Raw genomic sequence first — 65722 nt, 5'->3', positions numbered from 1 at the left:
CCTGCATATGACTAGGAACAGGGCCAGGATCAGGGCCCAGTGTGACCAGGGTCAGGGCTCAGTGTGACCGGGACCAGGGCTCAGTGTGTTACCAAGACCAGAGCTCAGGGTACAACCAGGACCAGGGCTCAGGGTATGACCAGGACCAGGGCTCAGTGTGTTACCAAGACCAGAGCTCAGGGTGTGACCAGGACAAGGGCTCAGTGTGTTACCAAGAACAGGGCTCAGGGTACAACCAGGACCAGGGCTCAGGGTGTGACCAGGACCAGGGCTCAGGGTATGACCAGGACCAGGGCTCAGTGTGTTACCAAGACCAGAGTTCAGGGTGTGACCTGGACCAGGGCTCAGGGTGTGACCAGTGTTAAAGCCCTGCATATGACTAGGAACAGGGCCAGGATCAGGGCCCAGTGTGACCAGGGTCAGGGCTCAGTGTGACCAGGACCAGGGTTCAGTGTGTTACCAAGACCAGAGCTCAGGGTACAACCAGGACCAGGGCTCAGGGTATGACCAGGACCAGGGCTCAGTGTGTTACCAAGACCAGAGCTCAGGGTGTGACCAGGACCAGGGCTCAGTGTGTTACCAAGAACAGGGCTCAGGGTACAACCAGGACCAGGGCTCAGGGTGTGACCAGGACCAGGGCTCAGGGTATGACCAGGACCAGGGCTCAGTGTGTTACCAAGACCAGAGTTCAGGGTGTGACCTGGACCAGGGCTCAGGGTGTGACCAGTGTTAAAGCCCTGCATATGACTAGGAACAGGGCCAGAATCAGGGCCCAGTGTGACCAGGGTCAGGGCCCAGTGTGACCAGGACCAGGGCTCAGTGTGTTACCAAGACCAGAGCTCAGGGTACAACCAGGACCAGGGCTCAGGGTGCAACCAGGACCAGGGCTCAGGGTATGACCAGGACCAGGGCCCAGTGTGTTACCAAGACCAGAGCTCAGGGTGTGACCAGTGTTAAAGCCCTGCATATGACCAGGAACAGGGCCAGGATCCGGGCCCAGTGTGGCCAGGGTCAGGGCTCAGTGTGTCTGGGGTTGGAGTATGGCGGAGCCGGTCAGGTCTGACCTGCTGTTGTCGCTTGGTCCTCTGTCAGCCCACCGTCCACAGCCCACAGTAGCTGCAGGACCTAGCTGCAGGCCGCCTGCACTTCCCGGGAGGCCAGCAGAGGCACCATGTGGTCCAAAAGAAAACAAGAAAGCTCCCTCCCTGGTTTGTGTGTCTCAGCCCCCAGTGTCTACACCCAGCAGTACTGCCTCTGTCCCCAGGCTGGGGGACTGTCCTTGGAGAGCTGGCCTCCGCCCGAGGTGCAGCAGTGAGCCTAGACACCAGGGGCCACTGTGCAGCCTCCCTGAGTGCGCTGCGCCTCTGCTGACCCCTGGCTGCCCAGGGTTGGCCCACAGCAAGTCCATGGCCCTGTCCCCCAACCCATCTGCTCCCCAAGGGTGAGGCCTGGCAGGGGGTCCTGCAGCCTTGGTTGTGGCACTTATGTGGGCCAAACAATGTGCCCAAGTCCCAGGAGGGAAGAGATCTGGCTTCAAAAGAGGGAGGGAGGGAGGGAAGGAGGGAGTGAGGCTGAAATCCTGGTCCGCCTCCACCCCAGCCCTCCCTCTCCTCCCTCGCCCCTCTTTGCCCCTCCCCCCCTCACCCCTCCCCTCCCCCACCTCCTGCTCTCCTCTCCACAGGTGCAGCTGACGCAGGCAACCAGCCCCACCACTGCTGACTCACCTCCCAGGTATCCGGCCTCCTCTGCAGCGGAAAGCAGCCTTTGTGTATGGAAAACCTTGGCGTCAGCACCAGAGCAGAGGCCCCGGCCCCCATCAGCAGCGGGAGGAGGTGTGGAGCCCTTTGCGTGTGCCAGGAGCTGGGCACCCTCCCCTCCATGCCCTGCTGTCCCGGGGCTCTGGCAGGGGTGCAGCCCCTTGGCCCAGGGCCTTTGGGCAGATTTCTGTGGAGGCTCAGTGCGGGTCTGCTCGTCCTCCCTGCTGGAGCAGACCCACACACCCCTCCCTCCCTCCTCTAACCGCTGTGTCCCTGCCCTGTGACACAGCCCTCTGGGAGCCATGACCAAGCACCTCCATTGCCCACTGGAGCCAGCACCCAGCACCAGGGCTGCCACGCTGCTCTCCCCAGTCGCCAGCAACTGTCCTTTCACAGAGGTCGATTCCTGCCCAGCCCGCCCCCCCGCCCCTGTGGCCTTGGGTCCCATGGACCATGTGCCCTCATCTGGGGACAGGATGCTCAACAGGAAACTGCCCCCAGCAGCTGGAGAAGCAGCCAGACAGGTCGGGGCCCCACTGCAGCATGGTGTCCAGTGAAGCTTCCCAGAGCCCTTGAGGTGAAGAGGGTAAGTCAGCAGGAAACTTCCAGACTGAGGAGAAGGCAGAGCGAAGTTCTGAGGCAGGTGGGTGTGCTGTTTGGGAACCAGAGGCAAGGGCTCCAGAGATGAGGCCCCCAGGCCCAAGAAGGGGTGGCTTCTCCGAGCCCCGGGGGTCCCTGCTAAGCCACCTCGTAGGTGGACTGGTGTGTATGTGTGTGTGGTTCAGGGGATTGGATCCAGAGAACTCTGCCACTGAGCTACACCCCCAGCCCTTTCTATTTTGGAGACAGGGTGTTGCTCAGTTGTCCAGGCTGGCCTTGAACTTGTGATCTTCCTGCCTTGGCCTCCCAAGTAACTGGGATTCCAGGTGTGCACCCTGAGGCTGGCTTTAGACGCACAATGGAATGAATATGTGGAGACTGCCTGCCTGTGACCTGGCCTTCAGCACAGCAGGGGCTTCATTGGGGTCCCTGCAGCTTGTTTCTCACATCTCAGGGCCATGGAGGGGAGGCAAGACAGCACATGCAGGACTAACCCAACCTTGCAGAATGCTGGACCCCTGTATTACTCTAGTTTCCGTTGCTATAACAAAATACCTGAGGCTGGGTACCTTACAAAGAAAAAGGGGTTTATTTAGCTCACAGTTGTGGAGGGCTGAGTGCACACTGCCAGCGCCCATCCTCTTGGCTCTGGTGAGCCTCTTGGGCAATGGTGTCATGGTGGGAGCCCATGTGAGAGGGAGAACTCACATAGAGACAGACAGGGAAAGGACCAGCCTTGCTCTTCACAGCAACCCTCTGGCTAGAACGAACCAGGGTCACTGCAAACCACTAATCCCCTCAGAGGATGGCAGTACAGGGGCCTAAGGACCTCCCACTGGACCCCAGCACCTCTCACACAGCCACACTGCAGACCAGGCCTCAGCCCTTGGAGGACACTCTCAAGCAGCATCCATAACACCCCAGAAGAATGGGGCCTCCTTGCACCCCACAGCCCCCGTGCTTACCGTGGCCATGGCTCTAACTGCAGTGTCTGACACCCTAGCCCACAGGACTGCCTTGCGACCTCTGTTGCCCTCCAGGGTCCACCGGCTGACCCCTTGCATCTGCCACGTGCCGGGGCTAAGTCAGGGCCTGAAGCAAACACCACAAGTGCGTCTTCCATGGCGTTGCTGCCCATTGGGCCCCTGCTCCTTGGGCCTCCCCCCTGGGGACACTCAGCAAGTCCCTTCCCCTGGGAGACACCTCTTCCCGTCCCTATAGGACTCTGCTCCTACATGGGCTGAGGTGGGCACAGGGCAGGAGGTGGTCTGGGGCTCCTGCTTCCCCACCTCAGCTTGGACCTTAAATAAGGCCCAGAGGCCTGACTGACGCCCGGCTCCTGGCGCAGGCGTGGGCTTCCCCACCGTCTGCACCTCCCCGCCCAGAGCTTTCCCACCCTGGGGCCACCCCAGCAAAGGGCAGGAGTGGAAGGGCTGAGCCCTGCTGCTGGCCTGGTTAGGGGAGCTCAGCTCCCCGCCCCCTCTCTCGCCCGGAGAGCAGACGCCCACCTTGGCCCAGCCTGGAGAGTGAGTGGGAGCAGTTGGCAGCCTGGGGGCACAGGAGAGGCCGGCGCCTCGACCACACAGGGCTGGCGGCAGCGTGGCCATCGCCACTGTCCTGGAAGCCATGCCTGTCGTCTCATGGGCATGCACCTGGCAGCGGGTGGAGCTCAGTGATGTTGAAGATGAGGGGGGTGAGAGGCCCTGGGCCCCCGAGCAGTGCTCGCGGATGGGCACCCGTGAACCCCGCCAGAGAGGGAAGGAGGGACCTGAAGAGGGGCGAGCCTGCCCCCAAGGGCGGTCGCTCTGGGCTGGTGGGATCCAGGAACTCCCCCTGGCGGCACCTCTGCACTAGAATAAGGACAGAACCCGAGCACGGGACTGCCACGAGGGGAAGCCCCCTGGCCGTCCCCAGGTGAGGCCCAGGCAGGTGGACTGCTCCACAGGAGCAGGAAGAGACCACGACCCTGGCACCACTGGCAGACCCCAGCCTGAGCCCCCGCTGCCTGTCTCAAGCTCTTCAACTGCGACTCTGCCCTTCGGGGGCAGGAGGTGAGCCGTGCGTGGCACAGGGGCTGAGACTGCACACCTCCCAGCAGCTGCCTGATGAGTGGACACAGGCCTCAGGCACTCCATCTGCGAAGCGGGGTAAGAAAACTGAGTTAGGATGCACTGTGGATCCCAGCAGGACTGGTGGACCAGCGGGTGGATGAGTGATGGGTGGGTGGATGATGGACAGATAATGGGCAGGTAGATGGGGATGCGGTTGGATGGATAATGGATGAATGGATGGATGGATAAAAGAGTAGGTGGGCAGATGGGTAGGTGACGGGCAGGGGTGTAGATTGTTGGGTGATGGTGGGAAGATTAGTGGATGCAGAATGTGTGAGGAGGAACGTTGGCCAAGCCAGCTGAGTGAACGTCCCTGACTTCACAGGTGCTGTCCTCTCCCACACCTGTGGTGGAGCTGCTGTGCTCCTGGCTGACCGGGGAGACTTTGCAGGCAGAAGCCTCATGGACATGCACACAGAAGGCCAAGAAAGCAGATGCAGACCCAGGCCATCTCTCTGGTCAGCCGGATGCTGGACACCATGTCACCTGGTGCTCACTCATGCATGATGTCCTCCTGAGCACACACAGCCTTGAACTCATGGCAATTGTGCAGCAGGTGGATAGGACCTCTTTCTTCATGTCTCCCTCAGGTCTGGGACCTTGCCACAAAGGTCTGTTCTTATCAGGATGGTATCCCCAGGGCCTGCACATAGTAGGTGCTCAATAAGTGTGATAAAAAGGTAAAGAGGGAGCAGCCAACTCTGGATGGTACAGCCCTGGCCCAAAAGCTTTCTGAAGCCTGGCGGCTGCATACTGACCCACATCACCCACTGCGTCCCTGCTGGGTCAAGGACATGGGCCTGGGACTTCGCTCCATCCTGGAGTCTAACCCTTAGCTTCTCCCTGGTTTTTCCAGGCCTGGGTCCCCTCCAGGGACTGGCAAAGGACCTCAGTGACCTCCCCCCACACCCTCCCTTGGCCTGTCCTTCCTGGCTACCCGCTGGCTAAAGAGCACAGCTTCTGACCTTCAGGCAGGTCTCTCACCTGGGCTCTGGCCAGTCCAGCGCCAGGGAGATGAGGAGGCAGGACGAGAGGGCCAGGTGGGTGTTCGTCCCCTCCCCTCTCGGCCTCGTGTGACTTCTCAGGCTGTGGTTTCTGCTTCCACAGGGACTCAGCCCTGGGCTCAGGAGACCCTGCCTCCCCATCCCTGCAGAGCTGCTACGATTGCTGGGCTCTTGGTGGCCCCAGCCTCTCCTCCGAGCCTCCCCTGGTCCTCGCTGATGGTGCCCCAGGTCTGGCTCCCTAGACCACACGTGGCGCAAGGGGCACTGCTATAGCCCTCATCCTGGGTGCAGATCGCGTGGCCGCTGTCAGCACCACTGCCAGAAACAGGCTGCGTCCCGCTGGCCGGCAAGACCAGGTCCCACCCTGCAGATATTTCCACGAGGTTCTCAGGTTGTTGACAGGCTGGAAATCATCTGGAGCCTGTGTCCTTGGCACTCATTTACATAGGTGTGGAGACGTGTGCATTTCCAGGTGTCTGACCACTCACCTACCAGCCTTCTAAAAGCATGGAACTCTCAGATATTTATTTCAAAAGTCACCACCAGTGATATACTTGTTGCCCAGATTTCCTGGGCGTCCCACCTGGCACACGATGATGGAACCTACCAGGTAGAACGTGAGTGCCCTGCCCCAGACCCTGGTCACCTCCACTCTGTTTTCTGCCCGTATGATTTCGCCTGTTTGAAATGTTTGCTAAGTGGGACCCTCCGTGGTTTCCCATGTGCCTGGCTCGTTTCACATAGATGGTCTACAGACTTACTGCTGCGATTCAGCACCAGCCCCTCCCGGGGCTCACGGGGCAAGGACTGGCGAGGCCGGAAGGGAGAATGGCAAAGGTCCACAGCAGCTGGTGGCATAGAACTAGACTGTAGACATGGGTGACAGGTACACCTGTCCTTTGTAAAACTTTTAAAGGACTCAGTGGCATTTTGATCCACTTTGTAAACCAGAAACCAGGCTTGCCAGCCCACTGCCCCACATAATGTCAGTCAATAAAATCCAATCAGCAGGACAGCCCAGAGTCCTGCAAGGGACCAGGAGGCCCGGTGTCCTCCCAGGTGAGGAGATGCTTCACTCTGGACTGGCACTGGTGGCATGCTGCGTTGGAAACCGATGGCCAGGGTGCAGCTGCGGGCACCTCCACCGGGAGTTTTGCTGAGCACCTGCTGGGAACAGGCCATGGCAGGCACAGACACCAAGGCAGGGCTCCCCCAGATCGGGCTGCATCTAGAGATCAGATGGCCCAGGGCTCTGGGAGAATTTCTGGATTTGCTCCTACAAGATTTCAACCAGAAAAAAAGAAGCCACCAGGGTTAGTCCTCCTCTTTGGTGAAGCATGAACCTGTTCGCCTCACGGGACAGAGGAAATGGCTCTGGGCTGCTCCTGGGGCAGCCTAAGGCACTGACTGCTGGTGGTCCCGGCGAGCGGGCCGGCTGAGCAGGGTGGGTCGTCCTAGCTTCTGACACAGCCACACGCATGTACACACTGCCACAGCGCAGTGGGTCGTGGCGGGGGAGCTCCTCAGAAAACCGGGTCTCCCCGTCACACCCGGGTAAGGGGTTCCTGCCCCCTGGAGCAGGATGAGCCCCCAAACTGTTGCCAGCTTCCCGCTTCACACAGACGGTGTCTGTCCTCACCCTCCTGTTTGGAGCTCAGTCTGCAGGAGGTCACAGCCCTGGCAGCCCATGGCCTCACTGGCTGGCATCCAAGGAAGCCAAGGTAAGGTCACACACTTGTCCCCTGTGGCAGCAGAGGTCCTGACTCAGTGAGTCCCCAAGGCCGCCTTGAGGACTGAGGTGAGGACACAGGTGGAGCGGAGCCCACGACACGGGGAGGTGAGTTGACTAGCTGATGCCCTGGGTTGTTTTATTCACTTGTTTTAGCTGCAAAAAGCAGTTTTGGTCTTTTTCCTTCCATCTTGTATGAGCCGCAGACCTAGCTGTCCATCCTGAGGGACAGCACACTCCACGGTGAGCAAGAACCTCTGTGGGGAGGGCACATTTTGCCTGCGCCCGGGGCAGGAGATCGGGGCTCTGTGGCCAGTGGGGAGTGGATTCTGCCTGATTTTAGGAATACACTGCAATTAGGGGCCAGGGTGCCAGGCAGGCGGCCAGGGACTGCTGACCTGGAGAGACGCTGGTCCAAGGGTCCTGCAGAGGGGGCTACCCCCAGCCTGGGAGGCCTCAGACCCCTGGCACATCTCCTCCCCCATCACACAAGAAGCAACCACAGCCTCCCAGCCGGGGGCCTCCCTCTGCAAGGCCACCCGCTGCCCCTCTGCTGTTCAGTAATAAGGTACACTGAGGGTTGGCGGCCTTGTTGCTGGAATCGCAAATAGGCGGAGATTTACAAGTGTCCTGAGCAGGGCGACCCCTTCGCTGCAGAGGGGCCTTGGCTAGGGCCTTTCGGGAAATCAAACCCTGGGTTAGACTCCTCTGTCCCGTGAACAGGACGGTTCGCTCTCTGGGGAGATGGGGTGTGCTGGTGAGGGGCTGGCGCCAGGAGAGACTAAGCAGGCAGAGGGCTCCCTGTTAAGAGCTGTAGCCCTGCTGCCCTCCCGGGTCCTAGACCCGCCACACCCCGCCTAGCTCAGGTGGCCCACCACTAAGGGCCAGAGCCACCTACCACCACTGTGTGTCCTCAGAAGCCTCCCCCCAGAGTTCAGGCCCTGTCCTCAACAGGGAGGTCACTGTGACTGTCACAGCCCCCATCCAGGTTCCTCTCCCTTCCAGGATGGGCTGGGCCTCCCTGTCCTCAGACAACAGCAAGACAGTTGGTGTCCAGGCCCCCACCTCTGACCCCCTGGGCCCCAGGAGCCTCACCTCACCACACCCTGCAAGTCCTGGGCTAAGTCCAGCACCTCCAGGAAAGGGGACAATCCTGTCCACGTGTCCATGTCTGCAAGGCGGCTGCCGCCATGGGTGGGCCGGGCAGGAGTGTGGCTCTCCACCCAGGGCAGGGCAGGGCAGCACTTGGCAAGGGAGGTCTCAGGTGAGGCAGAGCCACGCTCCCTAGTTGGCCCCAGTGCCCTCTGAGGCCCAGACCCCTTTCCCTCCCCTCTGCGGGCAGCAAGGACATCGGCTAGTGGAGCGAGCCTCATGGACCGGTGGACGTGTTTTCAATGACTGGGGATGTGAGGGTGTTGGCTCTGTAGATACTTCCTCTGCCCCTCCTCCTGGTGTCCCCAGGACGGGCACAAGGGTGCGCAGGGGTGTCCACATTTCTGACACTGCTGATCTTCTTCTCACTCTCTGCTTTTCCAACTGCACGATTTCTATCCATCACCTCGTTCAGGTTCACTGCTTCGTTCCTGCCCGTCTGGATCTACTGTTGGGTGCCTGCTGGATTTTTAATTTCAGTAACTGTCCTCTTCAACTCCATGGTGTCTGTTTTTTCTTACATCATTTACTGACAGACTCTATTTTATGCAATGAACGTCTGGGGCCTTCCCTTCGCTCTCCCCTGTTTACATGGGGTGCCCTTGGTCTTTAGTATAGTTACAAGCTGCTCTTGCTGTGGCAGGCAGTTCCCGTCACCTGCTTCCCCGGTGACCAGCCGCACTGTTCCTTAGCACACTTCATACTTTTCGGTTGGAAAGTGCATGTTGCAGTCCCCCTCACACAGGCTGCAGCGAGAGCCCAGGACCACCAGTGCGTTCAAGGGGACCACGAGGCCCACGCCAACCCTGTGGTTCACTGTGCTGAGGCTGGCAGGGTCACTCCAGCAGTCACGAGTCACACTTCCCTGCAGCCCCCGCAGGAGCCCCGCCCGGACCGCTCCCTAGGGGCACAGCCTGGGTGCCGGTCAACCAGTGACGGGCGTTTGAATGTAGCTGTGCCCCCCGACTACAGGTTCTTGGCCACACAGGCTGTTGAACCCCACTGCCTGCGGCCAATGGTGCAACTGTTTTCAACAGTGCCCTGTGATAAATGGCTTCCCAGCTGAATCCAACCAAACGTGGGCTCCCTCACAGGGATGGTTCTCGAGGCGGGTCTGAAATTCGCTGCTGCCAGACAGCTGTCTGCTTGTCTCTCCAGTAGGGCTGTGACCTGCTCCCAGGTGCCTTTCTCCACCCCATCACCTGGTTGGTTTGTTCATGGGGTGCTGGGATCAAATCCAGGGTCTTGTCCACTCCAGGTACCTCCCTGCCACTGAGCTGCCCCAGCCCCACGGCCCTGCCCCATTTCTGAGAGTGCCCTTCCACTTGAACTTCGCGCTCCCGCAAATGAAGTTGGAGAGGGGTCTGGAGCTGCCTTGTGACCACTTGCCCCTGCCCAGCTCTGGGTTGCAGTGGATGCGGTCACATCTCTGCATGACGCCCCACTTCCCTACTTCAAGAGCTGAACACCGTCTCCTGAGCCGAGGCCTCCACCACCCACAGTGGGGCTCTCCTCCAATCTGACAGGGCTGTGATGTCAGAACATGAGGGCTGTGGAGGGCCTGCAGGCAGGGGACCTGCGCTGGCCTCACCTCCTGAGCAGGTGCTTTCCGGTCCTCTATAGACATGCTGCCGGGACCCCTGGCAGCTGGCTGAGCTCACGTGAGGGGGAGAAGAGGAAGTGAGGTGTGTGGCCCCAGGGTGCTCAAGGAGAGATGGACCTTGTCCTTCAGGCTGGAAGCAGACACAGGGTAGGGCCTGGAACAGTCTTGAAAAGATGTAAGGTCTATGGTTTCCACCATGACACTGTGGCAGAGGAGCCTGGCTCTGCCAGTCACACGGCTTCACCTCTGGACAGCTTCCTCCACTCAAGGATGCAGCCGCCACTGTGTAAGCACGATGGGCAGGGTGGATCTGAGGTCCACGCCCCCTCCCTCCTGGGTCACGGTGGACTGTGCGGGTCTGACCCCCAGAAGAGCAGGTGAGTCTTCCTTATCGTGAGCCCACGTGCCAGGAACGTGGCTGGTGCTGGGGACGGAGGGTGATGGCCGTTGGCTGGGCCTGCTCCCCCCACTGGCCTGCTCAGTACCTTAGGGCTGATGCAACAAGATGCCACAGACGACTGGACGTCGGTGCACAACAGGACTCGACTTCCCGTGGTTCAGAAGGCTGATGACCCACGGCTGCGGTCCTGCAGACCCAGGACCCGCAGCGGGCTCTCTTCCTGTTGAACTCCTGCACTGTCTGCCCCTTGCGAGGAGCCCAATCTCCGGGGCCCCACTCTGACTTCACCTACTCTAAGCACCTTCCACAGGCCCCTCCTCCTAACGCCATCCCCCGGGTCAGCATCTCAACACGTGAACCTGAAGAGGACAGTCAACAACAGTGCTGCCACGAGGACAGAGGCCACAGAGGCAGCACCCCACCCGAGGGCCGCGGGGCGAGCCGTCCCCAGTGCTGCCTCGGGGAAGTTCCCCAACACCAATCGCACACGCCCCAGGGCTGCAGAGCAGTCCAATCAGGGCAGCTGAACTAGGAGTCACGGCGACCCCATTAGACTCCGGTGCCTCCTCCCACTCGAGTCCAGTGCTGCAGACACCAGCCCGGAAACCAGGCCCGACTCAGTGGACAGGCGGCGACCGAGGACGCCGACTCCTGAATCCTCTCAGGAGGCAATGGGGAGCTGGTGCTGCTCTGGCACTGCTGAGGACACTGTGGCTCTGCCACCATCCGACTACCAGGAGAGGGGGTCAGCTGGGCAAGGAGGTCTCCAGGAAGTGGCCTTGAGGATCTGGAGGTGACAGGGAGGGCGCCTGCACCAGCAACACCTGCGGGGTGGGCATGCCACCCAGGATGGGCAGCTGCCCCAGCGCCCTCCCACTGGTGAGGATGGAGGGACTCAAGCACACAGGTCCTAACCTCAGGGGAGCCTGTGGGGAACCGATGGGACGGCAGAACCCCTCAACCAGCCCATCAACCTGCAGGGATGCTCAGTCAGTTCACAGCTGAGAAGGGGAAGGCACGCAAATGGGGCTCAGATCACACCACTCGAGACCACGGGGTTGCTATGGACCTCAGTCACCACTGGGGAAAGGGAAGGGGCAGAAATGACCCCACCAGCTCTGGTTTGGTCTGGCACAGTAGTCCACCACGGGAAAGATGCTGAGGGTGAAATGCTGGGCCACGTGAGCTTTGAAGAAACTGCTTACAACTGTCCAGAGAGCATGGAAGCCGCCGAGGGAGGAGCCCATGCCAGGCGCCGGGACCCAGTGCTCAGCGGTAAGCAGTGGCCCTGCGCCTCTCTCAGCCCGTGCCTCTGGCATTCCCTCACAAAGTCCGAACTCTCCAGTGACCAGCCCGTGAGGAAGCTGCCAACCGTCTTCAAAGGAGAGGACGGGAGAGAGCAAGGGTCCAAACCAAAGGAGACCGGCCCCTGCCGCTGGTTCTGGAAGGAGGGGTGCCCTTTGGCTACACAGCACCCCTACAGGACAGGAGCAGGTCATGAGGGTGAGAGTGATGTTCTGGGATGTAGTCTACAGGGCACAAATCACCTGTAGGCACCCTGGGAGGGCTGGCAGGAGGGCGCACATTCTCTTGGCAGGTTCAAAATTTGGCACTGCCAGCAACAGGTGTGACTCCTGCCCTCAGCCTGCAGTGCCTCAAGTCTCCACTGTGAGCCAGCAATGGCACAACGCAGATGCACAGGTGTCCCCCACATGCATGAGGGAACAGCATGATGGCAACACAACACAAGGCAACAGGGCCCCAAAAATCAGCAACACAACTTCAAAACTATCTGGTTTTTATAATCTCCACACATGCTTTGAAGAAGTACACGTTTGGGCTGGGGATACAGCTCAGTTGGTAGAGTGCTTGCCTCGCAGGCACAAGGCCCTGGGTTCAATCCCCAGCAGCGCAAAAAAAAAAAAAGAAAGAAAGAAATACACGCTCTACAGCGCAGCGCTACATCGATGATGACGAGGACCTGCGTCTGGACAAACTAAAAACGACCCACTCCCTAAGTCCCTCGGCTCTCACAGACCCAGTAGATCCTCCTAGTGGAGTACATAAGGAGCGCTGGGATGAAACCGTGCCGACTCAGCTGCCGGGATGGGAATCAAGAAGGAACGGAGCTCAAGGACGAAGAGTGAGCATGGAACACCCACCTCGCGTACACCACGAGCAGCGGATGCAGAGGACAGGCCTCTGGAGTCACAGCCAGGCAGCCCAGTGCTGCTAAAGGTAAAACTGCAGGTGGGCTAAGGCTGGGGTGACCACGTCCTAAGTCGACCTCCATAATACCCACCGGTACAAGCCGGGCCTTCCCCAAGAGCATCGCTGACCTAGCAACAGCAAGGACGAAACCTTCCACACTGCTGGAACCTGTTCTGCTGGCTGCAGTGGCTGTGTGGAAATCTGAGACTAATCTCTGAATGCCTGCCAGAGACTGTTCACTGAAGGGCTGTAACTGAAATTCTAGGGTGCATGGGATGCAGACTTTGTAGTGGCCTCTGAGCCAAAGGCTACAAACAACACAGTTCTGTGGTCCCTGGGGGTCACAAGAGGGTCTGGCCAGGCAGCCCTAACTGCACAGTGAGGCCTGGGCCTGCAGGCAACAAGGGACACTGCAGAGTCCTGCTGCCGAGCATGATCCTGGCGGAAGTAGGCATGTGCCAATGGGGTGATGTGTGGCCAGAGGGCACTGGAGGCCAGGAACTGAGTCACAGCCTTTTCCCACTAAGTCACTGCTCTCAGACTCCAGACTGGGGGCCCACCCAGCACACGAACAACTGCCAGCCAGCAGAGCCAGCCTCCTGAGCACGGGAGGTGCTGCCCCCTGTGGGCCTGCACAGGGCTCTTCTCTGCTAGGACAGACACGCCTCTACCCAACACAACAAGGCTTGCCAGGCAACACAAGATGCAGGATCCACCCAGCCTGGCCCGTTTCAACTAGAGGCGGCTTGGGCATGCTTAAGGTTGGATGGCCTCTTCCCGAAGGCCTCCCATCAGATGACGTAGCATAGGTAACATCCATCAGCGAACACGCAGGCCTGGGTCCTTCTGAGTAACAGACACTGGCGGGGCACCACCCCTGGGCAGCTCTCTTGCCCAGAGGGCAGTCTGTGTCCCAGGACTGAGCACACATTCCAGGGGCCAAATGGGTGCGATGACAGCCATCAGTTGTCACCGGCTGTGGATGAGCAGGGCAAGTCGGGGTGGGCTGTGGCCCTGCACCCACCAGGGCCATCCTGGAGGGCCTCGAGCTTCACTGCGGCCCTCAGCTGTAGCTGCCTCCTGAAGGCGGAGTGCAGCGCCTGCAGCTGCCCCACCTCCTGTGAGCTGAAGCAGGGCTGCCGCTCGGCGAAGTGCAGGAGCGCCTGGAAGGCTGCGGCTGCCTGCTCCCAGGCCACCCGGGACTCGGCCTCCTCCCCAGCCTCCGTCTCCACCTGGCCTGCGTCCCCGTCGGCCTCGGTCAGCAGCGCAGCAGCGGGCGCCTCCTCCACTGCCCTCCCGGTGCCGGGCAGAGGCCTGCGGCCCGGGCAGAAGGGGCCCTCCCCCGCGAGCTCGAGGATGTGAGCGAAGGCCTTGTTGTGCGGCTTGGTGCTGCAGCGCTCGGTCTCCTCTTCCTCCTCGCCCTCGGAAGAGCCTCCGGCAAACGTGACTGAGGGCCACAGCTTCCTCCAGGCCCTCCTGAAGACGTGGCCGGGCACAGCGTTCCAGGCACAGGCCACACTGAGTATGGCATCGTTCATGCTATACCGCGGGTGGAAGCCCTGCAGGCTCACGGGAGGGTTGATAAAGTGCCTCATGAAGTCCCTTCGAATGCCCTGCTCCATGGGCTGGATCAACGAGGTCACACTGGCAGGCAAGAAGATGGTGAAAATGTTATCAGACGCCAGCTCGGCCTCCTGGGGGTGGGCCCGGGAGTTGTCCAGCAACAGAATGGCCTTGCTGTCTTCCGGCAAACCTATCGTTCTAAAGTGTTCTCTCACCGAGGGGACAAAGATGCGATGAAACCAATCTGAGAAGATCTCCTTGTCCACCCAGGCATTACCCTGGGCCTTGTAGGCCACGGGCAGGTGTTGGATACCTGTGAAAGCCCTGGGACTGCGACACTTCCCAATGGCCAAGGGCTTGATTCTATGGGAACCTGTGGCATTGGCGCACATCAGGACAGTTAGTCTGTCCTTGCCCTGCTTGAGGCCGGGCACTGCCCCACCATCTGGGCTGGGGTTTGGCAAGCACCGCCAGAAGAGGCCGGTCTCATCGGCGCTGTAAACCTGCTCAGGAGACAGCCCGTGCTCAGTGGTCAAGCTCCTGAAGAAGCCACAGAACTGCTCGGCCGCCTGGTGGTCAGCAACCTGCTTCTCACTGGATGCGTCTAGCTTTTTAATGCCATGCCTGGCCTTAAAGCGCCAAAGCCACCCTCCAGAAAACACGCAGGGCTCAGTCAGCCGCATCTGCTCATAGAAGTCCTTGGCCTTCTCAATGAGCATGGGGCCGGACACAGGGATGCCCTCGGCCCGCTTCACCAGGAACCACTCATACAGCACCCGGTCCAGGTGCTCGAGCTTGGGTGTGTGGAGCGTGCGCCGCTGCTCCAGCGCCTGGTTGGAGTCAGAATTGGCGAAGAACCGGAGCAGCTGGGCCTTGTGGGCCTTGATGTCGTACAGGGTGGACATGCCCACGTTGTACTCCTGCATTAGCGCCTTCCTGCTCTCACCCCGCTCCAGGCGTGTGCAGATGTCAATCTTCTCCTTCAGGGTCAGCACCACCCGCTTCCGCTTTCCCCCTCTGCCCTTCACAGCAGCCTGCTTAGAGGCCATGGGAGGGGAAGACTGGCCTGCTGCCTCTCCTTCCCACCCTGGCTCCCCTCTGTGCCTCAGGTTCTCCCTCTCCTCTCTACTAATCCTGGGCTCAAGACCAGTCCTTCCTTGGCTCTACCTTCTACCTGCAGCAGCTTCTTGCCTCAGCTTCCCCTAGGCATCCAGGTTCTGGACTGCTCAGGCGTCAGCTTCTGACAAAGTGGTCAGCTGCTGGTCCTCTCTGCAGGGGAAATGTCCAGAATCGGTCTGCCCCAGACTGCTTGGTGTGGCTGGGTCCTCAGCCTTTGTCTCAGGACAGTGGCAGAACTTCCTCAAATAAGGCCCGGCCTCAAGCTCATGAAGGTTCTGTGGTATAAGTGAGGGGCTTTTCTCCAGGGTCCACAATGGTGTCTCACCCACAATGCTTCAGGAACTAAAAAGCAGATAAGAAAGAAAAACGTTAAGGAGCGTGCCTGGGACATATCTGAGCACACTATCATTACTTAGAACCACCAGGAAGCTTCACCTGAAACAAGTGCCCTGTTTGCTACAATAGTCCTGCAACCCCTCACTCCCTCTGGGAGGATTCAGCCTCAGTCCTTCCTTCTCCACTGTCAAGGGGAGGGCCTGCAGACCAGAGAGGTGGCAGCACCACAATCCTGCTCCATGATGTACAGGATCCACAAAGGAACTCCTGAGGGCCCCACCCTCCACCTCCCTCCCAAAGCCAAACGTGGACTGCTGCGTCCAACTTCCTGCAGTCCAAGGAGCCAAAGGGCTACTTAGAGGTGCAACATAAAAACATGCAGCCCCTAAGGCCACAACTCAAGAGTCCAGAGACACCAGGCTTGCCACCAGTCACCTCTAAGCAAGTCCTTCCCCATCTGAGTTGGCCTCCTGGTCTGCTCCTGGTAGTACTGGTGCTTTTGCGCAGTAGAGTGTGAGTGTGCACCCTGCCTCGCACAGCACACACGGCACCGTAGGCGCCTCTCACTGTGGAACAGGCGGCAATCAAGGCTGCAGTCCAGCCTCAGGAGGATTTCTAAAATGAAACTGGGGGAGATGTGGAATCACACAGGAACCTGTGAGGGGCCGACTAATTTCTGGAGGAGGCTCAGCACCAGATATGGACTATCATAAATGTTTCTTGGTGCTTGGTGTGCAGAACTTTGCAGGCGATACAAGGTGGCTGAAAACACTGCTGTCTGGCTTGCAAGACAAAATGCTTCCTTCAGAAATGAAATTAAGGTACTACTTCTGGAACTTTAAGCTCAAGACAACAAGGCATGGCGAGATATTCAGGTGGCTTCTAGCCTTGCAACTTCAAAGGAAGTACTGACACCACGAGGCCAGTGACCAACACTTCAAGTATCCACCTGAGCCCAAGGGTGGGCAACACACTGGGGGCTGCGGACAGGACAGAGCTGAGGCAGGAGAGAGGGGCTCATGCACGCTCAGATCCCGTCCTGCGTGTGCGGAAGCACACTGCCTTAGAAAAGGGCCCGAGGCATTCAGGCCGAGGATGTTAAGAAAGGTCCTTCCGCCGGCGGACTGTGCTTGTCTGCGGGCAAGGGCGGAATGCGGGAGAAAGATGCGAAAGACGAGTATCCTGGAGACTGGGCAGGAGAGGAACGGAATCCCGGAGGATGGCGCGCGGGACAGACTGCGGCGAGGGGCGCGGAGGCGGCCGAGGGGCACCGCTCGTCTCGAGAGGCTGGGGTGAGAGCGACTGCATCGCGGGACCACGACCGGGAGCAACTCCGTGCGTGCGAGGCAAGCAGAGGCGAAGCCCCATTCGGGCTCCGGGCGCGGCCCGGCCGGCGGGGGCGCCAACCCAGCTGGGCACGCCGGGAGCGCTCGGGGGTCGCGCAGACCCGGTCCCGGGACGGCGGCGGGAGGCAGGCCCGGGCCCGCGAGCCGCGAGGACGCCGCGGCCGCCCAGCCCCGCCCCGCCGGCCGCCCGCACCCGGGCCCACTCACCTGTGTCCGGGCCGCCGCGGTCGGCCGGAAGTGCCGCCACACCGCTCTCTCCAGCCCGCGCCTCGCCGCTCCCCAGCCACTTCCGGGACGCTCTAGGCAGGCGGAGGACTCGTCCTCTCGGTGGCCCTCCAAGGGGTGCCCCCGGGACTGGAAGCACCTGGCGCAGGGGTGCTGCAGGGCACGCGGGCTGGGTTTACCGGGTGCTGCCGGCCCCGCGCTGTGCGAGGCTTGTTGGGGCCGCTGTTGCTAGGCCAGGTCTGCCGCAATGTGGCCTCCCCACAGTGGCATCCCGCTCAGCCTCTTTCTTAGCTGGAGCCTCATCCGTGGCTCACGTAGGTGATTTTGAGGATGAGGTTTGAAACAGGTGAGCTGGAGAGGCTTCTCTGAGATTTGGGCTGGTATTGGTGGGGACTCGAGGACCTCCAGCTGTTTTGCGGGGGCACTGTTGGGCTGAATGATGCCCAGAGGGTGCCCACATCCTAATCCCCAGAACCTGTGTGTATGTGGCCTGGCCTGCCAGAGGAGACTTGGCAGATGCGACTAAGGTTCCTGAGATGGCAGGTTATTCTAAGGCCCAGTGTAATCCCAAGGGTCCTGTAAGAGGGAGCAAGAAGGTCAGGTGGGAGAAGACAGTGTGGCCATGAAGGCAGAGAGATCACCGCAGGGACAGGTGAGCCCTGTGCTTTGTGGCAGAGCCTCAGAGTGCCGGGGAGGGGGGCCTTCTAGAGGCTGGGAAAGCCAGGAACAGATTCTGTTGGGGTGCACCCGTGACGCCTGGAGCTTAGCATCGAGACTCAGCTCAGACGCTGACCTCTTGCTTTGGCTGCTGCACGGGGAGCCACCCTGCAACTCACCAGTAATCCCGGACCCAGCAGCCATCCTGTGGTCAGGAGTTGCATGCTGGAGGTGAAAGTTTGACGGAGGAAGAAACAGTGAGACCATGGCTCTCATTTATGGTGTCACAGCCACCACAGAAGCACATAGAGACGGGCAACTCGTCCTTAATTCACATTCCTCCCTTGGCCCAGCCCTACCACCACCTGATTCTTTCCTTGCCTCCCTTGGTGGTCCCCACCTGTTGGCTCTCTAACCACTCATACTCCCAGGTGGTCTCCATTATCAAGTCCTCAATACCAAGGAAGGCTGGCTGCTCGAGTCATCTCTTGCCAGGACCCTCCCTGAAATCCGAACTGCTGTTTCCTATCCAGCACTGCTGCACGGCTTTCTGGGAGGCACTTCAACCAGCGTTTCTCGAACAGACCCTGCTGCTGTCTTTGCTGCACGCACAGCGCTCCCTGTCTCCACAAGGCACTCCACCTTCTCACTCCAGCCAGAAAGCTCGGGGTCACCCCAGGCACGCATCCCACAGACAGGAATGCGGACGGGCTCTGCCCCTGCCCCACGCCCTGCAGCCGCCCAGCCCCTGGTCTGTGCTTAGCCCGGCAGTTGTCTTACTAACACACACACACTGCTCTTTTCTTTGTCCGTTGTCTCATTGTCAGCTTCTGGCTGCTCCAGAGGGAACCACCCCGAAACTCAGTGGCTTGACAGGAGCTGTTTCTAGAATGAAGTGTACCTGACAGGAAGAGACCCCAGACCCCCAGGCTCCCTCCCAGGGCTTCCAGGAGAGCCTGGTGCCCAGGCTGGTTGGCCTACCTGTGTGGGTCTCTGCTGCCGCCTAGTGGGCCCAGAATGAAATGCACCTCCCAGACCCACTGTGCTGGAAGAGGGGGACTGGGCATGGAACTGGGTCCTTGGGGGTCACTCCAGGACCCCTGGGCCTCATTTGAAGGACTGAGTTCACTCTGGCAGTGGGGAGGGGGTTTGGAAAGACAGGAAGCGAAGGGCATTGATGTCCACTGGGGCCTGGCACTGAGCACTCTCCTCCACTGGCCATCCCCCAGTTCACAGGGTCAAGCCCTCAGACCACTGCCACAGCCTCCTTGCTGACCACCTCCTATCCCCCTCACAGCCAGAGTGGCCTTGGAGAGGTCAGTCTGGTCAGATCATTCCTCCCTCCCTGAAAAAAGCCTGGGTCCTTGAGGCCAAGTGGTCTAGTCTCCCCAGTCCTCTCCCAAGTCCTGGGTCTTCCCATCCTGCATGCTGTGCCCTCCCTTCAGCCCTTTGCCTGGACGTGGGCCTGGACCCTGGCAGTGCTCCTTGCTGTAGCTATGGAGGCCTCAGGTGGGGAAATCTCCAGCCAGTCCTCCCTCCAGGAGGGTCACAGGGATACCCATCTCCCACAGCAAAGAGGGGACTTATGACACTCGGGGCCAGATGGCAGAGAAAGGAAACTGTCCTGGGTGGGCGTGGGGCTCAGGGTTGGGGGTGCAGTTGGACAGGAGGGAAGGCTGGTTTGGGGCTGGGTCCTCTGGGAAGTAGAGGTAGGTGGAATGGCAGGGGGTAGGTCACAGGATGAGGGCAGGGCTGTGGGGCCCTCGGCTGCCCAGTCTGCTGCCTGTGGGTCTCTTGCCCCACGCCCACATCTGCATACAGGCTCACGTCCCACGCAGCACACAGTCCACAAACAGCAGCACACATCAGACCCCACGCCGAGTCCTCAAGACACGGCCTTCTCTTCCAGGACCAAGACAGGCCAGCCTTCCACGGGAAAAGACCTGCGGTGGTGTAAATGGAGGTCGGTTCTTTTCGCAATTAACATTGCTGTCTTATCTTTAAAAAACTAGCTCTGCACGAAATAAACGATACAAAATGTGTTCAGCAGGCGTCTGAGTGGGAGCTTCCGCTGGAAGAGGGGTCTGTTGGCAAGACCTCTGTGAGGGGTTCACACCAAGAAGCAGCAGCTCCTGTGGCATGTGAGCAGGCAGGATCCTCAGGGAGCCCAGGAGGGTTGAGCCGCAGTGTCTGGGCGGGTCAGGTAGGGCCAAAAGAACAAGAAAATCTGGAGTCCCAGGAACTGGCTAGACAACAGGGACAGAGGCAAGCAGTGAGTCATGTTGAGGCCACATCTGGACCCCATCCACTCATGGAGGGGTCATACCCTTCTGCAACAAGCCTTCCCAGGAAGAAGGACCACCAGAGGGTCCGGCTCAGGTGTGTCTGGTATGTGCCTGAAGTGTGAACCGAGGGCAGGCATCAGTGTGTGAACGTGATCCTGGCTTATTTGGGGACCAGGGCCAGAGTTCAGAGTGAGGTCTCAGTGCTGGGCTGAGGTCAGGGTGGGGCTATAAGGAAACTGTGGCTATGGTTTTCAGTTTGGGCTGTGGCTACGAGGCCACCCTCAGACCAGAGCGCTCACCCTTGGCTCTACTGACATTTGGGGCAGGGCTCCAGAGAGGGGAGTGGCCGTCCCATGCATAGCAGGATGCTGAGCAGATCCCGGGCCTGGGCCCACTCGACCCACTGCCAGCAGCACCTCTGGTTGGACAACCCAAACAGCCTGCAGGCGATGCTAAACAAACACGGGTGCAGAAACGTGGCCCGAGAACCGCGCCCTCACTGACCCGATGCGCGTCACAGCCAGTCAGCAAACATTTACCCACCTGAAAACGCCTGGGGAAGGAGTGCTCCAGGCCAGTGCAGGTGCCGGGCACCACCAGTGCAGAGACAGATAAGGAAGCCCTGTCCAGGGCAGCCAGGGTCCCAGTGGGCTGGGGCTGGTGGGAGAACCAGGCAGGTGAGCAGCCACGTGAGAACAGCCTTCAAGAGCTGAATTCCTCCTGTGTGTGGCACCTGCTGAGCTGACAGACCTGCGGGCTAGAGGACATGTTCAGAGAGAGAGTTCCAGATGAGCGCAGAGGGCAGGAGGGGTCCTGGGGATGCCACACTCCGCCCGTGTGACCCTGAGCCAAGTCCTGCCCCCACCGAGTCTCAGGTTCCTCACTGCAGGAAAGAGAACGTTCTGGGAGAAGAGACTGACCCAGGGGTGCTATATAGTTGGGCAGGGAGCCCCGGAGGGCCCGGGACTGCCTGGCCCAGTGGCAGCCGTGGCCTTCTGGGTACAGCAGAGTGCTGGAGGATCCAGGGCTTACGTCACCTCACCCCAAGGCTCTGGTGGCTCCTGTGAGCTGCTGGGCTCCAGGACCCCAGGATGCATGTGCCCTTGGCCTTCCTGAGCCACTCAGGAGTCCTGGGGGTTGGGCTGATTCCCTGAAACCTGCTTACCACCCAAGCACGCCCCAGGGCCTTTCCAGGGAAGGGAGAGGAGGAAGGCCTGGCAGTCATCAGCAGGGACAAGAGGGTATCAGAGGACAAGGGGCTCTCCCCAAGCCCTAAGCAGTGGCCATGGCTGAAACTTCTATTCACAGGCATCGGCTGGAGCAACAGTGTGCCCAAAGGGGTCACAGGAGCATGGCAGAGGGACCATGAATCACCCCAGTGCCAACAGCAGCAGGAAGCTGCTGGTGCCCTGGGCCTGGAAAGACAAAGAGAAGGAACAGTGACCAGAGGCTGGCTGGGGAAGCTGACCCACAGAACCTGGGCCCTCTCCCACAGGGACACAGCCCTGCTACCACAGCACCGCAGTCAGGGTGCTGGAGAGGGAGAGTGGGCCAGAGCAGGGTCAGGGTGTCTGGGTGGCTGCACACAACTGGTGCCCACTCCTCAGGCCGCCTCCATGTGTTCCCCAACTTCCTCGGCCCTAAGTTCCACGCTGTAGATCAAGTACGGTCCTGCTGGGAAAGCCCAGGACTGCCCGAGCTCCCCACTGGCCTCCAGACCCTTCCCCAGAGAAGGCACCTCCGCAACTGCCCGGGCCCCAGAACGTCCACTTAGCAGCTGCCCTTCCCAGCTGCAGATCTCTCTAGGATGCTTGGATCGAGGCCTCTGTCGCCTCACGGACTGAGTCTCAGGAGGTGCCTGTGAAGCCCATGGCCAGACATCTGGCTGAAGGACTGGGGAGAGGATGGCCTCCAGGAAGGCTGCCCTGTTCTGGCCTCCCGCTGGGAGGCATGAGGCATAATCTGGGGCCTGAGGACTCCCCAGCCCTCATCTTGGGGGTCAGCTAACAAATAGCCTCCTCAGGTAGAATGGCCCCACCCTGGGCAGGCTCCGTCCTCCAAAGGCAGCAAGAAGGACAAAGGGAGTGGGAGGGGCCACCTGGGAGGGCCCAGATTGGAATCTGCCCAGCCCTGACCCTCACTGGCTCCAAGGAACCCGTCACTGTGGGCCCACAGAGCCTCCCCTGCCTGCTGGAGTCATATAAAGCCTCCCTAAGGCCTGCGTCACCCTGCCCACTGGTGACCATGAAGGCTGTCCTCCTTACCTTGTTGGCCATTGACTTGGCCCTGCAGCCAGGTGAGGCCTCAACCAGCCATGGGGCAGAACTGAGGGAAGGGTCATGGGGTGGCCAGAGGGGTCCCCGGGGGCAGACGGGAGGAGGAAGAAGGCAGAGAAAGAGGGGGCAGGTGGGAGGAAGGAGGGGCGTCTCTGCCCACCGGCGCCTTGGCCCCTGGAGGGTGACTCTGGGCACACCTGGGAGCGGGGACGACTCACCCTGCAGCCCGCAGGGTTGGAGGGCAGGGCCTGGCTCTCAGAAGAGAAGCCAGGTGGACGGTGGGCAGCAATGCTGACCCACAGCCCTGGGAGGCACGGGGGCAAAGGTCTCAAGCTGAGCAGGGAAGGAAGGAGGACTAGAATGAGGAGGGGTGCGGGGGTGGCCCTGAGAGATGACCCCAGGGTCCCCAGGCCAGCTCTGACTTCCACTGACTCCAGTGGGAGCAGCGTGTGTCCAGGCGGAGGGTCCAAGGGGATGGTTCGGCTGTCCTGCCCTGCTGTGGCTGGGCAAGTCACTAGCCCTCGAAGACTTCAGCGTCCTCTTCTGGAAAGTGTGGGCAGAGGCCTGTCCTCGAGGCCACCAGGGAACTAAGCAGGACAACATTCTGAGGGTACCCAGAGTATGGCTGGGGAGAGGCTTGGACCTGTCGTCTACGGCCACTTAGAACCAGCTGCTTTAGCAGCTTTGAAGGGGGGACACCCTGGCAGCTGGGGTCACCAGACCCAGGGAGGGCAGGACCTGGCTAAGGCCCCGTGGTCACACAGCACCAAGAGGCCTGGGAGGAGCTGAGGCCTAGGTCTGAGGCCTGGTGGCCTAGGAAGTCAGGGAAGGGTCTCCAGACCCCGCCCCCGCTCCTCCCAGTGCCCAGCTGGGCCTGTCAGACGGGGCTAGCCAGGCCACACTGGGCCTGTTATCTCTGCCCTGCAGGGAGCACGACCTGCTAAGGAAGCCTTCAGTCCCTCACCATGGGCTGCGGTATGGGGTCCGCAGGGCCCTCCTGAAGGGTCGCAGCTCTCAGTGGGCTGGGGCCCTACACCCCTCTCCACTCTGACCTCCGCCCCCCAGGCAGCACCCTGCAGTGCTACTCCTGCAGGGCCCAGGTGAGCGACCAGGACTGCCGGAGCGTGCAGAACTGCACCCAGGCCCAGACCCAGTGCAGGACCGAGCGCATCCGTGAGTGCCGCCTGCCCCGCTCCCGCCCCACCACTGGAGGGACTGGGGACCTGGGCTGGGTCTCCACCACTGTTCAGCCTCTGCCCACCCAGCTTTCCGTCCATCACCCCCCAGACCCCCACCCATCACCCCTCATCACCCCCAACACATCTCCCCACCCCTGTCCTGCACTTGCCCACTCCCTCAGTCCATCTGGTGGTACCTGGACACGGACGGACAAGACCAGGGCCCTGGCCTCGTGCCGCTGGTAGCCTTGTGACAGCTTGGGGAGGCTGTGGAGCTGCAGTTAGGGTCAGCACTGGCCCTCCCCCAGCCATCACCATGCCCCTCCAGGTGCAGTGGGGCTCCTGACGGTCATCAGTAAGGGCTGCAGCTCCGACTGTGTAGAAGACGTGGAGAACTACTATGTGGGCAAGAAGAACGTCACGTGCTGTTCCACCGACCTCTGCAATGCCAGTGGGGGCCACAGTCTGCAGCCAGCCACCGTCCTGGGGCTGCTCGCCACACTCGGCAGCCTGCTGCTGTGGGGCCCTGGCCAGCTGTAGGCTCTAGGAGGTCCTGCAGCCAATGCTGTCCCTGGCGTCACGACCTGACAAAGGTCTGACCCTCCCCCTGCCCCCCACCTCCCATAACTCCCTCCAGGATGCCTGACTGCCGGCGTCCACCTGCCCAGCAGGCTGGGGTGTGGTGTCTTGGAACAGCCTGCAGCTGGCCCCTCTGCCACGGGCCTCTGGTGGCCACTGTTTCCACAGTCCCCTTCACCCGGAGGTGCCTCTTCCTCCAGGAAGCCTTCTCTGCCCTCTTCTCCAGGAGTTGAGCCAGGGCCCTGCAAAGGCTAAGAGACAGACAGGGTGGAAGTGGGTGAGAGGATCACAAGCCCTGGGAGTCTAGATGTGGTCTAGTTGGGGGAGAGAGGGACCACCCTGGGGCAGAAGCCCTAGCACATAGTATGCCCTTAATAAACGTCTGATGGGTAAGCTGGAGAGAGCCTGTGTCCTTACGCAGCCCAGGTCCAAGACTAGGCTGTGTCTGGGCTCCACCGAGGTCATGTCTGTGGTTGTGGCTGTGCCTTGCCTGAGAGGGCTAGCGCTCAGGCCTTGGCAGGAGCAGATGTGGTGCCCAGAAGAGAGGAGGTCCACAGGAGGCAGGAGGGCACCTCTCAGGGCTCTTGGCCTTTGATGTGCAGCCCTGAACATGTGGCCAAGACTGAACCTGGGTGCTCATCCACAGACTTCCCGGCCTGTGACAGGCCCAGTGCTCTTGGGAGGGGTGTGCTCTTGCTAGAAGGGCAAGTGCCCCTTTGGCCCCTACAAACCTGTTTTGTTTGTGCAAAGAGCTGCAGGTTCACAGCAAATGCTCCAAGGTTATAAAGGTGTCCCCGTGGTAGGCTGCCACCCTCACCCACCCTCCAGGCCCACAGCCTGCTCTAGGGTGCCCACCAGTGTCCTGGGCTCTCCGCAGCAGAGTGCTGGAGGCCCATGGAAGGACACGCCCCCTTCCTCAGGGTTCTGGGAAAGGCCCCCTGAAAGCTGCCTGGTGGGTGAGTCTCTGAACTCAAAGCACATAACGTCCTCTCTCTTAGCCCTGAGGGGCCACCCTCTCCAAGACGGGGCTCAGAGCCCAGCCAGACTAAGAGGTGTTACAGGGAGAACTGTGAGCAGTGCCTGGGGAGAGCTGGAGCCGCCCTGAGAGCGGGGAACTCCCTGTACCTGAGGGTCTCCAAGCAGATCCCACTGCCGCAGCTGCTGGCTGCAAAAGCACAAGACCCGGAAAAGCCCCATACGGTCCTGGGGCAGTGGAGTGGCCACTGGTGGTGCTGCCCCTGCGCACCGCTTCTTTTTAGAGCTATCTCAAACGTGCAGGGACACTGCGCTGCTGCGGTGGTCCCAGAGCCTGCTGGGCCGCGGCAGGTTCTGGGCCAAGTGCGGATCGAAGGGTCGCCTCCGGGGTCACCGGCATTCGCGGGCCTCGGACAGCCTAGGGGACGGCGGGGAGAGCCGGCTGGCTCTTCTCGTGGTCACCCCGCCATTCTCGGGGCAACCGACTGACACCGAGAGCTTGCGCTGCAGCCGGGAGGACAATGACTGGCACCACCGTCCCCGTTGCTGAGTCATTTGCGTCCGCCCGGCTCCTCCCCCTCCATTTCGGACGTTACTTGCTGCGGTTTCCAAAGCGGCGAAGGGCAGAAATGCTTGGAATGGGCTTGGGGTTACCAGGATCTTTGCGGGGTAGGGGTGAGTGTTGGGGGACGAGTAATGAGGTTGCAGGCGGGCAGTGAAATCCACACGGGACGCCGTCTGTGGGCGAGAGGCTGGGGGTAGCAGGTAGGTCAGGTGCCAGCGGAGGCCCGCAGCAGCGCCTCTGGGGACCCGCTGTGTTCCATTTTCTTTACAAAGTCCCGCAGCCTGGGCCCGAGAAACGGAGCCTCCGACTCAGCTCAGATAAGGGATCGGACTCAGGTCGCGTCCGCTCTTCAAGAGCTGTAGGGACACCGGCTCGGGACCCGCACCCGAAGCCAGAGTGCCGATCTTCCCGCCGCCCCTGCGCCGCAGTGCCGGGAGCGGCCGCCAGGTGCCGCTGTGGCTCCTCGCTCTCTTGCCCTACCCCGCCGCGCCCAGCCCCGCCCCACGAAAGGCGAAAGCGGCGCCGGCGGGGAACGCGGAACGGACCACCGAGCGCGGATAGGGGGGGCCGGGAGCTGTGGGCGGGCTTCTGCCGCGGCCTCCGGCGCGCCTCCCCCTCAACCGGCCTCGCGCGGTGGTTTGCTCCAACCGCGGCGCTCCCAGGCTCCCAGGCTCCCGGCTGCGGGCAGCGGGCAGCGGCGTAGCGGCTCAGGCTGCCCTCGGCGTAGTAGACTCCGCCGCACGCCGCGATGTTGGGGTTGCTGGTGGCCTCGTTGGCCCTGGCACTCTCCTTCTTCGCGCTGCTGGATGGCTGGTACCTTGTGCGCGTGCCGTGCGCTGTGCTGCGCGCGCGCCTGCTGCAGCCGCGCGTCCGCGACCTGCTGGCCGAGCAACGCTACGCGGGCCGCGTGCTACCTTCGGACTTGGATCTGCTGCTGCATATGAACAACGCGCGCTACCTGCGCGAGGCTGACGTGGCGCGCGCTGCGCACCTGACTCGCTGCGGCGTGCTTGGGGCGCTGCGCGAGCTGGGGGCGCACGCCGTACTAGCCGCCTCTTGTGCGCGCTACCGCCGCTCCCTGCGCCTGCTTGAGCCCTTCGAGGTGCGCACCCGCCTGCTAGGCTGGGACGACCGCGCCTTCTACTTGGAGGCGCGCTTTGTCAGCCTGCGCGATGGCTTCTTGTGCGCACTGTTGCGTTCCCGGCAGCACGTGCTGGGCACCTCGCCCGAGCGCGTCGTACAGCACTTGTGCAAGCGCAGGGTGAGCAGCCCCCGACCCCGCACAACCCCTACGGGCTCCTCGTCTCCGACCTCCTCCCCTGGGGAAGGCCTGCCTCCTCCTTCTCTTGGAGCACCCGGTTCAGCACTGCATCCCTTCTTGCCTTTCACTGTAGGCTCAGGGCCTTCCTCACTGGTGCCCATCTTCGTGGGGGTCCACAGTGTCCCAGAGTCAACTCTTCACAGTCGGCTTAGCCATTCCTCGGCTCATGTTTTCCCTACCCCTTCCCCTCTTCCAGAACAGACGTCAGGCCAGGCCTGTGACCAGAAGTCCAGGTCTTGGTGCTGGCGGCCTGGCGTGCTGAGCCTCCTCCTCTGGTTCGTGGTTCTGAGCATGGGATGGAGAAGGCAGTTAGAGGTGGTTGCTGGGAGTTTGGGGGAACCCGAACCTCTCTTTCATACAGCTTAGAGTTAAAGGGCTGGGTCCCTATGGGCTTGGACTGACCCTGGAGGCTGCAAGCTTTTCTGCCTTTCCACAGTTGGAGAAGGGAGGCCCACACCTGCCTGGGCTTAAGGCCCCTCCCTAGGGCCTGCTCCATGGTAGAGCAGGCTGCTGCAGCGAGGCAGCCTTGCCCCTGGGGATGGCCAGGGCGGTGATGGTTGCCAGGGCAGGTCCTGAACGATGCCACCCTCTCTGGCATCAGACGGGCTCCTCAGAGCACAGGAGGGACAGTCCCACCTTTGCAAGGGGCTGTATCTGAGTTGGGGAAGCAAGCGTAGAGGCAGTGGCACTGCCTAGGGCTGCAGAGGGACCATGGGTGTGGTCCCCAGTTTTGTCTTTGTTGAGTTGCAAACCCTGAGCACTGAGAGCAAGCCCAGCCCCAGTCCCGCCTGGACTAACCCTGTGAGCGGGGACATTGTGTCCTGGCCCAGCCCACCGTGTGGCCACTTGCACTGAGGAGGACTGGGCACCTGCCCCTCCCCTCATTCTGGCAGCCCTTGAAGCATCTGACCCCACAGGCAGTCCAGGGGGTTTGCGCTCATCATAAGAGTGTACAGGGAGGGCTGGGGCAGGCCCAGAGCTGCCTGGGGGATAAAGCTGGGTGCATGAGGAAGAGAAGGGCTCCCATGCTGTCTAGGGAGCCACTTTCAAGACCAGCCCTCCCTCTGCCCCTGCACCCTGTGCTCTGCAGCCTCAGGATTCTGCCTGGCTCTGGGGATGCAGAGCCTCAAGCATGATCCTGCTGGGGAGGCAGGTCTGGCAGAGCTGGAGTGTGTCCAGGGAGCTGGGACCGAAGTGTGAGCTCAGAGAGGCCTGGGGAGACACTGGGTAGGTGACAGGGAGGGGCCTCGTGGAAGGTCTCATGCTGGGGAACAGCATGGGCAGAGGCCCAGAAGTGGGAGGGCAGCAACCTGGCTGGGGACCCTTGGCCGTACCCCTCAGTCATCCCCCTGGCAGCAGGTGGTGCTCAGAGCCTCACCTTCCTGTCCTGCAGGTGGAGCCCCCCGAGCTGCCCGAAGACTTGCAGCACTGGATCGCCTACAATGAGGCCAGCAGCCAGCTGCTCCGGGCTGAGAGTGGACTCGGTGATGTCATCAAGGACCAGTGACTGCTTCCTCCACTGCCTGCCCATCAGCTTCTGCCTAGGGGCAGTTGGTTACCTACCCAGCTGGTCAGTTATCCTGTCCCACAAAACAGGCAGGCCAGGCTGGTCTCCAGCTGGAGGGACCTTGTGACCGCTGTAGCCCCCTTCACCTGCTTGACACCCTCTGCAGAGCCCCATACTGGACAGGATGGAGTGGCATTGGTGCCCTGACCTAGTTTTGTCCCCTAGTTGGGGATGGATGGCAGAGGGGGCCCTGACCATCCCTCTAGTAAGACCACTATGCCATAGTTCCAGGTAGGGGAATGTACCTGAAGCAGAGGGACAGCAACAGTGGCCTGAGCATGGACCTGGGTGGCAGCTATGTGCAGAGTGGAGCAGGGCCCAGAGCAGTCCTGGGCATGGCCTGGCACTCTGCAGGACGGCTCTGGTCCTCAGGCAGCAGGCCTTCTGAAGTGACAGTAGCCCTGCAAGGCCACTCCTTCTGCCTCCAGTGAGAATCAGGCTCAGGGAAGAGGATGGGGCGGGGTGGAGGTGTGGTAGAAAGCACCTGGGAGGGCACACTGGCAGTGCCTGCCCCCGAGGACAGGGTCCCCAGGCTCCCCTGGTACAGAATTGGTCTCCTGCCTCTCCTTTCAGGCTGGGTGGTAGGGCAGGGCAGGCAACTGGGACGTGGCTCCTGGAAGGATTGCTGGGAGTGTTAGAGTCAGGGAGGGAAGAGCAGGGACATTCTGCAAGGGCTCCTTCAGCTGCCTGCACCCATCTGTACCCACTGGGGCTGTGCTACCTCTGACTGAAGCCTGCCCTCTCTGGTCCAACAGCACCTCTTGACCCCAGCGGTGCCTGCCCCACACCCTGCCCTGCTCTGAGGGCTGCTCCCTGCAGGTACTGGGGCCAGGGAAGGGTCTTGTGTTCTCTGTGGGACAGGTCCCTGGGCAACTGAGTGGTCTGTTCTGACAGCTGCTCTCAGCCTTCCTGATGGACACTGGGAGCTGGCTGAGGCTGCCTGCTCCTGCCTGATCCCATACCTTACAATGGGGGAAACTGAGGCCTGGACCAACCCAGAGCTACTGAGAACACCCAGGACCGAGCAGGACTGGTCCTCAGGCTCTGGTCATGCCCTCTCTAGCTGGGGTACTGAGTCCAGGAGCCCTGGGTGTGGGGGTCTCTGCTTGCCTGCTGAGGGCTCTTGGCACCTGTCTGTACCCCCTTGCCTGCCCTGCCAGCCCAGGTGAGGACATCAGCTGGGAAGTCAGAACTGCCTCTTCCAGGAACTCCCCCTGGAGCCAGAGTAGGATCTTCATCAGTACCCTGGACCCCTCCCCGCCCCCTCACCCCAATGCTGCTGTTCTTGCCATAGCTGTACCTTATTTAAAGAAAGCACAAGATTAAAGAGTTTTAAAGGTGTATGTGCTGGGAAAACTGCATTTCCAAAGCCCGGACCCCTCATAGGGTCCCATTCTCAGGATATGTTTTCTGGTGGGCGGGGGTGTGGTGTAGGTTTGTTGGACTACCCTTGAACTTAAGGATCAGGCCAGCTGGGCAGGACTTGTCCAATTCCTGCAGAACGTGAGACCAGGAGTTGCCTGAAGTTCCCAGCTGGCCTTCCTGCCCTGCTAGCCCGTGGGCCTTGCACCTGTCCCACAGGTACCTGGTCCAGGCTTCCTGATTCCTTCCAGTCGAGGGATGGCCATAAGAGGTCATGCCCCATGCTAGTTTGGGTACCCCTGGCTCCTGTACTCATGGGATAGGATGAAGGAGGCAGTTTGGGGCAGAGGCCACTGGACCTTGATGGTGGGAGGGGAGGCAGAGAGCAGAGGAGCTGTTATGCAGGACAGAGCAGGTGAATGTTGGGGTTATGAGCCATGTCCATGCCCTGCCCAGGGAATCTGGAAGGCTCCAAGGGCCTGGGAAGGCATGGGGGAGGGGGCTGGAGAGGCTGCCCACCTGGTCTGTGATTTGCAGCTGCAGGGTTGGCCCTGACACCTGTCATGAGCCTGTGGACACTGCACAGGTGCGGCCATTGAAAATGGATTTTCTTCATCATCTAAGGGTTCCAGGAAGGTTTCAGGGCTTGTCGAGGGCACCTGGGGGCACCTTTGTCGAGGGGTGCAGCTGGGGGCGGCAGGATCTGAACTGAGTGCTGCCAGACACTCAGCAGAACAGAGTAGGGCTGACAGGGGAGTGTGCAGTCTAGGGCCCTGGACCTTGCTTCGCACCTGCAGAGGTGCCTCCCCAGGCTCCCTGGCTCAGCAGGTGCCCCTGGAGTTGGAGTGGCATCTCTCCTGAGCGGAGTTCTGGGCTTAGTGATTCGACCAAGATGAAAGCATCCGTGTGCGCGGTCCGGGTAGGTGAGCGTTCTCAAAATCAACCAAGGGCGACGGCTTTCGGAGCTCCATGCGGTCTCTGGGGGCCAGGAGGCTTAGCCACGCTGCGGTGCAGATTCCCTCAGGCCCCGCGGTGCTTCTGCGCGGAGGGATCCTGACCACCAAGACACCGTGGACTCGGACGCGCGCCCTCTGGTGGCCGCGCTGACGCGGTGCCTAGGCCCAGTAAGTGCTGTGCTGCACCTTGGCAGGACCTGGCGGCAGCATCCCCAGTTGCTCTGCTGGGCGGCGAAATCTGCTCAATCCCCATGGCAAGGCTGGGGCTCTGGCCCCTAGACACTGATCCAGGATCCTGGGACTGTACTGGAGGTCCATCCTTAACCTGGGGAGTGGTCCTACCAGGGAATGGCAGGCAGGTGTCAGCTGCCCCAGGACCCCAGATGGGATGCCTTAGAGCAGGCAGAGGAGCTGTCACAGGGGTCCTTAAGGAACCTTGTCACCATCCTGGCTACTCCCCTGTGTCCTGGGCGAGTGTGTGGGGTCTGCCAAGCAGGCCAACTTGTTGCCAGCAGCAGCAGGTGCTAGTGGGACCCCAGGGTCATGACCTGGTGGCCCACAGAGCGAGATGATCCAAGACCTGGCTGGGAAGAACCCAGAAAATGCCCAGCCAAGAGGACACATACTGAAACTGGGTCCTGGAGAGGGCACTAACACGGGGTGCCCCAGGATGGGGCAGAACACTGAAGGGGTGAGGGCCACGTGGGAGGAGCAAGCAGGAACCTGAAGGCACACTCCCGGGTCAGCCCTGAGGACCTCCTGTCCCCTAGACGGCCCTGGGGTCTGGGAGACAAGTCAGCGCTGGCCACGCTCTCCTCTGACCTCCCCAGCATCCCAAGGTGATGAGCAGACCATCGACAGAGGGGCAACTAACCTAGGGGGTTGTATATGCCCTGGGAAGACCCAGGTGGTGGGGGGCTTCCTGTGACCTCCTGCTCTGCCTCCCCTGGCTGTATCAATGGCACTGCCAGACTGGTCAGAACCAGACTCCCCTCCTCCTGGGAAAACCAGATCCCAACCAAGTGTCCTTTCCACCTGGGCAGTGCTGGCCCCCAGGGTTTGAGGGGAAGCATCTTAGGAAGAGGGGTTTTCCTGGGACTAAGGAGTTGTGGGGCTAGTTTGCAGGAACGGTGATCCAGAAGGCATTTCTACCCCCAGGTCTGTCTCCCCATCTGGGAAATGGGTCCAAAGGCCCTGGGTGAAAAAGAGTGGGGATCCTGGAGCAGGCCGAGTTGGCTCAGTTCTCCTACAGACCCACTTGTGGGCTCTCGGCGCCCAGGAAGGACAGCAGTCATCTCCATCCTTGGCTGTTTTATTTTCTACAAGCGTCGGGGACAGAGTGAGGGCCTGAGGCCCAGTGAGCACTCATGGAGACATGGAGGCAGAGGTGGCCGCAGGCAGCGCCAGGCCCTGTCAGGAGAGGCGGTGCCCAAGGAGCACTGCCCCCAGTGTGGCCAGAGTCCCAGCCCCCAGCTTGGCCCTCTCCGCTGAGTTGCAGAGGTCACGGAAGCAGCAGAAGATGGGGTGGGCAGCCCCGATGCTGTCGGGGTCAGTGGCTAGGCAGGAGCTGGAGCAGGAGCGGGTCACCATGGGGCTCTGGTCGAAGGGGTACTCTGCAGGGTGGGCAGGCGTCAGAGCTCTGTGTGCCCCCTGCTGCTCCTGACCGCCACCTCTGAGCTGGTGCTTCCTGCTTCCTCCAGCCCGCCCGCATTCCCTCCCAGATCTGGACGTCGTCCAGCCCCCAGCCCCGACCAACACAAGTTTCCCTACTAATAGCACTAGTGCCCAGCCCCTGCAGTGCCCGGGCCACCCAGCCCTGAGGCTGCAGCACCACCCCTCCCCCAGGTCCACGCACTCCCAGTGCCTGGTGCCCAGGGTCGGGCGGGAGGCTGAGGCTCCCAGGCGGGAAGCCTCCACCCTGCCTTCCTGCCCCTCTGCCTCCCAGGGCGAGAGGGGCAGTGGTGCATCCAGGGAGACCTTAGGAAGAGGAGGGCCGCCCTGTGCCGGGCCCGGGCTCACCGCTCTCCACCTTCTCCAGGGTGGTCTTGCAGGCGGTGTCCTCCAGCTTGCAGTAGGTGATGTTTTTGCATGCGTAGATGGGTGTGGGCCGCTCGCAGGAGTAGCACCTGAAGGCCTCACCTGGGCAGGGGTGGCGGCAGACCTCACCACCTGGCCCATCAGCCCCACCCTGGAGCCAGGCGGACGGGGCTGGAGACCTGCTGAGATCCTTCAAGGCCCACCGCACCTCGCCACCCCAGCCTTGGTCTCCCTCCTGGAGAGTGGAGCCATGACCTCTGTCCCAGGGAGCAGCTGGGCTCTAGGAGGCTTGCTGAGAGCCGCCGAGCCCCCAACAGCCCCCGCCCTCCAGGAGGTGGGCGAACCGAGGCCCAGGGTAGGGTCCCACCAGCTTCTCCCCTGGCCACTCACCACAGCCCATGCTCCAGGCTGCCATGAGCAGCAGCCGCGTGGCCCAGGGAGCGGCCATCCCTCGGTGCTCAGAGCTGGGAGGGAGGCTGGCCCCATGTTAAGGATTTATACCAGCCCCTGCAGCTCCTGCTCCTGGGCGGTGGCGGACCTGGCATGACTCAGTGGGGCGGCACAGGGCAGAGTGGAGAGGGCTGGCAGGACCGTGGGTGGCGGCGCGGGAACTGTCACCACCCGCCAGCCCTCGGGGGGCGGGACCCTCTGAGGCCTCCCTGGGAGACCCAGTCTGAGGACTGTGGCCCTGCTCTGCTGGCACACCTCCAGCACTGGGACTGGACCCTCCCCAGACAGCCTGGTGTCCCAGGACAGTTCTGAGGAGGGCCTCCCCCTGCACCCCGCTGGTGATCCCGTCACCCTGGTTCTGCCCTTGGGGTTCACATATGCCTCATGGCCCCAGGGTTGGGGGCCCTTGAGACCCAGATGAAGGTCAGCTGCCAGAGACCCTGCAGGAACTGTAGCCCCATCTGGCCAGCTAGGGTCCTGGCAGGTGTCCTGCACACCTGGACTCGCCACAACACAGAGGCCTGGCCAGTGTGGCAAGGGGCAAATGCCTGGGGAAGTGGGTGCTGCTGGCCAGGAGGCCCTTCTGGGTGTGAGGCCCTGGCCTGGCCCTCATCATTGCCTGCCTTTCTCACACCGATGGCCTTTGAACCAAGCCTGAGCGTCTGAGTTTTAGTCCCCTGGCCTGGCAATCTCTTCTGACCTTCCTCACTGTCTACCCCTTACCACACACCAACCCCTGTCCACACCCTTTCCTGTGCTAGGCCTCTCACAGTGTGGACACTGGTTTCCCATCCGATGGCGCAAATCTTTTTTTTTCTTTTGGTGCTGGGGATGGAACCCAGGGCCTTGTGCATGCAAGGCAAGCACTCTACCAACTGAGCTGCATCCCCAGCCGCATGGCTCAAACCTCTCGGGTGTCACAAGGCCACCCAGGTGCTCTGCCACAGTCCTTCCCAGCATCAGGCTCTTTCTTCCCTTTCCATTCTTCGAGGTCCTGGTTGGTGGTTGGTTGTGGCTAGACAGACGGGTGAATGAACAGAGGGTGGCTGGGTGGCTAGGTGGCTGACGGGGTGGGGTGCGGGATGGGAGGGTGGATGGACAAGAGGGGTGGGTGACTGGACTCGGGTGGGGGGGTGCACAGGTGGCTGGAGAGTGACCTTTAGAATGAGTGGAGAGAGGGATGGGAGGATGGGCGTTCGTGGACAGGCAGCTGGAGGATGGGTGGACGGACGGTTGGCGTGGAGGAGTAGGTGTCAAGACAAGCAGGAGTAGCCGTGTGGCCAAGTAGGTCAATGGCAGGTGTGCGTTTGGCTCTGTGGGGCCTGGGGTGGGCCCTCTGTGGCAGAGGCCGACGGGGTGCCGAAAAGGTTTGGGGCAGGCACCTAGGAGGCCTGAGTTGCCCTTGGCCGTGCAGCCGTCTCCCTGTGCCTTGGGGTGGCTCCCTTGTCCCTCCAGACCTTGGCTTCCTGTTTGTCTCTTGGAGGGTGGAAGTGTCCGGGCTTTGTGAGCTGAAGCAAGTTGTACAAGGCTTTGCAAGAAAGCAAAGGGAGGGTGTGGCTTTGCCAGGGAGAGAACGATACTCCAAACAATGGGCCACCTGTGGGGAGGTGCAGGGACAGCAGCAGGGCGGCTCACCCTGGGCTGAGGCCACAACACGCCCAGACACCAAGAGGCGCCAAAGACTGTCTGGTTCTAGAGCCTGGTAGACAGCCGAGCTGGCCCCACCTGGCCTCCTGGTGACCGGGGTCACCGCGCGCTCACTGAGCTCCCTCTTCCATCTGTGAATGGACAGAGGGACATCTGCTCCAGAGGCGACTCAACGCTAGCGAGTGCTCAGCCAGTGCGGGCCTCCGTGGAGTTGTGAGCCCCTGCAGACCACAGTGCAGGAGAGCCTGGAGCACTCCCGCAGGTGGGGGTTCCGTGACAGGCGACATGGACGCATGGCCAGTCAAGGATGCTGGAGGGGCCCCTGGCCTCCCGACGGAGGAGGAGGGCCTCAGAGGTCGGATGGCAGGTGCTGGGTGAGTGGCAGCCAGGAGAGGGGCACACGCAGCTTTCTGCAGGCTGAGCGGGCACCACCTTGGCTGGCAGAGCCAGCACCCAGTGGGCAGGTGGGAAGCAGCCCGCGCCTGGGCAGACGCCACCGTGCAGGGCAGGATTTATTCCAGCTAGGCAGCTGCCCTCGCCTCCACCCACATCCTCGTGGTCCAGGTGTGGAACCAACGGGAGGCCAGGTGTGAGCCCAGAGAAGGGTAGGTGTGACATGGAGGGCGGCTCACCCCCTGGGCCTGGGCCCCGCAGCTGGACAGGACCGTCCACTTGCCTGGTTGAGCACTGGCCCTGCCGCTGCTAGTGGCGTGAGTGTGAGCCCAGGACGGAGGACAGGTAGCCGCTCACCAAAGAAAAGCAAGTGGGTAGATGGCGCTCACAGCCTCGGAGGGGAAGGACCCACGCTCCAATCAAACAGCCTCCACGGCGCTCCTCCTGCCCTTTGGGTCACTTGGGCAGGGTGGGCGGAGGGGGCATGAGAAGAAAGGAAACCTGACATCTGTAAGAGGGGCAGGGCGCCCACTCCCGCAGACACCAGCTCAGAGCTTCCTCTCCTAGGAGTCTTTCTCTCTCCCTCTCCTTTCCCTCTCTCTTGTTTCTTAAATAAAATTTACTTTTTGCTCTCGCCTCGGTGTTTCTTGGGTGTTAATCGTCAACACCGGGGGAACGTGCTGGTTTCCAGTGGATGAGGCTCTTCTCCTTTCCATGTCTAAACTGTAAGTCGGGTGATGATGTTCTTGGTCCTCGGGTTGCTGGGCAGCTCAGACGTGGGGACAGGTGTGAACTGCCAAGCCACGCAAGACTTGGGAGACACGGCCCTTGCTTCCTCTCACGGCCTGCCCTAGCCGGGAAGTCCCCAGCCTCCAGGGTCACTCCCCAGCCTGGCCAGGCACCCAAGCAATCCTCACCTGTTTCCCAAGATGGCACAGTGGGCCCTGCTTGTTCGCTTCAAACAGCTGGTGGTGCCAGTCCACACCCATCCCCAGGCTTCCTGGCTCCTCCTCCTGGCAGCCTCTGCCTTCCACTCAAGAGGGACTGGCTAAAATGCAAATTGCAGCACACACTCTTCCCGGAAGCCTCCCCGCCTCCTGCCTTCAGCATGCAGCCAAAGCCCATCCTGCCATTGGCACTTGACGCCTGCCCTACCCTGCCTGGCCTGAGGGGCTGCTGGACAGTCAGCTCCCTGTGTGGAGGAACATGTCCCCTTTCCTCCGGGACTCCTCCGTCCGCACCTGCTCTACCTGTGCTGAGTACTGCAGCACTTGCTGGAGGATGAGTGGATGGGTAGATGAACGGATAGAGGATGGAGGTGGATGCCAGGTTCTAAGGCATTAGGAGCCATGGAGGACTGGGAACAGCAGGATGGCCTCCATGTTCCCCTTAGAGGCTGATGCTGGGCTCTGGCCTCACCTGGCTCAAGCCAGGCTTGCCAGGCAGCTTTGGGGCACGTCTGCCTGCATCTGCCCTGAGGGTGGTGAGGCAGGGTACTCATTCCTGGGTGGTGGTCATGGTGGGCAATCACTGGTGAGGCTCCCTCTGCTGGCCAGGGCAAGAATAAGGGCAAGAGTGAGGTCAGAGACAGGCAGATGGGACCAGGGTGAAATGTGCTGGAACTGGCTGGTCCCAGGAGAGGCGCAGAGGCTGACTCATCACACCCCACCGATCAGACCAGGGCTAGGGTTGGCCTGCCCACCGAAGACTGAACTCAGTTCTCTCCCTGCCTGCTCCTGTCTGCTCCTTCAGCCAAGCTTTGGAGCTGCCAACTCCTCCCTTCCCTATTAGACCAAGTCCTGTCCTGTCCAGTTCCTGCTGGTTGTGGAATTTCCAGGCCACCACAGCGGTAGGCCGGGGTCAGGTGGAGTCCTAGCGCCTCACTTTCTGGTTCTCCTTCCCTACTAGTGAGTCAGGGGGTTCTGCAGGACTCAGGCTGCAGCAATTCTCAGATAGATCTCGCTACATGTCAGGCTGGAGCCGATGCAGCTGAGGTCAAGCACACAGATCCACGGCATGGTCCTAAGGCCGCATACACGGCTTTGCCAGAGCACATGCCATAAAATGGACTCCTTCCCGCCACACACTGAGCCTTGCTTGACCCTGGTCACAGATTAAACCTGATCCTTGCTTCCAGACTGAGCCTGATCTCTGGTCACTAATGGGCCTCGTCTCCAGTCTGAGGAGTGCATGTCCACGTGTAGGGTGTGTGACACAAGGAAAGCCAAGTGAGAGCAGTGATGTGGACAGGACATAGCTCCCCCTTGACACGTCAAGGCTCAGGGTCACAGCCCCAGATAGGGCACGCAGGCCAGCACCGGACATCACATCTCCATGTCCCTCCATTCTGGGGGCTGCCCTTGTTCTGCCCCCAGAGGTTTCCAGACAGATGGTGGCCATGCTTGTGGTTGGCTGTGCCCTGGAGCTGGTGGTGGGACTCACTGGGCTGTGGGGCCCCACCCAGGCCCAGGACTGCAGAACCTCACAGAGTGGGCAGGACATGCCCACAGGAGGCAGAGGCGGGGAGCTCCTGGGTTCCAGGGACAGGGAGATTCTGAGGCCTCTGGTCTCCTCTTTCCTCCAGGCATGTCCTCATGTGCCCAGCCATGGGAACCTCCCCTGAGACAGAGCATTCCTCCAGCCAGGGGCAGGGAACTCTTGAGAGGGGCAATGGCCCAGGGGGAGGGAGGACTCAAGCAGTGCCAGGGGGCAGGTGCCAGGGTGGATGAAGGGGCACAGGTGATCTTCTCCACCTCTGCCCACCCTAACCTGGCTCCCCCGTCCCTGAGGGCCTGAAGAGCAAAGCTCTGCCTGATCTGGATGGGGGTCCCAGACTTGCTTGTGGAGTGGAGCTCGAACCCATCATAGGAGACAGGAGAACAGACGGACGGGAACAGGGACCCAGTCAGACCCTTCTCCCTGCCCCACAGGGCAGGTCTGTGCCCAGCAAGGAGACCCCGGAGGCCAGGTTTAGCAGGCAGCTGTACTTCTTTGAGGCATGAGGGGTGGGGCTGGGCATGGGTGGGCAGTAGGGTGGTGGGGCTCTAGCACAGGAGGCCCAAGAGCAGGGCAAGGGTGAGGGTGATGGCGAGGGCCAGGCTGTGAGGGCTGCCCAGGGTGGGTGCCCCGTCCACGTTGCACAGCTCGGTGTTGCAGCAGGACACTGGCCGGGTCTGGCCGATGCCATCGACATCTGAGGGCTCACACCGGCTGGCGCAGGACTTGGTCACCGTGGAGTCTCCCAGGAAGGGGTACACTGTGGGGTGCAGGAAGCACCAGCCCTAAGGGTCGGCTCTTCACCGTTTCCAAGGCCCAGCCCCGGGGCCCCATGCCGGTGGTCCCTGCCCACCCGCCAGCATCGCTGTGCAGCAGGGTTCCTGGCCTCGCCCACCAGGAGGAGGAAGATGGGAAGGAGGGAGAAGGCCCAAGCGTTCCCACAGATGGTGGCTGCACACTGACCGGTGGGCCAGGGACACTGGACTGGAGGTAGCTGTGAACCGGGGCCCAGCCCTGCCCCACCCAATGCCTACTGACCGATCTCTCGGGAGTAGAGCGTGGTCTTGCACATGGTTTCGTTGGCATCGCACGTGGTGACGGTGATGCAGCTGGACACGCCCGTGGGCTCATGACACGTGTAACATTTTAAGGCCATTGCTGGGAGAGAGGCAATGAGGGGGCGAGTCAGGCAGGCTCTGCCCCTCCCAGACTCCACAGACAGACGCCATGCCCAGCCGGTCCCCAGGGAACAATGACGCCAGCCAGGGGCCAAGTGCCCACCAGCCAAAGCTTAGGGAAGATGCCACAGTCAGGCCAGGCTCTGACGGGGACCCTGGGTTCCAGAGGCCAAGAATGCCCCGGGGGCTCAGCCTGCAGGGCCAGGCGGAGAGAAGCCACTGCGAAATGCTGGGAGGCACAGGGGACAAAGGCTTGGGCACTGCCACATCAAGAGGCACTGAGGAGTGGAGGACTTTGTGGGAACAGGGAAGGGTCCCCTTTCACTCCCTTAGCAGCAGAGCAGGTTAAGGGGTCAGGCAGGTCCATGGAGTGCAGGGTGGGCTGGCTGTGCTCAGGGAAACTGCAGGTCCCCGCTGGACGAGGTGTCCTCCCCGCAAGGTGGTGCAGGCGAGAGGTGTGTGCCAGCTGCTCCACTTTCCTGCATCATGTCCCTGTCCAACCACGGGAGCCACAGGGGGTTGGCTGGCTCTGACTGGCCCAAGCTGCCCAGGTACTCAGGGAGGCCACAAGTCCCTGTGTCCCCTCTATGGGACTCAGGCAGGGCCTCCACCCTCTCTGGCTGACCTCAGTTTCTCCCTCTGGGAAATGGGCAAGGCCTCTTGGCTTAGCCCAAACCACCCAGCTCCTTTTCTGGCTGAGTATGGTGGGGGCATACCCGATCAGGTCCAGGATGTGGGTCCCAACTGTCCTCTCAGATCCCAGGCCCAGGAACCACCCCACTGTGGGATGCGTCTGGGTCTCCTTCTCCCCTCCCCTTCCCCACTGGCACCCCTAGGTCCCCACCCAGACTGCGGGCCTTCCTTCTCCCTGTACAAAGCCCCTCTGGCCAGGCGCTGCTCTACCTGGGAGCCGCCCTTCTCTGCCCCACTTGGGCCCAGTCCCCTGTCCTTCCACCCTGGACACACCAGGCCCTCCGTGGCTTCCCTTCCCACCTTGGCCCAAGCTGGTGGGCCACAGATCCCAGCTCCCCTCTGCCCTCCTCCCAGAGGCTACTGCAGACAGTGGACAGTGTGGAGTGTCCACCTGTGAGGGCGTCCTGCAGCACACAGACCCCACCCGCCAATCCTGCTCACTTTGTGCCCCCCAGCCCCGTGCCCCTCACCGAGCTCCCCGCAGGTGGCCAAAGCCAATGCCAGGAGTGACAGCCTCCTCCCTTGCATAGTCCTCCCGCGGGAGCCTTCAGTCTGCCTGCCGGTGGGGACGCCAGGTGCTGTGCGGTGGTCTGACCAGTCCGCTGGGCGGATTAGCGGGATCTTGTTTCTGGGAGGGCGGAGGTGCCGAGACCCCGCCCCAGCCCGGGGCCCCTCCCGCCTTCTCTGGGACATCCCACCCCCTAGGGCTCTCCTCCGCCGCCCTACCCTCCAGGCCCACCCCCCTCCTGTGGGGTCCCTCCCCGCCCTTTCCTCATTCCTCCAGCTCCCAAGGCAGGTCCTGCCCCTTCCTGACCCTGAGGCGCTGCCCCTTCTCCACTGGGGGCCCCACCCTCTCTGCTTCCTCCTTCTCCCTCCCTCCCTCCTAGGATGGTCCAGCCCCCCCCCCCCCCCCCCCCCCCCCGCAGTCTGTAAGGAGACAGCAGAGAGTGGGGAGAGGGCCCTCTCTCACGGACCTCTCTGCTGCCACCAACAGGGCCATGTATGGTCTAGCAGCCCCCAGGACCACTTTGCCCTCTCTCTGCCCCTTTGAGGTGGTCATCTGGGGCACCGGGTGGGGCCGCGCTGCCATCCACAGCCAGCCCGGCGTTTGCGCAGAGGCTTATGAAACAAAGAAGGAACTGCTGGGCCAACAGAAAAGGGCCTGGTTGGAGGGTGAGTGTAGGGAAGGGCCAGGGTCACCTTGGGGATACTAGTCTGTGTCCCCTGGAGGGCCAGCCCTACCCTGCTGGTACACCTTGGCCTCTAATAGGTCTGATGGGCTGTCCTGTGGTGGGATTTTCCTGGCCCGACTGCTGGTAAGGACACTGAGGGAAGCTCCCTGCCCCAGGCTCAGGAGAGAGCCAGCCACAGCTCCCAGTCCTCGCCTGCCTCCCAGAAGGCCTGGTCCCCTGCTCCAGAGTGGCGGGTGGAGTGTGGCTGTGTGGACAGTGCCTGTCTGGTCTGTCCCCTGGTGGTCGAGGCCCAGTCTCGCCACACAGGGCTGCACTGGTCTCTAGCTGGGTGGGGTGTCCGTCTCACTCCCCTCCTGGCTCTTGCCCCTGCAGTCCCCACTGCAGAAGATGCCCCTCCAGTGGAAGGAATTTTGACTATGGGGATCCCCCTGGCCTGGTGCGGGAGAGCCTCCCGGGCACCAGGCAGGATGGCGGGGGGGGCCACGCCACCCGGAGCCGGCATGTGTCAGAGGCAGGCTGCCAGATCTTATTTTTCCTCTCGACAGCTCTGGAGTGCACAGCACTGACTAATTTTGGTTTGGATAAGGAAACCAGGCTCTCGGAAGCTAATTGACATAGGCAAGGTCACCCGGTGAGCCAGGCAGCAGCCCAGGCCTGTCCAATTTCGCATGTCAGTCACCACGCAACCATGCTGCAACCTGGCTGAATGTGGCTCCGCTGAGTGGGTCAGACACCCGCCACACACGCCCAGGTGCCTCCTTAGGTCTGACCGGGCTCCTCCACCAGGCCTGGTCTCCCAAGGCGCCTTCCTGTCCTCGGGCGCAGGTGCTCCACCTTCGCCTTATGCTCAGAACACACACCCGGACCCCAGGCATGGGCTCCTCCTAGAGTTCCTGCCTGACCCCCAGGAGGCCCAGGCTGCACCCTTCTGCAAAGAGGCAGCTGCCTGCTTGGGTCAGGGAGGACCGTGACCTGCCAGGGTCTGGCTGCTTTGCCTGGGAGGCCTCTGCTCTAAGAAGTCCACACCTTCCCTCCTCAGCTTTTTCAGAAACCTTTGGGTCAGGGCTCAGTGTGTGAAGAGAGAGGGCCTCTGCAGATACTGCTCACCTAGGGGGCACCTAGGGGGGCAGTATTCTGCCACTGGACCTGGGACCTCGAGAACTTACCCTTGAACCACTCTCCAGGGAATTGAATGCTGCCCTCGTGCTCCTTCCCTGCCCCGTGGCCTCTCTTCTGGTGTGCCGGGACTCTGCTGTGCAGACCCTCTCCAGACCTTGATCAGACCTCTCCCTACAGGTCAGGATTCAACTCTGTCCATGAGGGAGCAGCATGAGGAGAGGCCACCACCTGTTCCCTTGGCCAATCATGGCCGGTGTTCCAGGCGGGTAGTGCTGGGTCCCACTGGAACCCAACTGCCCCAGGGCTGCCGTCCACAGCATGGAGGCTCTCCTCCGCTGTCCGCTGTCCTCATCGCCACAGTCCCTGCTTCAGGAGGTTCCAGAGATAGAATCGGCAGATAACTATGATCTAACTGGGGAGACCCATGGGCTCAACACAAACCTTTAGAGACACCCCAAGCCTGGAACCCCGGGCCGAGGCAACCGGTTTCATCTGGCCCCTCCTTGGTCTCCCAAGTCCCAGGAGTGGGAGACCTCCACAGGTGTGCTGGGGGCCAGCACCTAGGCACCTGAGAGTTCCCTGCTTACCCTCTCGGGCAGCGGGGCAGTGCTCCTGCTTCCTGGCCATGACCCTGACCTCCTTGCTGGTGGGCTGTGCCTGCGCTTCCCTCTAATCCTGCGTTCAACAGGTCTTTTTTGCAGGACTGGCTGTGCGGGACCTCTGTCCATGTCCTCCTGGGGACCTGCAAGTACGTCCTATATGTGTAGGACACGGTCCTTGACCCGTGTGGCAGATGTCTCCTAATTTGTCTTCTGCCTTTTCATTTTGCTTTGGTGTTCCTTTTTATGTGCACTCTCAAGATGATCTTTATGGAGTCATCTATGAATATTTCTCCATCTAAATTTGGCATCTTGTTCATCTTTTTCTTTCAAATTTTGACAGACGCCTTGAACCTGCTGCACACTCTGCATTTCGCCCACTTCAAGTACATAGTTCAGTGGTTTCAGTCATGGCAGTGGCGTGAGCACTTTCCATCACAGGAAGTCCAGTGTCTGTGGCCATGCCTGCCTTTCCCTTCCTGTGCTACTGTGAAATACACACTTGGTCCTCAACCAGATTCTTGGTGCAATCTCTGGATCTCCAGAGCAACAGAGTGTCTTCTGTCAGCCCACGAGATGACAGAGTGCCCCAGATAGTTTCAGGATGGGGCTCTCACCGCAGCCTCACTGGGCTCCAGGGACAACAGAGGGGCTGGGAGTTGAGTTGACCACCAGTGGTCAGGGATGCAATCAACCATGCCCCATGTAGTGAAGCCTTCACAAGACCCCAGAAGGACAGGGTTCCAGCTTCTGGGTAGCCAGGCGCCCAGAGGTTCCAGAGGATGGTGCACTCAGGGAGGGCTCAGGAGTCCCGCGCCCCTGCCACGCCCCTCGTCCTCTGCATCTCTCCCCTGGTATTCATCTGCATCCTCTGTCCTGCCCTTGATAATAAATAGATAAACATAACACAGTGTGTCCTGAATTCTGTGAGCCCTTCTCCATAGCTCATCAAACCCCAGGAGGGGTTGTACCTGGTCTGGCGGAAGCACAGGCTACATCCTGGAGCTGGCGATTGGCATGGGAAGAGGGGGCAGTCTCAGGAAGTGAGCCCTCTACCCTGTGGTCTCATGTCTCCAGGCAAAGGGTGCCAGAGTTAAATTGAATCAGAGGGCACCTAGCTCTCACCTGCCGCATGATTGCTTGCCTGCTGTTGGATCATTTGAAAGTTGGTGATCCCGAGATGAAATGGTTCTCAGAGCCAGGAAGTCTCAACAGGGGAGGGCTCGTGACTCCGGTTCCTGGACATGCTCCAGGAATTCCCAAGAGTCGCATGGGAGAGTCTTTGTTCCACAGACACCCCAGGCTTGGCCGCCTGGCCCGTGTGCACACCGGTCCCTGTAGCAGAGTGTATTTTTAGCAGATCTTTAGCGTTCTCTGAGACCACAGCGACTCAGGTGAGAGGCTCTGGCCAGAGCACAGCAAAGGCACCTGCACCAAAGAGCTGATGCCAAGTCCTGCGGGCTCTGGATCCCCGCAGCTCCCCTAAGTTTCTCCCTTTTGCCTTTGAAGCTTCCCCCTGCCTCAGCATCCTCAGCAGGCCCACAGGTGGCACTGCAATACTCTGTCATTCCAAAATAAACATCATTATTCTTTGGAGAGTGTCTTCCTGTTACTTAGAGTAACAAGAAAAATCCCCACGCTTTTTGGTAAGCAGAGGTGAGGTGCTGTGTTGAGCAGTGCGGGGAGGAGCCACCTTTGTCTTCCCCTTGCTGAGGAACTGCCCTCCCGTCCTAGCAGGTTCAGATCTACTGAGTAGACGTCCGGTTCCGGGTTTCCTGCAATGGCGTTGGGGAGCACTGTCTGTGTCTGACATCTTTCCCCAGTGTCATGTTGCAAGGGGTCCCCCTGCTGTGGCAGGTGGTGGGGACTCAGCGCCTCTTCCTTACAGGGCTTAATGATGTCCGCTCTGGGCACATGGCCCTTTTCCCGCCCAGTCGATGGACATTTGGGTGGTTTCCACCTTTTGGCTCCTACGAACAGTGCTGCTGTGAGCATCTGTGACCTGTTTGTGTGTCCCACATCCCTTGGGTGTATACGCCTAGGGGTGCCATCGCTGGGTCATACGGTAACTCTGGGCTTCTTCCTTTGGTTAATTGTTTGCAAAACTAGAAAAGCGGGTCAGAGGGACGGCGCTGACTTCTGAATTGTCTAGCACTTTTAAAACCCTTTCTTTTTGCACTGAAGCCTTCGTTTCCCTTGAAGTGGCATTTGACTTGTTTTTCCCACAGGGGTTGCCAGCTGCCCACCAGTGTGGTGGCCGTCCTTCTCTGCCCACCTCCACAGCACGCTCGCTGGCCGCCCTGCATGCTCTCGGCTCCTGTGCGGGCAGGTGGGCCATCTGCTTTCTGGCGTGGGAGGATGCTGGGGTGCCGTGTGTTGGGTTGCCATCCCGGGCCGGACGCTCTCCTCGTGGGCATATGCTTCTTCTTGTGTCTATTTTCATGAGACGTCGGCCAAGGGAGACTTGAGAGGCTGAGGGGAGGGCCAGCCGTGGGTTTCCTGGCAGCACTTACCTGGGGAGGGCCCGCAGTTGCTGGCTTCCCTCAACAACTCCGAAACCAGGAGCCTGAAACTTAGCCCAGGGCCTGGTTGGGCGCTGGTGATTAAATATTTGCCGAGTGAGCGAGTGTGCAGCTTCCACAAACATCCTCTCCCTTAACTCCGTGTCCACCTGAGATGAGTGACTGTCAAGCCCATTCCTGCACCTCCTGGGCACTGCTCTGTCCAGCACTGTGCCCCTGAGCAGGCCAGTGGCCCTCAGGAGCTGGAGGCAGAGTCTGCCCAGAGAGGGGCACGCAGGACCCCTGGGAGAGAGGCAAGGGGAGCCGGGGACGCCCAGGGAAGGCAGGCTAGTGCGGCTGCAGGCATCAGAAACCCCGGGGAAGAGGGTGCAGGCTTTCCCAGGAGCGGCTGAGGAGGCACGGGTGGGACGGGGCGCCTCCAGCCTCCCCTCCAGGTTCCTGCCAGTCCTGCCACTGCAGCGCCGCCTCCTCCCAGGAGGGCCCTCCCCTGTCCCTGGGGCCCCACAGCCTCCGGGTCTCTTCCTCTGAGACTTCGGGACTCCCATTCTGGGGCGGGGGTGCCCCAGCCCAGCTCCCCCCACAGCCGGCTCAGGAGCAGTGTGGACACGGAGGGAGGTCACTGGGCCCCATCTCTGGACTGCAGGCCCTGCTGCTCCTGAGCCACAGGGAGAGCTTGGGGTAGAGGAGGGCGCTGGAGTGGGTGCTGCAGGGCTGGCCTGGGGCGGAGAGGCCTCCAACAGGAGGAGGTGGTGGGGCAAGACTCTGCGGGACCCTCCAATCCCAAGCCCGGGTGCGGCGCTGCTCACTGGATGACTCATGCTGTGTGATGGCCACAGTTTATTGGGGGTTTGTGGGGACTGTGGTGGGGGGAGGGGACACCCAGGAGGTGTGCTTAGGTGTGCACGGCAGCAGACTGAGGCAAGACTTCATGCAGGACTTCCCCAGGAAGAGTGAGTTGAGGGAGGTGTGGGCTGGCCAGGTTGGGAGGGTCTTCAGGGGCTAGGCAAGGGTAGGGGACGTGGTCTGTCAGGCCAGACATGATGGAGGACAGTGATCAGTCATGGTTACAGAGGTTGGACTGGCAGCAGGCAATGGATACATGGGGTCCCAGGCCCAGACTGGGGACATCAGGGCAGCCATTGTAGCACATCTTGGTGACCAGAGGCAGGTCCTGGAAGCTGATGGGGGACCCTGGGGAGGCAGGAGAAGGACCTCGTTGCTCCCTGAGGCTCTGAGCAGCCCAAATCCCCTCGTCCCACCTGCCCGAGCTGAGGGTCACCCCCAGATTCATCAGGTATGTGGACCACAGGGGCATGTTCAGGCTTCCTTCTGGACCCTGTCCAGGGTAGAGTCTGACAGTGTCCCCCCCTCTGCACTTGGCCTGCTGGGCACCTGGGTCTGGCTCTGCCCCCTCTGAGCCTGGATGGCCAAACCTGGGCAAGAAAGCTGTAGCCTGCCCCCCCACACTCACGGGTAGCGATGATGACACAGTGGGTGGAGCCTCGCGGGCAGCTGGACGCGTGGGAGCAGCCTCCAAAGCCCTTGCACAGGTGGCACTGCAGGCCCTGGGCTGCAGATGCAGACAGAGGAACAGGCGGGGCACAGGTGGCACCTCCTGCAGGCTGCACCGCTCTTCCACACACACCCCCCCTCAGGCCGGTCCCTCAGCTTGGTGGCCCAGCGCCCCAGTCCGTCTCGGGGTGCCAGTCCCCACGGCCTTGGTAAGCCTGCGCCAAGCCTCAGCTGAGGACGGGTGACCGCTGCCCGGACCCCAGCGGGAAGAGCAGGAGTGAGAGCTGTGGGGTGGGGGCTGGGCTTTGGGGGCCGCTTGAGTGGCAGGGCGGGTGGTGAGAGTCTGCCGCGCTCTCTGGCCTTGCCACCTGTGCTCTGGAGACCTCGCAGACCCTTTGGAGCTGGGAGGGCTCCACTCAGTGACTGAGATGACGGGCCTTGTCCCGCCTAGGAGGGACCCTCGGCCAGGTTGACCAACGGGAACGGTCGAAGCTCTGTTCACCTTCTTCCGGGCAAATAAGAGTCCCTGCTGGTCTGCCCCTGCCCTGCCCTCTGCTGCAGGTGCCCCCTGTGCCCCTGCTCTCCGCCTCCCCCTGCCCCTTCCCCTCTTCCCTCCATCTGTTCCCAATCCCACCTCCTTTTCCCTCCTCCCAAGGAAAGGAGAGTTACCCTGGGTGCTCAGGCACCTACAGATGACCAGGCCACCACCCCCATGCTGGCGTACAGGGCCACCTACTGGTCCTGAGCTGGCTTCTCAGGCTGTACTCCAGGAAGCCAAGCTTGGGAGCTTGACAATGGCTGGTCCTCACACAGCCCTCCTCATGCCCTGGACTGTCCTGCCCCACCTGGCCAGGCTGCCCTAGCCTCGCCGTGGCCTCTGGGGCGGGAGGGCGGCAGCAGCCCAGCTTCTGCCAGGCCTCGGTGTGCAGAGGTCTCTGGTCAGTCCTGGGGCCTGTGGGTGGAGCCCTCAGCCTATGCTCACTGGAGCAGGTGGCAGATGGGAAGTCCCAGCAGTGAGAGGGCCCCATCGGCAGCCTCCGTGGCCTACCAGTGCTGCAGAGCAAGCTGAGACCCCATCCAAGACCAAGAACACCCAACACCTCACCTGCCAAGGCTGCCAAGCTACGCGGGGCTGCCACATTGAGACTGATGGTGGCTTAGCAGGCTGGACCTGACAAGGCACATGCTGCAGTGGCAGGTCAGAGGGCGGGGGCTGGGACACTCTGAGGGATGGGGAGCCACAGTGTGTACGGCAGCTCCTGCCTCCCACTCCCTTGGCCTGGGCACCCTCCTGGTGCTGCCAGCTTTGCAGACGCTGTTCCCCCACCTCCAGGCAATGCAAGCCCATCACCTCCAGGAGGGCCGCCTGGATTTCCGGGCAGGGGTGTTGGTGCCTCTTTTGGCACACCAGCCCCCAGCTGAGGGACTACTCCACGTGGCCATGCCATCCAACTCGGGCCCTCCCCACCCCCGCCAGACACAAGGCCCCTGGGGTGGGGCTCTTCCTGCTCCTCGGTGTCCCCCCAAAGCATCCACCGCACAGCAACTTTCCCCTGCACCCAGTGAGGCCAGGAGAGTTTGTAGCATGACTCCAGGGGTGGGGGCTGGGTCGTCAAGAAAAGAATAGTTCTGTCCCTTCGGGCTCTTGTTTTCAGCAACACCTCGGCAGGACCCCAGCTGCTGGATGGAGTGTGGGGCCACGGGGACAGGGCCCAGAGCAGCGCTGGCACCTAAGAAGGGGCTCTGGAGAGGAGGGAGGAGGGACGGGATGGGCTCTGGGCAGCCGACCATGGTCGTGCAGTGCTACTGCCCACGCGGCAGGCTGGTCGCCTCCCCTGGTCTCCTCTGCTCATCTGAAGCAGGCGTGGGGCAGCCAGCCACTGGGGCACTGAGCTCTGGGGAGATGGCCCTGGCCCCGTGTGACAGAGCAGGCACCCAACCACAACATGGGGCAGGAGGCATCAACTCTCCATCTTCCATCTGGAGGAGCCCAGACCAGGCTTGCGGCTTGTCCCTCTGGGGCAGTGGGCAGGGAGGGCTGCAGAGTCCTCTCAGGCTGGGACTCTTCTGGGATATGCAATCCCTGGCCGATGGCAGCAACTCCCTTGGGACTCCCAGTCTGACAATGATAACTCAGGGTCCCAGGAGCCTTGTGGTCTGCCCTGATGACCCTGGGGCAACCCTCGGGATCAGTGTGTGGCCTCTCACAGGACAGAGGGTCCCTGCGGGGCCTAGGCCAAGAAGGGTGTCCCTGGGGGTGGAGCCATCTGAATGAGTGCCGGGGTGTCTTCCATCCCATCTCGCGGGGCTCTGTGACTTGGGCATCCCCACCCACTGAGGGGGAAACTGAGGCTTTGCCAGCTGGGGCCGCAGGGAGCTGGGGTCAGTGCAGTTTGTAGGCAAAGGAGCTGGTAGATCTCAGGGTCAGCTGGTTTTGCTCAGCACTGGGCTTTGGGGTGGGCATGAACTTGGGTCCTGCTGCTAGGTGGTGGGGCCAGGCATGGGCTGGGGTGTTTGAGTGGTGTCCCTCAGGCAGGGGAACCCTCAGACAGGCACTGGCCAAAGTGCCCGAGGCTGGGGAGGGCAGGCCAGTGTAGGCGATGTGGGCGTAGTCAGAGAGCATTGGGGACAGCTGGTGAAATCACCCGAGGAAGGCAGAGCCAGAAGGCGACCCAAGCAGGGAGGTCAGGGGGCATCGGGATAGGGTGGCCTCAGGAGACAGGCCAGCTGGGGCTGAGGCCAGAGGGCTGGAGCGGCCCTGTGCTGAGCGCCTGTGTGTGTGAGGGCCACCGTGGGACTGGAGAGGCCTGGGGGTCTTTGGGCAGAGGCAGTGCCCCAAGGAGTGAAGGGCCACTTTGAGGGCTGGGCATGGAGGAGCTGTGGGGTCCCAAGAGTGGGCTTTAGGAGGAAGGCTGCGAGAACCTGTTGGGTGGGAGGGGCTAGGAAAAGGATTCCCAGTGGCACTCAGCCTGGGCCGTGGTGGGCCCCATAGGAGGGAGGCCTGGGGCTGGCCTGACCCCCAGACTCACCCAGCTCCAGGTTCAAGGCCACAGCCAGCAGAAGCCCGAAGAGAAGCCGCATGTTCTCCTGGTAAAGAGCAGCTGGCACCCTGGCCTGCCCTTATACCTGCGACTACTCCCACCCGCCCTTGCCTCCTGGCCACTGGCTCCCAACTCTGAGTCACTGGGCAACCGGCTCAGCCAGGAGCTGGGCTGGTCCCAGGCAGTGGTGGAACCAGCCTGCCCCAGAGGGCGCTGCTGAACGTCCTCTGGCAACCCTGGTCAGAGCCCGTGAGCCCTCTTCCCTTGTCCTCCGGGAACAGTCGCCACAGCCGTCAGGACTGAGGCTGTTGCAGAGGTCTGGCATCGGGTGGACGCTCTGCACCAGAAGGCTCTCCCCGGTGGCTGGGATCAGGGACTGGCACGGGCAGCCAGCCCACCCCTTGCGCCATAAAACACAGATGGAGCTTAGGGCTGGGTGGAAACTGGGAGCCTTCTTCAGCACCCCACCCTAGAGGGAGGTAGGTGCCAGATGGGTCCAGACCAGTCCTGACCCTCCCAGACACTGAGGGAAGCCAAGGAAGTTGGTCCTGTGGTCTGTCGGGGAGCGGCGAGCACATCCCACCGGGGATGGTGCAGTGTGGTCCGAGGGCCAGGACCTGGGAGTGCCCGGTGGTGGGACAGAAGGCCCTTGGTGTTCAGAGGGGCCACGATGGGTAGGAGCCAGAAGGGTCACAGTGCAAGGAGGGGCCGATCTACCAAAGCCCATGGGGACAGGGGCATGCCGGGGGCTGTCACAGGGAGTTGACCCTGCCGACCGAGATCCTGCTGCCTGCTTTGACTGACCAGTGGCTTTGGTCCACCCCTCTGTCTGGTGGGTTTCCTAGGCTGGGAGGTGGGGCCAAAGGAGGGAGATGCTGAGAGCCAGTCCCTCTTCCTGAGGGGGTGGGAAACAGGGTCAGGAACAGAAAGCCAGAGGAAGGGCTGGAAGTACAGGCAGGGTCCAGAGGTCCTGCACCTGCTGGTCTTGCCCAGGGCTCGTTTCCTCTCAGAGTTGGTGGGTCTGCCTATTTTTCAAGGAACTGGGGGTGATTTCCCAGGGGAGCCCCAGGAACCTTCTTGACCCCAACCCTGTACCTGGGTTGACTCCAAGGTCAGGTCACGCCTGGAGGAGATGAAGAACTGGAGATGGAAGGGTTGGGGTGGAAGAGGCAGGACCCCCGCAGGCCAGGAGACCCCACCAAATCAGACTGGAGAGGCGAAACTGGACTCAGGCCAGCTGGCCGGGTGGAGAGAGGGGCAGACAAAGGCATCTGACCATTTATTTGTGCATTCCATGGGGGACACTGACAGGACCTCTCCTGAGGGCTGGGTAAGCATGCTAAGCAAGGAGTGGGGACCTGTGGCCTAGAGGTGGCATTCCATGACCTGGCCAGGTGAGGGTTGGGAGTTAGGGTTAACATTAGCAGCTGGCAGGCACATGGCCCAGGGCAGCTTGTGGACCCCAGGAAGTTAGGATGGAAGGGCACTGTCCATCCGGGGCCCCTGTGTCCAGGCCCCAGGAGCACACGATGCCCACGATCGTCTGGTCAATGAGATGGCTCAGGCCTGGAGCTATGCTGAAGAGCCCGAGGTGCCCAGAGTTCTGGGACCACAGAGTGTGCTAGGGAAGGGATGGAGTGGGGACACTCCACTTCGTGGGTCTCTAGAGTGTGCGGTTGAGAAGACCACACACACGCACTGTGACGGGCGTGCGCTGCAGAAGGAAGTGCACTGCCAGCCGCCCCCCTCCCCACCTCCAGTTGTCACCTGGGCTGCCACGGCACCACCTCCCAACTCCTCTCCAGGACAGGACCAACCCACAGTTGCCAAGCATGCTGGTGCAGACCTGGCCTGCAGGTGGTGGCCAGAGCTGCAGCTACACGGGATCGTCACATGCCGCTGAGAACACACCGCGCTCCTGGCACCACAGTGTCACCACGCAGCCTGCCTCGAGACCCCAGGCTCGTCCAGAGAGCAGCAGCGAGCAGCCCTGAGCATCCACCCACCAGGGCGCCTATTTCTCCTGAGCGGGGACATCCACTGCCCTGCCTGCCACCCTGAGCCCAGACGCAGGCAGGGGAGGGGTCAGCCACCAGCGCCCCTGACCTTCTCTGCCTTCTCACCTGACCCCACCCTCGCTTCCAGTCGCAGGGCTGGATCCTGACTCTGACCTATGGCTTCTCAGACCTATGGTTCCGATTTTCCCTTCCAAGCTTCCTGCTCCTTAGTTCCTATGTAACATGGTGGGAGTCTGAAAATTCTAGACCCCCACTCCACTCCCAGGCCTGGAGGAACCCCAGCCTGTGGGGGAAGAGCCTGCGAGGAGGGCGGGGCTGGTGGAGGGCCTGTGGGAGGCTGGCTTCGCCTCTCTGGGCCTCAGCCTCCTCACCTGCCAGGGCATGACTGCAGCTCCCGCCCTGCATGCTGCCATGGAGTGCCCAGAGCCACCTGCAGCAGGAGGGGAGCTGGTACTCACCACGGACAGGCTCAGGACAGGCCAAGCAACCAGCACTGCGTCCTGGCTCTCCGGTGTGCAAGCCATCACTGCCCTCTGCCAGGCCGGGCCAGCATTAGCTGAGCACCTTCTGCACGCTCTGTACTAGGACCAGGGTCGGGCCGGTCAGGCAGGATCCCTGGCTGTGGGGGCAGGGGCAGTGGCCACTGGGCTGGGGCAGGTCAGGGTGGGAAGACATGGACCGATGGATGCAGGAGGCAGGTGTGCGAAGCTGACCTGTGGCCCTCCAGTCAGCCTCAGGGAGCCACAGGTGAGAGCAGAGGAGCCAGCCTTGGGCCCCGCCAGCTCTGGCTCTGGATGCCACCTGAGGGGGGACAGTGCACTTGCACAAGTGGGTTAGTGGCGGCTTCCCAGGCCACTCTACAGGCCAGGGGCCCGCATCTGCCCCTTGCACCCAGCCAGTACTTTGAGGCCTGCACTGGTCACTATGGCCTTGAGGCCGGCTGCTTGCTGGTGGGGGTCCAGTGGGAGCTCAGGGCAGCACCTGGCTTTCTGCCAGCCTCCAGGGAGGGGCTCAGACCTGACTGGGCCTTGGGGGAAGGAGATGCCAGCTGGGGTCAGGTGGTTTCTGGGCTGGGCACCAGCCCCACAATGTGTGGGGTAACCTTTCAGTGTGCTCTTACCCCCGGGCCCCTTCCCGCCAGTTACCGCTGTCCTCCCTGAGGAACTGGGCAAGCCTCAGTGGGACTCCACTTCCCCACCCCAGCTATCTGCCTCCAGAGAAGCTAAGAAAGGCAGGAAATCCACCACAGCCACAGGAGTAGAGCCCGGCCCGCATAAAGCTCGGGGAGGAGACCCCAGGATGGAAACCTCATCTCCTGACACCCCTGGAGGGGCAGTCACAGGCAAAGATCTCAGGGGGCAGTGTCCAGCAGGGCACCCCCATGAGGGCCATGCTTGGAGCTGGGGCAATGCTGCACATGGACTTTGGCCACCACCTTCCCCCCTGGGCTGAACCAGCTTGAGGGGTCTCATCATCTGGCACTGGTCAGCGAAGGAGACCCAGCCCCATCTGGCCTCACTGGAAGGGACAGATGCTCCCCAGTCCCCTACATTTGAATGGCAGATGGTGGGCAAACCCAGCCTCCCAGATCTGGACTTTGCAGAACTCTTGGGGTTGAAGGGACCCTCAGGCTGAGGTGCAGCCCCAGGGGAATCCCTGGGCACTCCTTCCTTTCCTCAAGATCTATGAGCAGTCAGCAGGCAGAGGGGCTACAGGTCCTGGGAGACGGCTTCAGACCCCATTCCTGCCCCTCCTCCACTGCCCCTTGGGTCCTCCAGTTCCCCCAGGCTACACATTCCTTTCCCTGCCAGGGCCACTGGGCTGAGGCCCAGGCCTGGGGGGCCCATCTGCCCTGCCCTGCCCAGAATAGCCCTGGCCCTGGTCAGTGCAGGCTAGACCAAATATAGCACGTCCCCCCCACGTCCTGCCAGCCTCAGGGATGAAGCTTGTCCAGCCCCAGGTGGGGGTGGGGATGGAAGGGCAAGAGGTCTGACTGAGCAGGAGGCACAGATCTCTGCTTGGCCTGTCCAGGCAGAGCAGCCCCTCCTGTGCTGGGGGTCACGGAGACACCAGGCCTGTCATGGTTCCTGCAACAGCTGGCAGTGAAAGGCCTCCCTCACATGCCCTGGGCAGCTGCTGGCCTCAGGAGGATGAAGAGGACCTGCACAGCCCTCCCTGGGTTCCTGTCTCCCCTTCCACTCCAGCATACCAACCACCTGCTGCACACAGGGTGGGGTCTGTCCCCACTGCCATCAGATCAGCACTACTCAGTTGACTGACCTCCCCTTAAATAGCCCTTTCCCAGACCCATGACCCTGAACAGAAGCAGGGCCAGGCCTGTCCATCAAGGCCAGGCATCCCTGGGAGGTCCAGTCCCACACAGCAGCTGTTTAAAAATGAAAGTCCATGGCCTCAGTGTGAGGCCTTGTGGGCAGCGGGAGGCCAGGAGTCCTTCTGCAGACAGCTTTGCATCCAGGTGTACCTGAGGGGGTCTTGAGTGGCAGAATGTCAGGTGGGGGTGCCGTGAGAGTGTGCAGCTCTCTCTTGAGAGCTCTGTCCTGGAGTGGGTCTGCCTGGGGGACTAGGGCTTTAGAGTAGGCCCCAGAGAGTGGCCAGGAGAATGGGAGCCAGGGCCAGGGTCCCTGGGGCAGCCAAGCCAGCACCATTACAGAGGTCATACTGGCAGCAGGAGGTGGTGGACGCATGCTTGGAGTAGCCGTCATACACAGTCTCGAAGCAGCTGGGCACGCAGGACTTGCTGACCTTCATCTTGTATGGGGTGTAGTCTGAAGAGGCAAGAAGGCCTTCCTGAGACAGGACCCTGGCTAGCCCAATCCCAGCATGCAGGGCCATTAAGCAAGACCCTCAGCAGGAACTCCCAGAAAGGACCCTCCCTCCTGTACTCCAGTGCTCTGGAGCAGGGACAGGATCCACCAGACTCACAAGTACGTGTGGTCATGCAGTAGGTGACCATGGCCGGGCAGCGCATGGGGTTGAAGCAATTGTCTCCATTGTAGGCACACACATGGCAGTCCAGAGCCTGGGCTGGGGGCCAGGATGGGAGGTCACAAAAATGAGAGAAGACCCTTACCCTGCCCCTTACCCTCCCCAAGGCAGGACAAGTAGAGGGAAAGGAAAGGTGGTCACTGGGAATTGCAGCTGGACTCTCCACTTCCAGTCTGCCAGTACGGGTCTTCCACCCTCAAATATGGTCTGTGCCTCCCTCTGGCCTCAGCTGCCTTACCTAGAGGCAGGCCCACCAGGGCTGCCAGGAACAGAGCCAGCAGGGGCGCCATGACTGGAGGCAAGCCAGCAGCGGGGAGGTGAGCGGCAGATCCAGCGCAGGCAGGTGGACAGGCTCCTGCCCTCCCAGAGCTCCAGGCCTAGTGGAGTAAGGCAGGCTGCATAATGGGTCAGTGCTGGCCCTGGCCCTAGGCAGGCATGTGGTGGGTAAAGGAGCCACCCAACTCAGTGGGTATCAGGACCGGGTTCCTGGACACTTGAGATTGGAGGGAGCAGGGCCAGTGCATTCCAGCCAGAGATCAGTGCTTGACCAAGCCCAAGACTGGGGCACAGCCTGGATGGTGAGGGGCAGGGCGAGCCCCAGGAGAGGGTCTCTTCTCACTGTTCTCCCTCCCCTTTGCCCCTCGGTTGTCCCTGTGTTCCGGACTGCTCGCAGGAAGGCCTCCAGAGCCCCGTTTGGACTCTCAGATCTGAGTCCTCGGCACTGCAGAAGCTCCCGGTCGTGATGAGCTCTGTCCAGATCGTGGGGAAATGCGCTTCAGAGGCCTGGAGAGGGCACTCGGCAAGACAGGAGGAAGAACTCCCCGACTGGGGTGACCTGGGCTGAGAGGGCCACTCTCTGGGAAAAGGTTTCGGCCGGGAAGTGGGGATTTGGACCATGCCTCCTCTCTCCCCGCCGCGATACCAGGGCCGGTCCCCGCCCCGAGGGACTAAATCAGACTCCCTAGAAGACACTCCGTCTTTCCTGTCCCATTTCTCAGGCACCCACCTCGGGATGCCTAAGGCCTGAGCGAACCAGGCCTGCGCCTCCGGAACTTCCCGCCCCCTCTCGGAGAGCCCCGCCCCAAAGACTGCGGTACCAACCGAGGGAGGGCTCCGGGCGGGTGGGATAAGGAGTGACCTCGACAGTGACCTTCAACAGCGCGAGACCCCGCCACGCCACGAACTCACCCGCGGCCGCTGGCCGGTCCCTCTCTCGGTCTGATTGTGCGTCCGTCCGAACTTTCAGCAGTGCTAGTGGTGCATCAAACGCCCCGCAAGCTCTGCAGCCAGGGCTGAGCGGCGCGAGCGCACTAAAGGCCCCGCCCCGTCCCCGCCCCCAGTGGTGCTCCGCCCCACCCCCGCGAGTTCACCACAAGCCCCATCCCTGCCCCACCCCATACCGCCCCGCCCCGGAGCTCCCACAGGCGCCTCCCCTCCCCTCCCCCGCCCCATTCCTGCTCGGCGAGCTCACCATAAGCCCCGCCCCAGCCCCACCCATGCCTCTCTGCCCCCCCCCAAGGCCGGCTCCGCTCCGTCCCCCCACCCGCCCTCCCGCCGAAGGCCCCGCCCCAGCCCCGCCCCATGCCATTCTGTCCCCGAGCTCACCGCAGACTCCGCTCCCAGGCCGCCCCTGCCCTGAGCTCGCCAAACGATGCCCTGGCGGGCTCGCTGGTCGCCCGCGGGGACCTCGACACACAAAGAACCCCGCAGTGACAACCCGGCTACCCTCCGGCGCTCGCACTGCCCGAATACTGTCCCCCAGGTCCCGCCGGAGTCCGCCCACAGCTAGCTTCTCCAGCAGCGGCGCGGCGGGTAGCCCGCCGCGTCCCTAACCTTGCAACGGGCCCGCAGTGCGCAGCCGGGCGAGCTGCCTCCGCACTGAGGCCGGGCTCTGCTGCCCGGTGACCCCATTGCCTGGGGACATCTGTGCGCCTTGGTCTACCAGCAGAGCTTCGGAGTGAGCCTTGACAGCGTCCCGAGGTTCACGCGCCCCTCCCACCGTCGTGAGTCCAATGTTAAATGATTATTTTGATAGAACTTAAAACTTCATTTTTAAAGACTGTTTAAGGCAAAATTTAATAGATTTTCATGCGCCCTAAAATTTTCATTTTTCTTTTGTGAAAAGATAATCACATTACTTGTGTATTTTGCCTTGTCTTCCAGTTTTATAGTTAGGACAGTAAAGCCACTTCCCATCTTCAAGCGTCCATGCTGAGGCCGGAGACGTGCTCCGCTGTCATTGTATGCATTTGTTTCACCAGTGTTGGCGCCCACTCTCTCGCCTTCAAAGGGGTTGAACTCTTGTGGGCCCTGGGCGCGGCATAGGTAGCTTGGTTCTGGGGTTCTGGAACATTCCTCTTTCAGGGCAAATGAGTTGGATGGTCGTGTTCTTTGCCAAATGTGCCCGCCGACGTCGGACTCTGGGAGGGAGCAAAGCCTACCTCATTCCCGTAGATCCCAGCCCTCGTGGAGCCAAAAGGGCATGAAATAAACCCACAGAACAACAGCTGAGTGTGTTGTGGGCTTGGGCATCAGACCCCATGTTGAGATGGGAAGTGAACTTACTGTCCTGACTTTTAAAACTGAAAAAAACAGGCAAAGTATACAAAATGTTGTTTTTTCAGACCTTGAGACCCCTAAATAAAGAGGGGCAGAGGAAGCGAGCTACCTTTGCCCTCAAGCACTGGGGTAGTGCAAAGTGTTCAAGGAAGAAGACTGTGGGGTCTTTGGGGCTGGCAGAAAAGTCAGAATTCACAGGGCAAAAATAGAGGACTTCTCAGAACCTCCAGTTGAGTTCTGATCAGTGTGTGAGTTTGGGGAACCTATCTAAAGCTATGGACAGTACCCCTGGTGGGAGCCAGCAAGCAATCCCCAGAGCTAGCACTGAGCTGGGAAGCTTCCCTTGCGGGCTAGAGGAAGCCCTGCCAGTCATGGACCACAGTGGGCCAGCTCTGCAAGGGAGCTCCCTATGGTGGGCAGGTCAGCCCTGGGCCAAAGGCCACACAGGCCCCAAGGATCACAGTTGAAGCACTCCTCAAAAGACTCTGATCACCTCCTGGAACAAAACTCCAAGTTATTCAAAAGAATAGTATTTTTAAAAAATCCAGTGTCCCCAAATTGTGATGGGCTGACAGATTTGACTCCATGGAAAAGTTATAGACCAGGCTATATGGGCAGTGACCAAACAGACTCCATTTTGCTCTGAGACTCCATGTTACCTAGGAAATGCTTCTCCCATGGGAACTCCGCCTCTGTACCTGTCAACAGGTGCTTAGCATGACTTGTTTGACAACACAAAATGATGAAATGGCAGCTCTTATATAATGAAAAGTTGTTCTCTTTTTGATTCCCGTTTTCCTAAGTAATGTACCATGTGAACAGTGATGTCAACAGCAATTGTCTAGATGTTAGTGATCATTCTTTAGTTTGTACCTACGTAGGTTCGTTTTGACCCACGTCTCCCTCTGCTAATGATTTCAGATCCCATGATGTTAGTTTGTAATTTTGAATCATAGCAACAGACACTTATGATTGGGGTACTGATTTATGGTTTAAGAACCCCTGCAACCCTATGGTCGGGCTATTCTCCCAAGAGCCAATTTTTGGGCATTGTGTGAGTCAGTCAGTCGGCCAGCTTAATAAAGACTCTCAAATTTGGACTTCTCAGTGGTGATCGGTCTGTTCTTAAGTTGGGCCCCATAACAAAATATGAAGCCCATCCATTGAAATGCCTGACAGCAATTATACAACCCTGGCAAGAGAAGGAGCAGGAATGCTTGACCCACAACTGCCCCACAAAACTGCGGATGAAAACCAGTGACCAGACAGAAATATGCAGATGAAGTGTCAGTGGGAAGGACGGGGAGACTAACCTTGGATTCCACAGGTTCCAGAAGGTGGAGGAGGACATGAACAATTGGGGGTGGGGAGGCAGGAGAGGAAACTTAAAACAGACAAAAAGTGGATCCAAGATGGCGGCCTAGAGGGAGACTGCACCCCCAGTCACTCCAGAACCCAGGAGTTAAGAAGGGGAGGCATTGAGAGACTCGGACTGAAATAGAGCCACAGGTGAGTCTGCCCACTGGGTAAAGCTCGGCCTGGGTGGCAGGCCCAGATAGAGGTGGCTTATCGGAGCCGGGCAGGGCAGCTAGAGTCTTCCACAGGCAGTCCTGCACACTCCGGAGGTGGGCCCCGCCCACACAACCAGCTTCTCCAGGTTCCCGGAGCGGGCCCGCTAGTGAGAGCCTTTCTGACCAGAACAAGCTCCAAGTCCTGGAGCCAGCGCAGCACAGTGTACTCTGGCACACAAGCAGCTTCAGGGACCAGGATAGGGCAGCCAGAGACCTCCCCAAGTAGCCTGGACCCCTGTGGTGGGAGGTGCCTTTCAAGGCTAGCTTCTCAGACCAGACTGCCCAGTGAGAGGTTTTCTACATAGAACCAGCCACAAGCCCCCGAACCAACGGAGAGCTTTGATCCGCAAGCAGCCTCTGGGATCAGGGCAGGGCAGCCAGAGACCTCTTCAGGCGGCTCTGCCCACTCCGGCCGCAGGCTCTCTTCACGGGGCGATCCAAGATGGCGGCCTAGAGGGTGACTGCACCCCCAGTCACTCCAGAACCCAGGAGTTAAGAAGGGGAGGCATTGAGAGACTCGGACTGAAATAGAGCCACAGGTGAGTCTGCCCACTGGGTAAAGCTCGGCCTGGGTGGCAGGCCCAGATAGAGGTGGCTTATCGGAGCCGGGCAGGGCAGCTAGAGTCTTCCCAAGGTAGCCTTCCACACTCCGGCAGTGGGCTCCTCCCACACGGCCAGCTGCACGGTGCAGGCCCACAGTGAGAGCATTTCCGCACAGAGCCAGTTCCAAATCGTGGAACCAGTAGAGGGCTAGGGGCAGTTTTCTTCGGATGCGCTGCTTTATCAGATTCCTCCAAGACATCAGGCTGCTGAAGGCTGGGAGGTGATACACTGGAAATCTACCGGGACACTATAAGCCAATAGAGGAAAACTGCAATATCTCAGGGTCCCACTGACAGCTGACCAATATGAGAAAACAAGGGAAGAAAATGTCCCAAACAAACCTAGATACTACATCAATAAAACCCAATGACAGCACAGCAGAAGAAATGTCAGAAAGGGAGTTCAGAATGTACGTAATTAAAACGATCAGGGAAGCTAATGATGAGATGAAAGAGCAAATGCAGGCATTGAAGGAGGAGATGAAAGAGCAAATGCAGGCATTAAATGATCGCACCAATCAACAGTTAAAAGACCAAATATGGGAAGCAAGAGATCATTTCAATAAAGAGTTAGAGATACTGAAAAAAAAACAAACTGAAATACTTGAAATGAAGGAAACAATAAACCAAGTTAAAAACTCCATAGAAAGCATAACCAATAGGATAGAACACCTGGAAGACAGAACCTCAGACATTGAAGACAAATTATTTAATCTTGAAAGCAAAGTTGGCCAAACAGAAAAGATGGTAAGAAATCATGAACAGAATCTACAAGAATTATGGGATATCATGAAAAGGCCAAATTTAAGAATTATTGGGATTGAGGAAGGCTTAGAGAAACAAACCAAAGGAATGAACAATCTATTCAATGAAATAATAACAGAAAATTTCCCAAATCTGAAGAATGAAATGGAAAACCAAGTACAAGAGGCTTATAGAACTCCAAACATACAAAATTACAACAGACCCACACCAAGGCACATTATTATGAAAATACCTAACATACAAAATAAAGACAGAATTTTAAAGGCCGCGAGAGAAAAGAATCAAATTATATTCAGAGGGAAACCAATAAGAATATCAGCAGATTTTTCAATCCAGACCCTAAAAGCTAGAAGGGCCTGGAACAACATATACCAAGCCCTGAAAGAAAACGGATGCCAACCAAGAATCTTATACCCGGCAAAACTTACCTTCAAATTTGACGATGAAATAAGATCCTTCCATGATAAACAAAAGCTAAAGGAATTTACAAAAAGAAAGCCAGCATTACAGAACATTCTCAGCAAAATATTCCATGAGGAAGAGATGAAAAGCAACGATGCAAATCAGCAACAGGAGGCGCTAGCCTAAAGGAATAGCCAAATAAAGGAGAAACCAAATCATGTCAAAAACAAATATGAGTCAATTGACTGGGAATACAAATCATATCACAATAATAACCCTGAATGTTAATGGCCTGAATTCATCAATCAAAAGACACAGACTGGCAGATTGGATTAAAAAGAAAAATCCAACAATATGCTGCCTGCAAGAGACTCTTCTCATAGAAAGAGACATCCATAGACGAAAGGTGAAAGGATGGGGAAAAACATACCATGCACACGGACACAGCAAAAAAGCTGGAGTATCCATCCTCATTTCAGATAATGTGGACTTCAAACCAAAACTAGTCAGAAGGGATAAAGAAGGACATTACATGCTGCTTAAGGGAAGCATAAATCAGCAAGACATAACAATCATAAATATCTATGCCCCGAACATTGGCTCATCCACGTACGTCAAACAAATCCTTCTCAATTCCAGAAATCAAATAGACCACAACACAATAATACTAGGCGATTTTAACACACCTCTCTCACCACTGGATAGATCGTCCAAACAAAAATTGAATAAAGAAACTATAGATCTCAACAACACAATCAACAATTTAGACTTAACGGACATATATAGAATATACCATCCAACAAAGAACGAATACACTTTCTTCTCAGCAGCACATGGATCCTTCTCTAAAATAGACCATATTTTATGCCACAAAGCTACTGTTAGCAAATACAAGAAGATAGAGATACTACCTTGTACTCTATCAGATCATAATGGATTGAAATTAGAAATAAATGACAGAATAAAAAACAGAAACTTCTCCAATAACTGGAGATTAAATAATACACTATTATATGATGAATGGATAACAGAAGACATCAGGAGGGAAATAAAAAAATTCTTAGAAGTAAACGAGAACAAAGACACATCATATCAAAATCTCTGGGACACTATGAAAGCAGTACTTAGAGGAAGATTTATTTCATGGGGTGCATTCAAAAAAAGAAGTAGAAATCAACAAATAAACGACTTAACACTATAACTCAAAGCGCTAGAAAAAGAAGAGCAGACCAATACCAAAAGTAGTAGAAGACAGGAAATAGTTAAAATCAGAGCCGAAATCAACGAAATCGAAACAAAAGAAACAATTGGAAAAATTAACAAAATAAATAGTTGGTTCTTTGAAAAAATAAATAAAATTGATAAACCCTTAGCCACACTAACAGAGAAAGAGGGAGAAAACTCAAATTACTAAAATTCGGAATGAACAAGGAAACATCACAACAGACACGAGTGAAATACAAAACATAATTAGAAGCTATTTCGAAAATCTATACTCCAACAAAACAGAAAACCTCCAAGACATCAACAAATTTCTAGAGACATATGAATTACCTAAACTGAACGAGGAGGACATACACAACTTAAATAAACCAATTTCAAGCAATGAAATAGAAGAGGTCATCAAAAGCCTACCAACAAAGAAAAGTCCAGGACCAGATGGGTTCTCAGCCGAGTTCTACAAAACCTTTAAAGAAGAGCTCATTCCAATACTCCTCAAACTATTCCATGAAATAGAAGAGGAGGGAACCCTTCCAAACTCGTTCTATGAAGCCAATATCACCCTGATACCTAAACCAGACAGAGACACATCGAGGAAAGAAAATTTCAGACCAATATCCTTAATGAACATCGACGCAAAAATTCTCAACAAAATTTTAGCAAATCGCATACAAATATATATTAAAAAGATAGTGCACCACGATCAAGTGGGTTTATCCCAGGGATGCAAGGTTGGTTCAACATTCGGAAATCAATAAATGCCATTCACCATATCAACAGACTTAAAGTTAAGAATCACATGATTATTTCAATAGATGCAGAAAAAGCATTCGATGAAATACAGCATCCCTTCATGCTCAAAACACTAGAAAAAATTGGGGTAGTGGGAACATTCCTTAACATTATAAAGGCAATCTACGCTAAGCCCATGGCTAATATCATTCTAAATGGTGAAAAACTGAAAGCGTTCCCCCTAAAAACTGGAACAAGGCAGGGATGCCCTCTTTCACTGCTTCTATTCAACATCGTCCTTGAGACTCTAGCCAGAGCAATCAGACAAACCAAAGAAATTAAAGGGATACGAATAGGAAAGAAGAACTCAAACTATCCCTGTTCGCTGATGACATGATTATATTAGAGGATTATATTATATTTAGAGGAACCTGGAAATTCCACCAGAAAACTTTTAGAACTCATAAGTGAATTCAGTAAAGTAGCAGGTTACAAGATCAATGCTCATAAATCCAATGCATTTTTATACATAAGTGATGAATCTTCAGAAAGAGAAATTAGGAAAACTACCCCATTCACAATAGCATCGAAAAAAATAAAATACTTGGGAATCAATCTCACAAAAGAGGTGAAAGACCTCTACAATGAGAACTACAGAACACTAAAGAAAGAAATTAAAGAAAACCTTAGAAGATGGAAAGATCTCCCATGTTCCTGGATAGGCAGAATTAATTTTGTCAAAATGGCTATACTACCTAAAGTGCTATACAGATTCAATTCAATTCCAATTAAAATCCCAATGATGTACCTTGCAGAAATAGAGCAAGCAATTATGAAATTCATCTGGAAGAATAAAAAACCTAGAATAGCTAAAGCAATCCTCAGTAGCAAGAGCGAAGCAGGGGGTATTGCAATACCAGATCTTCAACTCTACTACAAAGCAATAGTAACAAAAACAGCATGGTATTGGTACCAAAATAGACAGGTAGATCAATGGTACAGAATAGAGGACATGGACACAAACCCAAATAAATACAATTTTCTCATACTAGACAAAGGTTCCAAAAATATGCAATGGAGAAAAGATAGCCTCTTCAACAAATGGTGCTGGGAAAACTGGAAAACCATATGCAATAGAATGAAATTAAACCCCTATCTCTCACCCTACACAAAACTCAACTCAAAATGGATCAAGGACCTCGGAATCAGACCAGAGACCCTGCATCTTATAGAAGAAAAAGTAGGTCCAAATCTTCAACTTGTTGGCTTAGGATCAGACTTCCTTAACAGGACTTCCATAGCACAAGAAATAAAAGCAAGAATCAACAACTGGGATAGATTCAAACTAAAAAGCTTTCTCTCAGCAAAGGAAACTATCAGAAATGTGAAGAGAGAGCCTACAGAGTGGGAGAATATCTTTGCCAACCATACCTCAGATAAAGCGCTAATTTCCAGAATCTATAAAGAACTCAAAAAACTCTACATGAAGAATACAAATAATCCAATCAACAAATGGGCTAAGGAAATGAACAGACACTTCACAGAAGAAGATGTACAAGTAATCACCAGATATATGAAAAAATGTTCAACATCCCTAGTAATAAGGGAAATGCAAATCAAAACTACCCTAAGATTTCATCTCACCCCAATTAGAATGGCGATTATCAAGAATACAAGCAACAATAGGTGTTGGCGAGGATGTGGTGAAAAAGGAACACTCATACATTGCTGGTGGGGTTGCAAATTAGTGCAGCCACTCTGGAAAGCAGTGTGGAGATTTCTCAGAAAGCTTGGAATGGAAACACCATTTGACCCAGCTATCCCACTCCTTGGCCTATACCCAAAGGACTTAAAATCAGCATACTACAGAGATACAGCCACATAAATGTTCATTGCTGCTCAATTCACCATAGCCAGATTGTGGAACCAACCTAGATGCCCTTCAGTTGATGAATGGATAAAGAAACTGTGGCATATTTATACAATGGAATATTACTCCGCAATGAAGAATGATAAAATTATGGCATTTGTAGGCAAATGGACGAAATTGGAGAATATCATGCTAAGTGAGATAAGCCAATCTCAAAAAACTAAAGGATGAATGATCTCGCTGATAAGCGGATGAGGACATATAATGGGGGGTGGGAGGGGTTAGCATTAGGTTTAGGGTTAGGTTTAGGGATAGGGATAAGGAGAGCGGTAAGAATGAAGGAAAGAAGGACTGTATAGAGGGAAAAGAGGGGTGGGAGGGGTGGGGGGGAAGGGGAAAAAATAAACATCATTGCCCTATGTAAACGTTTGATTACAAAAAAAAATAAATAAAAAAAATAAAATGAAATATTAACAGAAAAAATTGGAATCAGAGGAGATAAAGAATAAAGCTTTATATTAAGATTTAACATAAGAAAACAGAAGGTAAATGCAGAAAAAGGATGATATAGAGTAGGGGTTTGAGGTAACACCTCCAAATTATGACAAATACTATTACTTTTCTATCTTGAATGTTAAAATTAGAGAAATAAACCAGGCACAGTGGCACATGCCTGTAATCCCAGTGACTCTTGAGGTTGAGGCAGGAGGATTGCAAGTTCAAAGTCAGCTTCAGCAACTTAGCAAGATCCTATCTCAAAATAAATTTAAAAGGGTTGGGGATGTGGCTCAGTGATTAAGAGAACCTGGGTTCAATCCTCAGTACCAATAAATAAATGAATTAATAAAATAAAATTAGAGCTACTTAGAGCCATTCCCCTAAAATATTATCATCTTGATAATTTTAAGTTCTCACTTGAGTATTTGTCTCTGTTTTTATTTTTTATATTTGTACTGGGGATTAAACTCAAGGGTACTTTACCCCTGAGCTACAGCCCTTTTTTATATATTTTCTTTTTATTTTGAGACAGAGTCTCACTAATTTTCTTAGGGACTCCCTAAGTTGCTGAGATTAGCCTTGAACTTGAGATCCTCTTGTCTCAGCCCACCAAGTCACTGGCATTACAGGTGTGCACCACTACTCCCAGCTGTCTCTGGTTTTTGTTGTTGTTGTTGTTTTGTTTTTGTTTGTTTGTTGTAATTAAATTACCATTTCCACA

At 58.9% G+C, this 65722-nt stretch overlaps 7 protein-coding genes and 1 long non-coding RNA gene across 14 annotated transcripts; 2 read left to right on the top strand and 6 right to left on the bottom strand.

Annotated features, from left to right (window-relative positions):
* Positions 1-13478: 13478 nt before the first annotated feature.
* Jrk (Jrk helix-turn-helix protein) lies at positions 13479-19710 on the bottom strand. 2 transcript variants are annotated; one of them, XM_047562252.1, is made up of 3 exons: positions 17139-19710; positions 16021-16774; positions 13479-15591 (listed from the first exon to the last, which is right to left on the bottom strand). In XM_047562252.1, exon 3 carries the CDS (start codon positions 15177-15179, stop codon positions 13530-13532), a length of 1650 nt encoding a protein of 549 aa, XP_047418208.1. In that variant the 5' UTR covers positions 15180-15591; positions 16021-16774; positions 17139-19710; the 3' UTR covers positions 13479-13529. The 2 variants fall into 2 exon arrangements, with proteins under 2 accessions (XP_047418208.1, XP_047418199.1); XM_047562243.1 differs by lacking the exon at positions 16021-16774.
* Positions 19711-20743: 1033 nt separating this feature from the next.
* Positions 20744-26074, bottom strand: LOC124991606 (uncharacterized). The gene is made up of 5 exons (XR_007109905.1): positions 25257-26074; positions 24213-24382; positions 23750-23926; positions 21264-21513; positions 20744-20855 (listed from the first exon to the last, which is right to left on the bottom strand). It is a non-coding gene; the product is annotated as an uncharacterized LOC124991606 (long non-coding RNA).
* Psca (prostate stem cell antigen) lies at positions 22267-24460 on the top strand. Its single transcript, XM_047562283.1, has 3 exons — positions 22267-22394; positions 23440-23547; positions 23881-24460. Exons 1-3 carry the CDS (start codon positions 22343-22345, stop codon positions 24090-24092), a joined length of 372 nt encoding a protein of 123 aa, XP_047418239.1. The 5' UTR covers positions 22267-22342; the 3' UTR covers positions 24093-24460.
* Positions 26075-26202: 128 nt separating the features above from the next.
* On the top strand, positions 26203-29894 carry Them6 (thioesterase superfamily member 6). 2 transcript variants are annotated; one of them, XM_047562271.1, is made up of 2 exons: positions 26203-26773; positions 28386-29894. In XM_047562271.1, the coding sequence occupies exons 1-2, from the start codon at positions 26420-26422 to the stop codon at positions 28497-28499; spliced, it is 468 nt and encodes a 155-aa protein (XP_047418227.1). In that variant the 5' UTR covers positions 26203-26419; the 3' UTR covers positions 28500-29894. The 2 variants fall into 2 exon arrangements, with proteins under 2 accessions (XP_047418227.1, XP_047418221.1); XM_047562265.1 differs by having other exon boundaries at positions 26209-26932.
* A 2286-nt stretch (positions 29895-32180) lies between these two features.
* Slurp1 (secreted LY6/PLAUR domain containing 1) lies at positions 32181-33460 on the bottom strand. Its single transcript, XM_047524099.1, has 3 exons — positions 33305-33460; positions 32897-33016; positions 32181-32490 (listed from the first exon to the last, which is right to left on the bottom strand). The coding sequence occupies exons 1-3, from the start codon at positions 33360-33362 to the stop codon at positions 32291-32293; spliced, it is 378 nt and encodes a 125-aa protein (XP_047380055.1). The 5' UTR covers positions 33363-33460; the 3' UTR covers positions 32181-32290.
* A 4936-nt stretch (positions 33461-38396) lies between these two features.
* On the bottom strand, positions 38397-40360 carry Lypd2 (LY6/PLAUR domain containing 2). Its single transcript, XM_047548449.1, has 3 exons — positions 40242-40360; positions 38939-39058; positions 38397-38660 (listed from the first exon to the last, which is right to left on the bottom strand). Exons 1-3 carry the CDS (start codon positions 40297-40299, stop codon positions 38449-38451), a joined length of 390 nt encoding a protein of 129 aa, XP_047404405.1. The 5' UTR covers positions 40300-40360; the 3' UTR covers positions 38397-38448.
* Positions 40361-46035: 5675 nt separating this feature from the next.
* Positions 46036-49901, bottom strand: Slurp2 (secreted LY6/PLAUR domain containing 2). The gene is made up of 3 exons (XM_047563229.1): positions 49746-49901; positions 46676-46774; positions 46036-46395 (listed from the first exon to the last, which is right to left on the bottom strand). The coding sequence occupies exons 1-3, from the start codon at positions 49795-49797 to the stop codon at positions 46259-46261; spliced, it is 288 nt and encodes a 95-aa protein (XP_047419185.1). The 5' UTR covers positions 49798-49901; the 3' UTR covers positions 46036-46258.
* A 907-nt stretch (positions 49902-50808) lies between these two features.
* Positions 50809-56104, bottom strand: Lynx1 (Ly6/neurotoxin 1). 5 transcript variants are annotated; one of them, XM_047563181.1, is made up of 4 exons: positions 55970-56104; positions 55020-55530; positions 54719-54820; positions 50809-54561 (listed from the first exon to the last, which is right to left on the bottom strand). In XM_047563181.1, the coding sequence occupies exons 2-4, from the start codon at positions 55069-55071 to the stop codon at positions 54365-54367; spliced, it is 351 nt and encodes a 116-aa protein (XP_047419137.1). In that variant the 5' UTR covers positions 55072-55530; positions 55970-56104; the 3' UTR covers positions 50809-54364. The 5 variants fall into 5 exon arrangements, with proteins under 5 accessions (XP_047419137.1, XP_047419156.1, XP_047419162.1 ...); XM_047563200.1 differs by having other exon boundaries at positions 55020-55158; positions 55970-56100; XM_047563206.1 differs by having other exon boundaries at positions 55020-55158; positions 55966-56079.
* Positions 56105-65722: the final 9618 nt, after the last annotated feature.

Source organism: Sciurus carolinensis, chromosome 1, assembly GCF_902686445.1.
Source record: "Sciurus carolinensis chromosome 1, mSciCar1.2, whole genome shotgun sequence".
Taxonomy (NCBI): Eukaryota; Metazoa; Chordata; class Mammalia; order Rodentia; family Sciuridae; genus Sciurus; species Sciurus carolinensis.
This window is presented reverse-complemented; position numbering and strand designations above follow the sequence as displayed.

Excerpts from the sequence above, each read along its gene's own strand:
- Slurp1 (XM_047524099.1), bottom strand. The coding sequence starts at position 33,362 with ATGGCCGCTCCCTGGGCCACGCGGCTGCTGCTCATGGCAGCCTGGAGC. Across the intron at positions 33,017-33,304 it reads AGCCTGGAGCATGGGCTGTG|GTGAGGCCTTCAGGTGCTAC; the intron begins GTGAGTGGCCAG and ends ACCCCTGCCCAG. Across the intron at positions 32,491-32,896 it reads CCTGGAGAAGGTGGAGAGCG|AGTACCCCTTCGACCAGAGC; the intron begins GTGAGCCCGGGC and ends CCCACCCTGCAG.
- Them6 (XM_047562265.1), top strand. The coding sequence starts at position 26,420 with ATGTTGGGGTTGCTGGTGGCCTCGTTGGCCCTGGCACTCTCCTTCTTC. Across the intron at positions 26,933-28,385 it reads AGCACTTGTGCAAGCGCAGG|GTGGAGCCCCCCGAGCTGCC; the intron begins GTGAGCAGCCCC and ends CCTGTCCTGCAG.
- Psca (XM_047562283.1), top strand. The coding sequence starts at position 22,343 with ATGAAGGCTGTCCTCCTTACCTTGTTGGCCATTGACTTGGCCCTGCAG. Across the intron at positions 22,395-23,439 it reads TGACTTGGCCCTGCAGCCAG|GCAGCACCCTGCAGTGCTAC; the intron begins GTGAGGCCTCAA and ends TCCGCCCCCCAG. Across the intron at positions 23,548-23,880 it reads GTGCAGGACCGAGCGCATCC|GTGCAGTGGGGCTCCTGACG; the intron begins GTGAGTGCCGCC and ends ATGCCCCTCCAG.
- Lynx1 (XM_047563181.1), bottom strand. The coding sequence starts at position 55,071 with ATGGCGCCCCTGCTGGCTCTGTTCCTGGCAGCCCTGGTGGGCCTGCCT. Across the intron at positions 54,821-55,019 it reads CCTGGTGGGCCTGCCTCTAG|CCCAGGCTCTGGACTGCCAT; the intron begins GTAAGGCAGCTG and ends CCTGGCCCCCAG. Across the intron at positions 54,562-54,718 it reads CTGCATGACCACACGTACTT|ACTACACCCCATACAAGATG; the intron begins GTGAGTCTGGTG and ends TTGCCTCTTCAG.
- Lypd2 (XM_047548449.1), bottom strand. The coding sequence starts at position 40,299 with ATGCAAGGGAGGAGGCTGTCACTCCTGGCATTGGCTTTGGCCACCTGC. Across the intron at positions 39,059-40,241 it reads GGCCACCTGCGGGGAGCTCG|CAATGGCCTTAAAATGTTAC; the intron begins GTGAGGGGCACG and ends CCTCTCTCCCAG. Across the intron at positions 38,661-38,938 it reads GCTCTACTCCCGAGAGATCG|TGTACCCCTTCCTGGGAGAC; the intron begins GTCAGTAGGCAT and ends TGCACCCCACAG.
- Slurp2 (XM_047563229.1), bottom strand. The coding sequence starts at position 49,797 with ATGCGGCTTCTCTTCGGGCTTCTGCTGGCTGTGGCCTTGAACCTGGAG. Across the intron at positions 46,775-49,745 it reads GGCCTTGAACCTGGAGCTGG|CCCAGGGCCTGCAGTGCCAC; the intron begins GTGAGTCTGGGG and ends CTGCATCTGCAG. Across the intron at positions 46,396-46,675 it reads CTGTGTCATCATCGCTACCC|GGTCCCCCATCAGCTTCCAG; the intron begins GTGAGTGTGGGG and ends CTGCCTCCCCAG.
- Jrk (XM_047562252.1), bottom strand. The coding sequence starts at position 15,179 with ATGGCCTCTAAGCAGGCTGCTGTGAAGGGCAGAGGGGGAAAGCGGAAG.